Genomic DNA, 72,089 nt, shown 5'->3' on the forward strand with positions numbered 1-72,089 from the left:
AATAAATATTTCAACTCAAAATAAATAAATATAAATGTCTTTATTTTATTCTGCTCTATAAATAGACACCAGCTAGTATTGATCCATTTTAGATCACAAACAAAAAATCTTAATTTTCTTCTCTCTTGTTTAACTTTAGATCACAAATCTCTCAAGGAAACCCTTATTGAAAATGTATGGCAAAAATATAGACAAACTAGTGATTGATTAGTTATATGTTATTAGTATGCAATATCACTTATTTAAAGGTAGTAATGGTCGAGTTTTTAGGTAACAAGTTAAGTTTATTATTTATATAAATTATATACTTAACAAGTGAAGTTTTACTTAGTTTACTTTTTAAATATTTTTTTATTAAATATTTATTAGCCAATTATAAAATTTAATTAATAAACAATTAAAATGTCACTAACTTAATTAATAACGATAAATTATGCTCTAATAATTTGATTATATACTTATCCATAACAATATCGTGAGATATATATAAATGTAGGTGGGGTATAGATGATGTAGGGGAGAGATGATATTTTTGGTGTTTGATAAATGTTGTTAAATATTGTTGGTGTTGAGTTTGGCGTTGGGGAGAGATAAATAAAAAAATATTATATTTTATTAGGTTGAAGACCAAAACCAAGGTGTTTGATAAACATGCTCTTATATACTCCTTATTAATCACATAACTTTATTATGCCACATTTTCATATTATCAAAAATAAATCTTTTAATTTAATTTTTTAAAACAAAACTCAATCAAACAAATATACCCCGTAAAATTCATCCCACAATTATTTTGATGTCTACTTTTACTATAGAGAAACTTTGCGATTAATATTCTCTATATAATATAGTTTATCTTTTTATATTATTTCGCAAGCATCACGTGCATATAAGACTAATACTTAATTAGTTGAGCGACAATAGCCTTGCGTTGTCGGTCTACTTAATTTTAAGGTCTTTAAGAAGGCATTCTCTAGTATGTTTAGGATATTATTTATGAAATTCTTATCATGTCAGGTTTCTTAACGTAGTTATCACTGTCTCATAATCTGACACTAGATTAGGTCTGGTGCACGCACGAATTTTGATCATTTTTTTCACAAATTATTCAACAGATTATCTCCCAAACTACTGCATAGTTATAACATTTTTAACATATTCGTTTAAATTTATTCATCTAATGTGCATATTTAAAATGCTAATATAGTAATTTGACCAAAATATTGAATGATATATTTTCCATTATTAATATAGAGATTTGGCTAAAATATTACCAATTTAGAATAATTATTATTACATCGTATCTATTATTGCTATAGTTTATAAACTAAATTTTGTTTCTATACATAAATATATAGTTTATTAAAAAAGAAATAAAATAAAATAAAATAAAACAAATACACTTTTTTGGGAAAATTAATTTTGGCGGGAAAAATAGCACCAGGAATTGACACGTGTCATTTCTGTTGTCTCTTTTAGTATATAGTAATAGATGGTATTGGAGTTGTGATAATTAGCAATATTATATATAGTTGAATAAATTTTTTTTTAAAGTGAATATGACATTAGGAAGCTATCAATACATAATAATCATAATATTTATTTTAAGGCCTTGGTCTCTTCAAATTATATGATCTTATTTAAATAAGTTTCAAGTCTTATAAGTTCGGATAAGTTAAATAAAGTCATATGAGTTCTTATAAGTTTATATATATATATATATATATATATATATATATATATATATATATATATATATATATATATATATATATATATATATATATATATATATATATAAGTTCCAATAAGGTCGTATAAGTTTCAATTAATATAATATGTAATATTATGAGTTAATATGTAATATTATGAGTATTTGCGTTACTATATTAAGTTAAATATATTTTTAAAAATTATTTTAAAGTTGTAGGTTTGATTGTTGGTTCGTTGAAAAAAGTTTACAACCCAGATCCTCATCACAATCATCTTGAAGAGGTATACTTGATTCTTCGACAATTGGATATCCCTAAGTTATCTACAGAAGGTAAGGCAATGTTATGTGGAAAAGTCTCGAATGAAGAAATTAGGAAAGCAATGTTTGGCATTCACTGCTCCAAGTCCCCAGGGCCAGATGGTTTTGGGTCGGAATTTTTTAAACTCTATTGGGATACGGTGGGACCACTGGTTTGCGAAAGCGTAACTCGTTTCTTTGACACGGGTCACATTTTAAAAGAATGGAATCAATCTTTACTAGTTATGATCCCGAAGGTGGCATCTCCGGAACTATCGGGGCATTTTAGACCGATAAGCTTATGTAACACGATTTACAAGTGTATCTCGAAGTGTATGGTGAATCGAATGAAGCCTTGGCTATCTAATCTAATTTCAGATTACCAACATGCTTTTATTCCGGGAAGATATATTGAAGATAACATACTATTTAGTCATGAACTCATCCATATGGTCAATACGAGGAAATCCTCGGGAGCAGTTGTGGTCAAATTAGATATGTCAAAAGCTTATGATAGGGTAAATTGGAATTTTCTTCTGAAGGTTCTCTACGCATATGGTTTTCCTTCTCATTGGGTCAATTTGATCTCGCAATGTATTTCAACAGTTTCTTTCAAAGCCTTAATCAATGGGCAAACTTCAGATGTTTTTGTGCCAAAGTGTGGTTTACGGCAAGGAGACCCTTTATCACCGTACCTATTTCTGTTTTGTATGGATGTTCTCTCAAGAATGCTCCAAATGGCGGAAAATATTAAACAAATACATGGGCTTAAAGTTTCCAGAAGGGCTCCTTCCATAACCCATCTTTTCTTCGCGGATGATGCGATGTTGTTCTTCAAAGCGACCCCGTCGAGTTGCAAGAATATTGTGGATATACTAATGTCTTTTAGCAAAATTTCGGGGCAACAACTAAATCTCCAAAAATCTTTCGCCAAATTCTCCCCTTCCATTTCGAAAGAAGAGGTGGAGAGCATGAAGTCAATGCTTGCAGTGCCAACAGTTGATGAGGTGGGAGTGCATTGGGGTGTGCCAATGGAGATAGCTAAGAAGAAAGGGGTGACTTTTCAAGTTTTCTGCAATGAGGTTTCAAAAAAGATCATGTCGTGGGCCAATTTGCGGTTATCTCAAGTTGCGAAACTGATTCTCATTCACTCCATTCTCTTGAGCATGACCTCTCATGTTATGCGCAGCTTTAAAATCCCTAAGGGCATTGCTCAAAGAATCGATTCCTTGCTAGCCAAGTTTTGGTGGGCTGGTAATGGGGAGAGAGGTATACATTGGGTTAATAGAGACATCATCCATCTCCCAAAAGGACTAGGGGGCCTTGGGGTTCGTTCAATCGAGGCTGTTAATGATGCTTTTTTGTTTAAACAAGCGATGCGCATCCATAAGAATTCCCAACTTTTAGTGTCTAAGGTGATCAATAGTAGACAAGGATGTCTAGTCTGCAATTCAAGAAGTATTACCACCCTATCTCAAAATAGTTCTTGGGGTAAGAGGAGCCTGTTTCAGGCTGTCAACAAATTTGAGGAAGGGTTGGCTTGGAAAATTGGAAATGGGTGCAAAGTCAAAGCTATAAGTATGTCGTGGGTGAATGGTAGAGTTCCAGTAGTTAAGTCAGACCAACAGTTAGTAAGGGCTAGGGATTGGATGGTTAAGGATTTTATTGGGGCTAATCATGAGTGGGATCATTGTAAGGTTAGAGAGTGTTTTGAATGGAAGGAGGCAAAAGAAATTGCTGCTATGGAATAACCTAGAATAGACAAAGATGATTATCTCTATTGGAAGTTTCATCCCTCAGGAAGGTTCTCCATCAAATCTGGTTATGCTTTTCTTATGAACCAAAAGGTGGATAAGCTAAAGATGGTTAGTGATGAGGATGCAAGTTTCTGTAAGCAGATTTGGAAACTTAAGATTCCCCCTAACTGGAAAATTTTCCTATGAAAGCTCATGTACGATGGAATTGCAGTCAAAGGGAACCTAGAGAGAAGGGGGATTGATACAAATCCCAGCTGTGACTATTGTGGGAGTGAAAGTGAAGACTCCCAACACTTGTTTAGATTCTGTAATTTAGCAAAACTGGTGTGGATGTACAGTCCTTTGCAGATTTGCTCAAATGATGTTGAAACTGTTTCTCTGAAGAAATGGATTCAAAGCTATATCCTGCTTTTTAATAGCAAGGATGGAGGAAGTGAGGCAAAGTTAGATGCCTTTATTTCAATCTTGTGGAGCTTATGGGTGACAAGGAATGAAAGGGTCTTTAGAAATGAAAGCAAACATGTACGAGCAGTTCTCTTGACCATGGACAGAATGTTAGGAATGGCTAAACACTTCAAAGAGTGTACCCTAGCTACTGGGAAAAGCATGATGAATATATGTAAGCCTCTAGGGTTTGACTTGGTTCAACTTGGAGCTGTTCGAAATCAGGTGGCAGACTTTATACTACAGATTGATGGTTCTTGGGAGAAGAAGACAAGGAAATCAGGAGGAGGATGGGCTTTTAAGGAACATAGTAATGCTAGGTATAGAGAAGGGGGTGGCTGCTATGGTAGTGCTCTCTCAGCTACACAAGTTGAAACAGAGGTGTGTCTCAAAGCAATGGAATGGGCAGAAAAACAAGGCAAAAGGGAAATCTTGGTCATTACTGACTCCTCCGTTCTAGTCTCCACTCTTGATAACATAGAAATTGCAGATATCTCAATGTTTTGGATGGTTAGTAGGATCCGAAGACTAGCTACAACTTTCAATATTTGTTCTTTTCTTAAGGTTGATCGAGGACAAGTTCAAGAGGCTCACGAGATTGCGAACAAGTGTAGAAAAAACGGAGTGACTTTTAATTCTGTAATTTAGTTTCTTTGTTTCCGCTTAGCTTTTGTCAAAAAAAAAAAAAAAAAAAATTAAAGTTAATATGACATTAGGAAGCTATCAATACATAATAATCATACTCCCTCCGTCCCAGATTAGTTGTTACACTTTCCTTTTTCGTCCGTCCCAGATTAGTTGTTACACTTCTAAATTAGGAATGACCCCACAATTGTTATATTGTCTCTCTCTCTTCCCACTTTTTTCTGTCTCCACACCATCTCTCATTCAATTAAAAAAATACCCCACTAACTCCTATCAATCTACTTTTTCAATAAAATAACAATTGATAACCAAACAATCACTTATCACCTAAAACTTTGTGTAAAGGTAAGTGTAACAACTAATCTGAGACAGAGGGAGTAATATTTATTTTAAGGCCTTGGTCTCAGCTCTGTTAGTTTCACGGAGTTCCACAAGAGGGGGGGTGAATTGATTTTTTACAGTTTTATAAAATATAAGTGATTAGGAACAGAAACAGTAAATAATGCAAGCAATATTTAGCGTGGAAAACTCTCTAGGCCCAATAGAGAGGAAAAAACCACGGCCCCTTTGGGGACTTAAACACATTCACTAATTAGGAAAAACCACTCAGTTTTTACAAACCTAATCTACTCGGGCCACAATCTGTAAATCGTCTCTGATTACAGATGACTAGGAACAACCCCTCGTTGTTCCTTTCTCCCAATGAAACAGTCACTCAACTGTTTCAACTCACAGATCTCTCACGAGATCTTCACTCTTGCTATAGTATGAAGGAAATAATGCCCTTGGTCCAAGTATGCATTCTATGTTAAGTCTAATAAATGCGGTTCAGTATTAATTAACAAGTTAATAATTCAGTGAGATCAAGTGAGCTGAATGCCTAGCTAGAGGCCGCTTCAGTTCAAGTGGAATTAATGATATTAATCCACAGCTTACTCTTGACTGAACCCGTAGGGTCACACAAATAGTACGTAAACGGATCAAGTATTTAATGGCATTAAATACTCCATCTATGAATATTCGGAACCGACGGATCTTGGTTTCAGTGGGAGCTAAGATCGTCACAGGCAAGAAATGAATACTCCGGAAACGATGATATTGCCGGAAACGGAAATATGGATCGTATCGGAAATATGAATATTATCCAAGTCGTAGATGTTGCCGGAAACGGAAACATGGTACGTATCGGAAAATATTATTGGAAATGGAAATATTACCAGAATCGGAAATATTGCCGGAAACGGAAATATTGTCAGAATCGGAAATATTACCGGAATCGGAAAATAATTCCGGAAACGGAAATATTAAATATTTGTTCGAAACGGAAATTAATTCCGGAATCGGAAATATTAAATATTGTTCGTATCGGAAATAGATTCCGGAAATGGAAATTTAATCGGAAGCGTATCGTACGAATTAGCATCGGACGAGGCCTGCCGGACGAAGGCCCAGCACGAAGCCAGGCCATCGCCCAGCAAGCACGCACGCCACAGCCCAGCGCGCACAAGGCCGCGCATGCGTGGGCCGCGCTGCGTGGGCTGCTGCTCGCATGCGTGGGCAGCCCTTGTGGCTGCCGTGTGTGTGTGAGTTTGAGCTCATGCGAGATTCCTGAATCTGCAAGAGTCAGTGTATGATTAAATGTCTATTCCTATTGGATAAATTGATTAAGTAGAATTCATGTAGAATTCTAATTCCAATTAATTCGCATCCTACTAGGATTACGATTCCTTTTCCATAACTCTATAAATAAAGGCCTAGGGGTCATAATTTATATACAAGTTTTTAAGTATTCAAAAGTGAGTTTTTGAGAGAAAATCAAACACACATCTTGCTCAAAAGTGCCGAATTTTCTGAGTACCTTAAGGGCGATTCTAGTTGGTCAATCTTAAGGCGGATCCGGACGTGCTGTGGACTTTCTACGGAGGGACGACACTTGGAGTCCTAAAAGACTTGTTCTTGTTCGGTTCGGGCGCAGCTAGGGAAGGCACGCAACAAAGAGTATGCATCTAATTATGCTATATGATTATGTGTAAATAATATGTTTCCTGGGTTAATGGTTGTTTCCGCATGATCTATGTAAATGTCATATGTATCATAACCTAACAGTGGTATCACGAGCCCCTTATTATTTTCATAATCTAAATTGCATGAACATGGTTAAATATTACAAATTTGCAAGAATTAAAAGGGGTGATTAATTTTCGTAATTGTTAATTAATTGCAAATTGCGTTTATTTAATTATATGTACGCAGTTTTTCGGCAGTTTCTTCATTACTCATCCGAATTGAGTGATTTTTGTGTCAATTCCGCATGTAAAAGGCATTCTAAAATTTTGACAAAAAGAGTATTTTTCTGCCGAACCCAGAATTCTCAAATTCGAAGCCTAACTATGACTTTTCGAAGGTTTTAGTTTTTCGGATGCAAAATTTCGTAAATTTAAGATGTTAAATTAAATATTTGCGATTCCTGTTGATAAATCTTGAATTTTTGATTGACCTACTGCATATGTTTAACAAGTTTGAATGCCTAGTCTTGTTAATTATGCAATCTAATTTGTAATTATGATTAATTTGTTGAAAATTAGAATAATTTAGAATTAATTTGATTTTCATAATTAATTGTAATTTAATTAGAAACCTATGATTAAAAACCACCATAAAAATTGTAAATTTACGATAAATTTTAAATTTTTATGACCTAGACTTGAATCCATATCAATCGGAAATCAATTGGATAATAAATTTTCGATTTTTCGCCCTAAAATTATGAAATTAATATTATTTATTAATTTGTCATTAATTTTAAATATAAATTTTAAATTTTTATGCGATTCGTTCAAATAACTTGCACGCACGAAGCAATGGACGCTTCGTGTTACCCTTAAGGGGTGTTGTATAATGCGGGCATGCGACGACGAGCAAGGGAGCTCGTCGCCCGTGCGGCACGAATGCAATGAGCAAGGGCGTAGTGCACGAGCACAAGGCAGCAGCCCTGCCTTGTGTCGTGTGCCACGAGCAATGAACGGATGGGCATGGGCGAGGGGCGAGCCAAGGCAGTCGCGTGTGGGCAGCAAGCGAGCTGCGCCACAGCGCGCGCTGCCTCGCACAGCAGCGCGCAACCTCGTGCGCAGCGAGCGCAAGCTCGCGTGCCACGAGCGCTGCGCACAGCATCACTCGCGCGCACAGCGCGCGACGTCGCCCGCCCAGCGAGCGATGTCGCGCACCAGCGAGCGATGGCTCGCGCGCGCGCAGCGAGCGATCTCGCGCGCCAGCGAGCGATGGCTCGCGCGCACCAGCGAGCGATGCAGCGCCCCAGCGAGCGATGGCTCGCGCGCACCAGCGAGCGATCTCGCGCACCAGCGAGCGCGGTAACGCGCGCGCGCTGCGAGCGATAGCTCGCGTGCGGTGGGCGCTGTGCGGAGGCTTGCGTATGGGACAGCAGCAGCTATGCAACGAGCGCATGGGCTGCGCGCACATGGCCAGCAATGGCTGTGTGCGTACAGCCCATGGGCGTGCAACGCGTAGGGTGTTTGCGTTTCGATTAGATCGTTTTGAATGTTTAATTTGAAAATTTCAGTTCACGTAATTTTAATTAATTTTAAAATTAATAATTTGAATTAATTTCTTGGATTTTAATTTTGAATATTATAATTATAATAAATGGAATTTATTCTAATTATTTTACTAAAATTAAAATCATGAATTAATTTAAATGCGACTGAAATTAAATTAAATTTTGGATTCAATTATAAATTTATATGAGCTTTAAATTTTAATTAAATTTGTATGTTTCCGGTTAGACTAGAAATACAATTTTATGTTTAAAATTAGTAAAGCATATGAATTTATTGGTTTGAGTGGGAGCACTTTTTAGTCATAAACTCTTGATTAGGTCTACAAATCCTTAAGGTTAAAACAACTCGATTAGAATTAATAAGGACTGAATAATTGGTAGATTATTGGTGCCCTTGATTAATTGCTGCAAATGTTTACGTGATGCATAATGTGTTTAACTAACCAGCTATGTGGGCCATTCATGATAATGAATGGGTGAATGGTATATATTGTATATGTACTGTTTTGCAGGTTATGAAGTGACTAGTATGGCCCAAATAGGATAGAAAATATGGTCTGCGTACCATTAATTTGAATGTAATTGGTCTAAAGTACCAAAGTTGTTTTTCAATTCAAATATGGTCTGCGTACCATCAAATAGTTGTAATTAGTTATAACTTATCCTATTTGAAGAAAATGGTGCCTCCCACGGAGATTTTCAAGACGGACTTTGAAGTCAAAGCTTCAAGATGAAGTCGGGCCATACTAGATCACAAATATCTTATGCATGTTTTAAGTTATTTATTGCTTTAAATATGTCTTAAAATGCATGAGATCAAAAGCTTGATTATGTTGCATGATTAAGGATTTTAGTTCACTTAAAATCTAACCAACATAGTAAGAGCCTTAAGTTCCAAACTTAAAAATTGAGTTAAAAGGTGCCATGCCAAAATATACACTTGCTTGGATATCCTTTACATCAATCTAGTAATAGTTTTCGCTCAGCGAGGTGTTACTTATTGGTCCTAAAGGGGCAAGGTACACAAATAATTGTGAGTACATGTTAGTTTTGGTGAAACTCAACGATATAAGTAAGGAGTCCTTTTATGTCGTGGCAAATTCGATAGGTTTACCTAATAAGTTCTTAGACGTACCTATCAACCAAGAATAGTTTCTAGACTATTAGCAAAAGGCTTTTGCTTACCTAAGATGTTCTAGGATTAAGTCGACAAACTGTGCTTAGTTCTTCAATGATTTTAGGATCTTGGAATCATTTTATTCACACCTGCCGGAACACATAACTTGAATAAAATGCTTAATAAACATTGAATTATGCATGTATGCCAGAATTTAAGTTTATTAAGAGAAACTGTGAATGGTTATTTATTTGTTTATTCTTTTCAATTGTAGTTTTTAATATGGCAAACAACAATTCATTCAACATTCGATCAATTCTCGAAAAGGAGAAGTTGAACGGGAAAAACTTCCTTGACTGGCAAAGGAACTTGCAAATAGTTCTTATGCAGGAAGAAAAGGAGTATGTCCTAGATGAGGCGATGCCCGAAGCTCCAGGCGACGGGATCACTCAGGCAGCCCTCAATCGTTGGATTGATGCCAACAAGGATGTGAAATGTCTAATGCTCGCCACCATGAGTGCGGATCTGCAGAAAACGTTCATCAACTCAGATGCTTTCACAATCATCAGTGAGTTGAAGAACATGTTCCAAGATCTGGCTCGAGTCGAAAGATTCGAGACTCATAGGCAAATTCTTGAGACCAAGCTTAAGAAAGGCGAGCCCGTAAGTCCACATGTTCTCAAAATGATTGGACTCATTGAGAATATGAGTCGGCTGGATCAGCAATTTTCTCAGGAAATGGCTATAGACACCATCCTCCATTCTCTTCATAGCGGGTATGATCAGTTCAAACTGAACTACAGTATGAATAGTCTGGACAAAACGCTCACTGAGCTTCACGGTATGCTGAAGACCGCTGAAAAGACGCTCAAAAGTGATAAGCAGGATGTGCTTATGGTGCGTGGGGGCAAGTTCAAGAAATCTGGAAAGAAGAGGAATGCTAAGAAAGGTGGCAACAAGGCCAGCCCAACTAAGCAAACTGACGCCAAATCTGCAAAGAGGAAGGTCAGTCAACCCACTTCTGAATCCGAATGCTTCTACTGCAAGAAGAAGGGGCATTGGAAGAGAGATTGCTTGAAGCTAAAGGAAGATCAGAAGAACGGAACAGTCGTTCCATCTTCAGGTATTTTCGTTATAGACTGTATACTTGCTAATTCAACTTCTTGGGTATTAGATACAGGTTGTGGCTCACACTTATGTTCCAATCCACAGGGACTAAGAAGAAGTAGAAAGTTAAGCAAGGGAGAAGTCGACCTACGAGTGGGAAATGGAGCACGGATTGCTGCATTAGCTGTAGGAACTTACTATTTGTCGTTGCCCTCCGGGCTAGTTTTGGAACTGGAAGAATGTTTCCATGTTCCAAGTCTTACTAAAAACATCATTTCAGTTTCTTGCTTAGATGCTAAGGGATTTTCCTTTATAATAAAAGACAATAGTTGTTCGTTTTATTTTAAAGAGATGTTTTATGGATCTGCTAGATTAGTCAATGGACTTTATTTATTAGATCACGACAAACAAGTATATAACATAAATACCAAAAAGGCCAAAAAGGATGATTCAGATCTCACCTATCTGTGGCATTGTCGATTAGGCCATATAAACTTGAAACGCTTAGAAAGACTTCAAAGGGAAGGAATTCTAGAACCATTTGACTTAAAGGATTATGGTAAATGCGAATCATGTTTACTTGGCAAAATGACAAAGCAACCTTTCTCTAAAGTTGGAGAAAGAGCAAATGAACTATTGGGTTTAATCCATACAGATGTATGTGGACCAATGAGTACAAATGCTAGAGGTGGTTTCAGCTACTTTATCACTTTCACTGATGACTTCAGTAGGTATGGTTATATCTACCTAATGAAGCATAAGTCTGAATCCTTTGACAAATTCAAGGAATTTCAGAGTGAAGTAGAGAATCAATTAGGCAAGAAGATTAAGGCACTGCGGTCTGATAGAGGCGGTGAATATCTGAGCTATGAATTTGATGACCATCTGAAAGAATGTGGAATTCTATCAGAATTGACTCCTCCTGGAACACCACAATGGAACGGTGTGTCAGAACGGAGGAACAGAACCTTGCTAGACATGGTCAGGTCAATGATGGGTCAGGCCGAACTTCCATTAGAATTTTGGGGACATGCACTAAATACAGCTGCACTCACTATAAATAGAGCTCCGTCTAAAGCTGTCGAAAAGACTCCATACGAATTATGGTTTGGAAAGCCTCCAAATGTGTCTTTTCTTAAGATTTGGGGATGTGAAGTATACGTCAAACGATTAATTTCAGACAAACTTCATCCAAAATCTGACAAATGTATCCTTGTGGGCTATCCAAAGGAAACAAAGGGGTATTACTTCTACAATACATCTGAGAACAAAGTGTTTGTTGCTCGAGATGGTGTCTTTTTGGAGAAGGATCACATTTCCAAAATGACAAGTGGGAGAAAAGTAGACCTCGAAGAAATTCGAGTCGAACAACAAACTCTAGAGAATGCTCAAGATGACATTCAGGATGAAACTCAGAGATCTTTAGAAGGATCTGGTGAGAATCATGGTCAATCTAGAAATGTTACCCCGCGTAGATCGCAAAGATATAGATCTCAACCGGAAAGGTACTTAGGTATTTTGACGAACGAGAGCTATGACGTTCTATTACTTGAAAGTGATGAACCTGCGACTTACAAGCAAGCTATGACGAGCCCTAGCTCCAAGCAATGGCAAGAAGCCATGCAATCTGAATTAGACTCCATGTCTGAAAACCAAGTATGGGATTTGGTCGATTTGCCAGATGGCTACCAAGCCATTGGAAGCAAATGGGTTTTCAAACTGAAAAAGGACAAGGATGGGAAACTTGAAGTTTTCAAAGCTAGATTGGTTGCAAAAGGTTACAGGCAAGTCCACGGTGTGGATTACGATGAAACCTTTTCACCAGTTGCAATGCTAAAGTCTATTCGAATAATGTTAGCAATCGCTGCATATTACGATTACGAAATATGGCAGATGGATGTCAAAACTGCTTTCTTAAACGGCGTTTTAACAGAAACTGTGTTTATGACACAGCCTGAAGGTTTTGAGGATCCAAAGAATGCTAAAAAGGTATGCAAGCTAAAGAAGTCAATCTACGGATTGAAGCAGGCATCCAGGAGCTGGAATATACGTTTTGATGAAGCAGTCAGTGACTTTGGTTTCATCAAGAACGCGGACGAATCTTGTGTATACAAGAAGGTCAGTGGGAGCAAAATTGCTTTCCTAGTATTATATGTCGACGACATATTGCTTATCGGAAATGACATTCCTATGTTGAACTCTGTCAAGATTTGGCTTGGGAAATATTTTTCGATGAAGGATCTAGGAGAAGCACAGTACATATTGGGCATCAAGATTTACAGAGATAGATCTAAAAAGATGATTGGACTTAGTCAAAGCACTTATATCAATAAGGTGCTTGATAGGTTCAAAATGGCGGACTCCAAGCGAGGCTACCTACCCATGTCTCATGGAATGACTCTAAGCAAGACTCAGTGCCCAAAAACACTTGATGAGCGTAGACGAATGAATGGGATTCCATATGCATCATTGATTGGTTCAATAATGTATGCTATGATATGTACACGCCCGGATGTTGCGTACGCACTCAGTGCTACGAGCAGATACCAGTCAGACCCAGGAGAGGCGCATTGGACTGCTGCCAAGAACATTCTGAAGTACCTGAAAAGGCACAAAGATGACTTCCTGGTCTATGGTGGAGATGATGAATTAATTGTTAAAGGCTATACGGACGCAAGTTTCCAAACCGACAAAGATGATTTCAGATCACAGTCTGGGTTTGTCTTCTGCCTCAACGGAGGAGCAGTAAGCTGGAAAAGTGCTAAGCAAAGCACCATTGCGGATTCTACAACTGAAGCGGAGTACATTGCTGCACATGAAGCAGCAAAGGAAGCTATATGGCTAAGGAAGTTCATAGGAGAACTTGGTGTAGTCCCCTCCATTAAAGGACCAATAGCCCTGTATTGTGATAATAACGGAGCTATTGCACAGGCAAAAGAGCCTAGACACCACCAGAGAGTCAAGCATGTACTTCGTAGATTTCACCTTCTACGAGAGTTCGTTGAAAGAAAAGAAGTCGAGATAAGCAAAATTGGAACTGATGACAACATATCAGATCCATTAACTAAACCTCTGCCGCAAGCGAAGCACAACTCGCACACTGCAGCTATGGGAATCAAGCATATTGGAGAATGGCTTTGATGTCTCTGTTTAATGTTTTAAAGTTTTAGAGTTTAAATCTTTGTAAAACATTATTGGTTAATCATTCACAATAAATGAAAGGAATTCATTTTTCCATTTAATTTGTGGTTTATTAAATGATGAGTCCCTTCAACTTGACGATATATTCAAGATAGACTGTCAGGACCAGTCCTGTGACTAAGAAATGTCTATCAAGTGAACTTGAATGTCAAAGGTTGAAAATGGTCCCTAATTGGAGTTTTCTATAAAATTGGACGCATAGAAAACGTTAGACGATTAGAGTGCAAGATGACTAGTAGTTCTGTTTCTTGAACTATGTGGACATGGCAATGTCATAATCATTTGCATAGATACTTACTTTGGGAAGACTAGTATCGGACAAGACCTATGAAACTTTACTGTAAGAGATGAAAGTCTGTCATAAGTAAATTTCATTAAATTATTAGACACTAAATCCTCAATACCTGAGTGATTTGAGATTACTTGTTTGAGAACTGGTTGCTTTGACGTTGACCAACCGTCGCACCGTAAAAGGAGGCTATAAAGGCAACGCTCAGGTAATCACCTATCAAACGAAGTCTAATCTCAAGATCGCAAGATTGGGATTGTCCTCCCATAAATCGGGATGAGATGCTTAAAAGTTGTACAAGGCCACTCGGAGAGCTAGAAACTGTGAAATGCATGGCCGTGCTCGGATGAATCATAGGCTATGATTATCTGTTTATTTGATCAGTTGAACTCTGAAACCGAGGAACACCTCTGGACATAATAAGGATGACAACTCTTACCTTATGTTCAAGAGCAAGCATCGAGCGACAAAGGAATTAGGAAATGCACACTTGTCCCTAAGGACAAGTGGGAGACTGAAGGAAATAATGCCCTTGGTCCAAGTATGCATTCTATGTTAAGTCTAATAAATGCGGTTCAGTATTAATTAACAAGTTAATAATTCAGTGAGATCAAGTGAGCTGAATGCCTAGCTAGAGGCCGCTTCAGTTCAAGTGGAATTAATGATATTAATCCACAGCTTACTCTTGACTGAACCCGTAGGGTCACACAAATAGTACGTAAACGGATCAAGTATTTAATGGCATTAAATACTCCATCTATGAATATTCGGAACCGACGGATCTTGGTTTCAGTGGGAGCTAAGATCGTCACAGGCAAGAAATGAATACTCCGGAAACGATGATATTGCCGGAAACGGAAATATGGATCGTATCGGAAATATGAATATTATCCAAGTCGTAGATGTTGCCGGAAACGGAAACATGGTACGTATCGGAAAATATTATTGGAAATGGAAATATTACCAGAATCGGAAATATTGCCGGAAACGGAAATATTGTCAGAATCGGAAATATTACCGGAATCGGAAAATAATTCCGGAAACGGAAATATTAAATATTTGTTCGAAACGGAAATTAATTCCGGAATCGGAAATATTAAATATTGTTCGTATCGGAAATAGATTCCGGAAATGGAAATTTAATCGGAAGCGTATCGTACGAATTAGCATCGGACGAGGCCTGCCGGACGAAGGCCCAGCACGAAGCCAGGCCATCGCCCAGCAAGCACGCACGCCACAGCCCAGCGCGCACAAGGCCGCGCATGCGTGGGCCGCGCTGCGTGGGCTGCTGCTCGCATGCGTGGGCAGCCCTTGTGGCTGCCGTGTGTGTGTGAGTTTGAGCTCATGCGAGATTCCTGAATCTGCAAGAGTCAGTGTATGATTAAATGTCTATTCCTATTGGATAAATTGATTAAGTAGAATTCATGTAGAATTCTAATTCCAATTAATTCGCATCCTACTAGGATTACGATTCCTTTTCCATAACTCTATAAATAAAGGCCTAGGGGTCATAATTTATATACAAGTTTTTAAGTATTCAAAAGTGAGTTTTTGAGAGAAAATCAAACACACATCTTGCTCAAAAGTGCCGAATTTTCTGAGTACCTTAAGGGCGATTCTAGTTGGTCAATCTTAAGGCGGATCCGGACGTGCTGTGGACTTTCTACGGAGGGACGACACTTGGAGTCCTAAAAGACTTGTTCTTGTTCGGTTCGGGCGCAGCTAGGGAAGGCACGCAACAAAGAGTATGCATCTAATTATGCTATATGATTATGTGTAAATAATATGTTTCCTGGGTTAATGGTTGTTTCCGCATGATCTATGTAAATGTCATATGTATCATAACCTAACATAGTAAGCCTGACCTAGGCTTATCATACATCAATTCAACTACTAAGATATTAGAATAAATAACAACTAAGATGAACACGGAACACGAGACCAACCAACCAATACTGCTCTATCTGGGAACAAGAACAGACTCTAAATATAAAGACTTTAAAGGTGATATCTGAAAGCTCCGGTTTAATACTTATGAGTCTGATAAGTTTTACAAGGTGACCTTTAGCTGTATTTATAGAGATTCTACGATTTACCCTAGTAAACCTAGACTTTCAATTCTAATCAAGTTAGGACTCTATCTTCTAAAGATAAGTTTTTACTAGGATACGATTAACCTTTCAGAGAATTGGATATAACGTTAAACTCTATCTCATATTAACCTAAAGACTTGTACACACCTTAACCTCTTTCAAATATTATCCTTGAGTATAACAGATTTAATGAGACAGATTAAAACTCTTTTATACCGGTAATCATTTGAATTAACCTTAGGACATTTAGCGACCCTAAGTATCTAGGTGTTAACCTGACTCTTCGAGGACATTGTTCCCAGACTAAGCAGTATGTTTGGTACATTGATCTTGTACCTTTGCGTGTTCATCAATTACTTCCTAAGACTTCACAAAAGCTTGATCATTGATTCATCATTGAAAGCTCCTTGACTTGTTACATCATTCGATGCTGCTTCAAGAGCTATTTGTACTTGTTCTCTTTCCTTCGAGGCTGCTTCATCTCTTATCTATGCAAGTTAAGTGTAACCACAGCAACCTAGTCCTGACATTACTTGGATATAAAACGTAAGCATAATTAAGCTTGTTATCATCAAAACTCAGGGACTAACAGTCTCTTCAAATTATATGATCTTATTTAAATAAGTTTCAAGTCTTATAAGTTCGGATAAGCTAATAAAGTCATATGAGTTCTTATAAGTTTATATATATATATATATATATATATATATATATATATATATATATATATATATATATATATATATATATATATATATATATATATATATATATATATATATATATATATATATATCATTAATTAGTAACCAAAAATTATTTTAATATAATAATAAAAATATATTTAATTTAATATATATATATATATATATATATATATATATATATATATATATATATATATATATATATATATATATATATATATATATATATATATATATATATATATATATATATATATATATATATATATATATATATATAAGTTCCAATAAGGTCGTATAAGTTTCAATTAATATAATATGTAATATTATGAGTATTTGCGTTATTATATTAAATTAAATATATTTTTATTATTATATTAAAATAATTTTTGGTTACTAATTAATGATGATAATTGTCAATGATACATAAGTATTAATTAATATGTTATTATTAATTACTATCAATATAATTATAACGAAAAAAACTTAATTAACACTTTTAAAATTACGTGTACATCACAAATAAATGGATGATATTTTTGGTGAGACACAAATAATCATAATAATAGTTCTTTACATCAATGCATTAATTGAAAGTAATAACTTCCAACTTACATTTCCCTCCTAAATATGTGACTTGTGAAATACTTGTAGAGAGTATCAAAGAGTTATTTTTTGTCCATGATAAAGTACGTTCCATTATGAAGTGCAAAGAAGTTAATTAAGAGTCAATCACAAATATTTTACAAACGGGTCGAATTCATACTTGGATTTTATTTTGAATTATTATCAAGGAGTAATATTTTATATTATTAATAATAATATTAAAGACACAATTACTATTATAAGAACTAAGTAATAATTACTTTATTAGTTATTTATATTTATTAATGTTTGCAATCAACTATTATAAATATTCTAATGGCTAAAAGTTTAGTAATAATCTAATAAACTCCAAGTAAAGTCTAATAAGATTCAATAGGGTTATATAAGGTCTAAGAAGGTACAACAAATTAAAGGTCCAATAGGGTACAATTAATTAAAGGTCCAATAAGGTACAATTAATTAAAGGTCCAATAAAGTCCTATAAGTTAAAGAAGTTCGTATAATGTCCTATAACTTATATAAGGTCCTATATAGATCCTATAAATTCAGATAAGTTCGGTTAAGAAAAAAATTAGGTCTTATAAGTCTATAATTTGAAGAGAATACACCCAAATCTAAAAAAACAAATCAAATCAGATCAGAAAAAATAAATTCGGATACAAAAGAAGTTTAGATCAGAAAAAATCAAACGAGATCAGACCAAAGTGAACAAAACAAAGCTTAATGTTGTTTACCCTTTTTTCCTTTTAACATTAGTAATTTTCTTACCCTTTTAAAATTTTAAAATTCTTCTTTAATTATGTGTTATTGATACATGCTTATGAAGTTATGAGTATAATACGTGTTTATTACACAAAACTTACTCTAAGGTGTTCTGTTTGGTTTGGTGTAAAACGTTTGCACGGAAAATAATTTTCCTCTTTTCAGTCATTTTACGTTGTTTGGTTCGGCAAGAGATGAAAAACAAATTTCCATAACTTCCTCAAATGTACCAACATAGAGTTGGCTCAAGTGGTAAGCAGCTTGATGCCGCTTAAGGGAGGTCTCAGGTTCGAGCCTCGATGTATGCATAAATTCTTGTTGGGAGACTCACCCACAATAAGCAAGGTGTGCGACCCGAGTCGGATTCGGATGTAGTCGGAGCAAAGCTTCCGGTGAACCGAGTGTGCTGTGCTATGCTATGCATAAAAAAAAAGCTTCCTCAAATGTGAAAAAACATTTTCGATTTTAAGGGAAAGGAAGGGAAGGGAAGGGAAGAAAACCATTTTTCTACCTTACCTCCCTATCCCTTCTTCCCAGTTCCCCTCAACTCCACCAATCTCCTCTAATTTTCCTTTTTCTATTAATTTTCTTTTGAAACCAAACAAAGTAAAAATAGTTTGAAATTGTGTTTCCCTTAGAAAATGTTTTTAATAGAGAATACTTTTTTTTTTTTTTACTGAAAACGGTTTACACCAAATCAATCGCAGCCTAGATGTTAATGGTGCATGTTTAACGTAAGTCCTATACGAGGCTTCTCTTAGAAAAGAGTGAGCATAATTGCATAAACATCATGTATACAAACAAGAAACAAACAAATCATTGAGCTTTCTTAAATTGTACAAAAACCTAAGGAGAAAAATCTTAAATCCCAATCTTCTTGATCCTGTCTTCACTTTTACAAACTATAACACGCACGATAAGTATCCAATACATAAAAGTAATATATATTGGATAATAACATCAAATAATCACAATGATACATTGATTTGTTAGCATCATTACCCTCTTTTTATGATGGAAAAAAAAAATCATATTGGTTTTTTTAAATTCATATGAAATGCGAGTAAATTTTGTACGTACTTCTATTGAAATTAAAAATACTGAGCATATTTTAGAGGAACGATTTTCCTAGAAATAGTTAAAACGAAAACTAGTTCTCAATGTGCATGCATTTGTTTACAAACTATTTCCCATGGTACCGTCCATGTAGGATCGAGTACGAGGTTCGTATTTTTTTTTCTTTTTTAATTCAGCATAAAACCGTCAAAAATGCTAGCGGTTTAATAAGATGGACCGCTAACACCAGTAGCGGTTTAACCTAAAGAACCACTAATATTAGTAGCGGTTCTATATGTTAAACCGCTATCATTGTTTGCGGTTCATCTTATTAAATGTTTCCTGCACATAGTAAGTTTAATTATAATAATGATAATAAGATGAACCGCTAATAGTGGTAGCGGTTTAACATATAGAACTTATACTAGTGTTGGTGCTTTTTTTTGTTAAAATACTACTGGTGTTAGCGGTTCATCTTATTATTAAAAATATATATATATGAAACTCGTATTCAATCCTATGTGAATTGTACCATGGGAGTTTTTATACCAATGCATATTGAGAGTTAGTTTTCGTTTTAGCAATTTTTAGAAAAATCGTTCAACTTAGAGAACATTTAGATTATGAGATATTTCAAAGACACGAGTAATGACACCAACAATATACGAAAGTGACTATTCTAATAAAATCAATAGCCACTAAGTTTTTCAGGTGACCTAAAAAATACGGAGTACTTCGTATGGCTGATGGCTCCATGTTACTCTCTCCGTCCCTTAATACTCGATCTGGTTTGACTTTTTGCATTATTCACATTATTCACGTTGACCCTATTTTATTTTTAGTATATGAAAATAAATGTTACTCCGTAGTATATAATATATTGTTGGCTTCATTTTAATATATGTTTTTAAAATATTAATATTTTTATAAGTTTTTATAATATGTAGTTAAAGAAATTGGTGGTCAAATTGTACATTGACAAGCGTGTCAGGTCAAAACAGATCGAGTATTAATGAACGCAAGGAGTACTATTTCTCATTCGATGATGGGAATGATTCATGTAAGTAGGGATGCTAATGAGCCGAGTCGAGCTCGGGTTTGGCTAAGCTCGACTCGAACTCGAAAACTCATAGTCAAACTCGACTCGACTCGAAAACTCGCGAGCCTAAATTTTTCAAACTCGACTCGAACTCGAAAACTAAACCCGTGCTCGAACTCGACTCGAAATCGGCTCGAAATCAGCTCGAAAACTCAAAGCCGAGCTCAAAAACTAAACTCAAGCTCGAACTCGGCTTGAACTCGAACTCAGCTCGAAAACACAAGCACTCGAGCTAAAACTCAACTCGTAATCGACTTGAAAACCCAAAATTGAGCTTAAATTCGACTTAAATCATATTTAAATCTTATAAAAAGTAAGTTTATACCCCAAATCAATATATCCATTAGTCCAAATGAAAGCCCAATGGAAGTGATTTGTACACTTTCATACTCAAAGAGTAATACTTATAACCCTTTTCCCCTTTCCTCCCTCACTTATTTACCAATGTGGGACAAAGTTAATATAACATTTTCTTCTTTCCTCCCTCACTTATTTACCCATGTGGGACAAAATGAATATAATTATTTCCTTCTTTCCTCCCTTATTTATGTACCAACGTTGGAGTAACGGTAGAAGACATTTTGACTGCCAAATAGTGTAATCCATATGGACGAATTAGATTTTTTTTTTTGTCCTTAATAACTTATTCATCCATTTTAGGAAGAAAAAAAAAATTACTAAAGAATTAAAAAACATAAAATGATGAATAAAAATGATAAAATAAAACATTTATATTTTTATAACAGTTTTTATTATGTATATATAATTCGAGCTTCTCGAGCTTTTCGAGTCGAGTATCAAGTTGCTCGACTCGACTCGTTAAATTTTCGAGTCGATCTCGAGCTCGAGTCGAGATGATTCGAGTCGAGTTTTGACCGAGCTTTGACCGAGTCGGATTCGAGTAGCTCGCGAGTTCGAGGAGCTCATAAGCACCCCTACATGTAAGTAACCAACAAAAAGACGGATGTGATATATATTGATTAAGAATATACGGTTATATTAAGTTATAATCAGCTCGTTCGATTCCGTATTTACGTCATGTTGGTCGATCACATATATAAAAATTAACATTTGGACCATGTTATATATTGATAAAAAATAGTCAAAGTTGAAGTTTGACCGATTACAGACAATAATTAGGAAAGCTCAAGATTGTGTTTGCTACGAAAAAGATGGGAAGTACTAAGTTATAATCAGGTTAGAGACTTAGAGTGCATGTGTGTTGAGCAAATCAAGTGAAAAGTGATAATTGTGTTTCAAGGGAGTGTATAAATTAACTAGAGAGTATAAAGTTGATTAACTTGTGTATCGATCCTCATAATTCATAAAGTTGTGTATCGATTATATCATGTTACTGGCTCTGTCACTTTTAGTTTGCCTCATTTATAATTTTAGTCCGTCACTAAAAGATTGTCACATTTTTTTATTACTAAAAAATGTTAACAGTCAGGAAGCAGTACGCACAATTCTACTCTCACATAAAATACATTTGGTTCCATCATATTTGTCTATTCTCGATTATAAAAATTAATATATGATGGTCTAATGTGTAAGATCGACAAATTACCAATTGTCTGTTGATTCAGTGGTGATTTTTTTTTTTTGACCAGTAAGAAATTTTTATTAAGGCTTCACGAGCCAACAAACTCAGGAGATACAACACTACAAAGAGACAAAACGGCCAAAAGAAACCCCCAAAGGGCTAGACTTGGCACCATACTCACCACCTAGAAGTCTAACAGAATTATAGGAAGTGTAACTTTATACTTGGTTTAGTGGTGATTGGGGCTAAACTTGGTAGGGAAGACCCGTGTTTGATCCCCCGCAACAACAATTGAGTGGTGAACTAGAACCTATCCACCCAGAACTCGCCTCAAATCCGGATTAGACCTGAGGGTGAATCGGGTGCTAACAATGTGTAAGATAAATTTCTTACCAAATAATTGAATTTTTAATCATAGTTACACATTGAGATCAAATAGTTGTGTTTTAATATTATTAATTAATTATACTCTCCAATCAAATAATACGTTATACTTTCTAATTAAATCCTTATTGTTTCAGACCAAATAGTTATATTTTTAAATACTGACATTAACAATTTTATGCGTATGCCATTTTAGTCATTAAAAGACCTACCCCTTATCAGTTTTACTCAACCAACTTTTAATAAAGCATTTCTAATACAAGAATCAAATAATTAGGAACCAAGAGAGTATGATATCATATGATATCATAATAAAGCTTGCGGAAAAGAGATAAAACCTTTCGTTAAAAGCATGGCCTAAGCTAGATAATAAAGTAGTTATTAGATACAAAATTAGAAATAAAATGAGTAAGAATTAGGAGTATAATAATAATAATAATAATAATAATAATAATAATAATAGGGATAAAGAAAATAAAAGGGAATGGCAGAGTTTGGAGGAAGAATGGGAGGCAAAGAATGTGAGTAGCTGTGCGCTTTATGGGTAGAATGGGTAATGGTGGTGGCTGGCCTGGCTTGGGTGGGTGGGTTTGATCATCATCATGCACGCCGGCAGCTTTATTTTTCTCTCTCATTTCGCACGCCTACCCCCACTCACATTTTATTATTCTCCCCCTCCCTTACTTGGTCTTCTTACTAATTCTAGTAATTTATTTAACCATCATTTCTTTTCAATATTCCTCTTATTTACTCCCTCGGTTATTAAATACTTACAATAACTTGACTGATATATACGTAGTACGGAGTACTTGTTAAGGTATTAGGGTATTAGGCCCTGTTATTCGGAATATTGTTTGGCTGAATTGAACTGAACTGAATTGGATGAACCTGAACTGAACTGAACTGAATGAAGCTGAACCGAACTGAATAGAGCTGAGCTGAATTGAACTGAATAGAAATGCAATAGAGTCCAAAAGAACAGGACCTTAGTTTGACCTTAATTATACGTAATTTATATAGTACTAAACTTTTTTTTAAAAATTGATACTTGAAAATGTATAATAAAGACTAATCCAACTAACATATGCTATTGCAAGTATATATTCAAGAATGGATGAAATGATACTTGAAAAATGTATAATAAAACTAATCCAACTAGTAAGAAAATTTGGTAAAAGTTAATATATAAATAGTGCAAAAGTCAAACTGTTGCAAGTATATATTCATGAATGGATGGAATACTATATTACGTACGGGGTAATAGAGATGTTTTGTATGCTATTTTGTACAATTCTTTTAATTACCATCGTGATAGCCTTAAACCGATGAAATATATATACTCCATCATTTCCTTAAAGATTGCTTCATCCTCGATTTTTAGTTTGTTCATAGTTGCACGGGGAGTTAATAAAGTTGGTACATTATTTAGCTTACGGAGTACTCCGGCCAGTTAACAAGGTAGGGTGATCGAGAAACTCAAAACCCTATTAACAAAAGACAGAATAAAGAGCCGCAAAAAAAAATGATATAAACGAGATTGAATCTCTTTAAAACTTCATCAATTAAACTAGTTGACAACTACACCAAGAAGAGTTTCTATATGTTTATGACCATTGCACATTTGCACTTAGCTAATTTTTTGCGATGCACTTCACTTTAGGGCTACACCATCCAATTATTATTTCTTGATAAGCTAACTAAATAAATACTCCTTGTTTTTTTTTTTTTTTTTTTTTTTCTTTTTTCGCCTGCACTACTGTAATTAGGAAACAAGACATCTATTTTTATTGTCTTATGATCGAGAATTCGAGACCTATCTTAAACCCACTTTAAAGTAATAAAATAAAACATAAAAAAACATACTAGTTAGATTAGAATCCTCTTTACACTCCCATACTCTTTATCGATTAGACCAAAAGTAATAAAGCTAGAGAAGAAAGAAAATTGAGATTCCCTTTCCCCATTTCTCTTTTCCCACTAAATCAAAATCCTATATTCCCATAATCTGTGTACAGCTCTTTTATTGGTTAATTATCCAAAATTATATTTTCTCTTATAATCCCCCTCATTTCTAGTGAGTCTGAACTATAAAGCTGACTGTATATACACGTATGAGGTACCTAATTAGTAGAGTCATTCATCTTACCTCCCAAAAAAAAAAAAATCCAAATTATACGTATGGATATCAACTAATAAGAAGAAGTGACGCGTGAGTAGTACATAAATGGTCAGACAAGAGATTCAGATTCATAATGAGGAAAATCTGTCAATTACTACCTACGTTGTTAGCGAATTTATCAATTACTATCTAAATTGTTAAAAGTTATCAATTACTCCGACCTTTTGAATGATTGATTTCAATTGTTATCTTAGTTCATATTCCGACAAGTACCTAGTTTGTTAAAAGTTGTCTATTACTCCCTCCGTATTTTTTTAAGAGATACACTTGGCCGGGCACGGGTATTAAGAAGAATAATTGAATGAAATAAAATAATAAAGCAAGTGGGGTTGGATAGATATTTTAATAATTAAATATGTGGGGACCATGTCATTTTGGTGGGTGGAGGGTGGGGTGGGTTTATGAAAATATTTGTTTAATAGGATGGTGGGTGATAAGGTATATTAGATGTATTATTTAATTAGATGGTGGGGTTGATAAGTTACTAAAAATGGCAAGTGTATCTCTTAAATAAATACGGCCGGAAAAGGCAAGTGTTTCCCTTAAAAAAATACAGAGGGAGTATTAACTAAATTTTGAACAATTGATTTCAATTGTAATCTTAGTTCATATTCCGACGACATATTAGTAGACTAATTTGCCAGAATATAAACTACGGTAACAATTGACCTCAATTGTTAGAAACGTAGCTTGTAATTAACAACTTTTAACAGGTTAAGTAGAGTCCGAATCTTCTAGAGTTTTAATAAAACTCTACAAGGTAGAGTTGTATCTAAACCATACATTTTAAAATCAATGACTTATATTGATGAGAAAAAATAGGGGGAATTTTGGAAAGATAATATATGAACCATTGATTTTTCATTCAATGGTTGATAAGATCAAACTCTACCTTGTAGAGTTATTTTCGAACTTTAGAGGATCCAAAACCGGTTAGAGTAGTAGTACAAACCTTTTAAAAATCTAGGCAGTAATTAACAAATTTGTCATAACGATGTTGAAGGAGGGTCAAGCTAAAATCCAACATCAAGATACTCCTTTATTTATTTATTTATATTTATAAAAAAGTAAAGCTTTTTACTTTTTTTTCTTAATAATATTTGATATCCACACAGTTAAAAAGCCACCACAACACCCCATAATCTGTTCTGATGCACTTCGTACATACAACTTGTTGTAGTTAGTTTTAAGCTTAAGCATTGTGTAAGAGGAGCGGGTGAGTGATTGAGTGAAGTGAGTGGAAGAAATTATTCATTATTTTTTTTAACTTTTATAAAAATCAATTTCATCATCATCAACATCATCATCATCATCATCATCATTAGATTACATGGTTGGGTTAAAATGGATACTTTGTTTAGACTAGTCAGTTTCCAACAAACACACCCACAACCTCAACAACAATTGTCTTCTGATCATTCTTCTTTCAACAATTCCAATTCTAGCTCCTCTTCTGTTATTTCCTCCACCCATAATAATAACAATCACTATTACCACCCCCACCACCACCACCACAATAACCACCGTCAAAACCACCACCACCACGAACAACAACAACAACAACAACAACACTTTCCTCAAGAAGAAGAATGCTTCAACTTTTTCATGGATGAAGAAGACTTTTCTTCTTCTTCTTCTCACAACAAACAACCTCAACAACAACCTCATTCTTCTTCACCGTATCAGTCTTCTTATCATTACCACCATCAACAACATCATCATCAACAACAACAACATCAATATCATCACAGTTCAACATCACCATCCACAACAACCACTTCAACACCCACCACCACCCCAACCCACGGCGGAGGCGGAGCTAGTAGTAACTCCCTCAACTTAGAGTTACTCTCCGACCCCTCATTCTACGTAGGAAAATGGTCAAGCAACCTCCTCCTCGAGGCGGCGAGAGCGGTGTCGGACTCCGACACCGCCCGACTCCACCAGCTTTTATGGATGCTTAACGAACTCGGATCCCCATACGGTGACGTGGAACAAAAGCTAGCCTCCTACTTCACACAAGCACTCTTCACTCGGATGACTGACTCAGGTGACCGTTGTTACAACACAATGAGAGCCGCCGCAGATAAATCGTTCTCATTTGAGTCAACTCGGAAGATGTTGCTTAAGTTCCAGGAAGTTAGCCCTTGGACTACATTCGGACACGTGGCGAGCAACGGCGCACTCATCGATGCCCTTGATGGTGAACCCAAACTCCACATTATTGATGTCAGCAACACGTATTGCACTCAATGGCCTACTCTATTAGAAGCGCTTGCCACGCGAATGGATGACACGCCCCACTTGAAGCTCACGACGGTGTTGGATAACAACGACGCCGGTGTTCAGAGGGTGATGAAAGAGATCGGTAGTCGTTTAGAGAAGTTCGCTAGATTAATGGGTGTTCCTTTTAAGTTTAAGATTATTCACCATGTTGGTGATGATTTATCCACCTTGGATTTCTCCCAGCTTGATATTAAGGATGACGAAGCTTTAGCGATCAACTGTGTCAACTCGTTACACTCGATGAGTTTACGCCGTCGTGACTCGGTTTTATCGGCGTTTCGGGGGCTTAATCCGAAGGTCGTCACGGTTGTCGAAGAGGAGGCTGATTTCACGGTGGCCGAAGACGGTGGCGGTGGTTGTGACGGGTCGTCATTTTTGCGGGGGTTTGGGGAATGTTTGAGATGGTTTAGGGTTTACTTTGAGTCGTTAGAGGAGAGTTTCAGTAGAACGAGTAACGAGAAGTTGATGCTAGAACGGGCAGCGGGCAGGGCGCTTGTGGACTTGTTGGCTTGCCCGGAGGACACGTCAGCGGAGAGGAGAGAGAATGCCACGAGGTGGACAGGTAGGATGCATGGGGCCGGGTTTGGACACGTGGCTTACAGTGACGAGGTTTGTGATGACGTAAGAGCTTTGTTGAGGAGATATAAGGAAGGATGGTCAATGACACAGTGTTCTTCTACTTCCACGTCAGCTGCCGGAATATTCTTGAATTGGGGAGATCAACCGGTAGTGTGGGCCAGTGCATGGAAACCTTAGTTATGGGTGGCACGTGCGATCATGCATTTTGGAGCACGCCCGCACGTGCGTATGTGTGGTTTTTTTTTTTTTTTTTTTCAAATTTCTTAAACAAGTAGGAAATTTAAAAGGAGGCAGTGAGATATTATGAGATTAGGTTCAATTAGGAGTTTGAATGGTTGATTATGGTGATATAATCTTTGGGTCCATTTTCTTTTCTTTTCCTTTCCTTTTTTTTCTTTTTCTTTTTTCCTTTTGGATTTGCTTTTATGCATTTGGTCACATTTGTGATTAATATTTTTCAAAGAACATGTCTATGAATTTTATAATCCGATTTATTCTGATGTTTCATTTATTTTTTCCGAATTTGTTGAATATATACATGCATGATTCTAATTAAAATGCAAGAGTATGTGTTTTTTTTTTTTTTAATGCTTATTTTTATTTCAATTCCTAGTATTTAGCATAATGGAGTAGCACAATTAAATGGTTATTTTTAATCAAATTACATAATGTTATAATGGAGGCAAAGAAAAATAAAAAACGTAAATAAAGAACACAGAGATTTAACGTGGTTTATTAACAATGTGTTAGCTACGTCCACAGGCAGAGGGGAGAAAAGTTTTATTTACCTTGGAGTTCAAATTACAAAATTTAGTTAGGTTATGACCTAGAGTGTTTATGTAGTACTCTCTAGACGGATCTCCGTGTTGCATGGCGTTGTAGTAAAGGATTTGACCGATTTAAGACATTATTCTAACACATAATAGTGTCGATAGATAAGTAAGGGGCATTAACTATAACCAAATAATCAACAATTGATGAACGAGATGAGAAAGGTTACGTTATGAGTACTAAAAGTTCTTTGAATGCATGTTGTGGCGTTATTAGACATGTTAAATGACTATATTTCCCTCGTTTCTTATTGGTTGACCACTTGACATGTTTAAGATTACACATAGTCAAATATGTCTTAAAAAAATGTATCAACTAATATGAAACAGAGGAAGTTATATTATAGCTGATCATCGCCAAAATCATTTACCCCTCATTATTTTAAAAAGAAATACACTTTTCTTAAATGACTGTATTTTAAAAAGATATATAATTTCCTTTTTTGACATGCTTTGGTCCCAACTTCCATTATATTAATATTTCTCTCTTTTTTATGGTATGTGCCGATCAAGGTGTATCTCTTTTTAAAATACGAAGGGAGTATATAGATTTAATTTATGCGTGTAACTATGAAAATATGCATTGGGGCTCCACCATTTTCAACGACAAAGAGAAGGAAAACATAGAGTTAACCTATTTTAAGCTAATGACTAATAAATTGAATCTTAATTAATTAAGTAATGATCTGCCGAACTAATAAATATTTGAACAAACAAACACTTTACGATGAAGTATTAATCAAGCCATAATTAAATTTTGGCATAAGCTAAACATTAAATCGAAAAAGTACTTAAAATTCATCATGTTTTCTAATTATCATAATTAATGTACGTTTATCTTTTAAGAAAGTTTGATGCTTTTGCAAATTCATAACCATTTAAAGAAATTATTTCGTTCTTACGTATGCTAAGTTTAAAGATGAGGGACCCCACAAAGTAGAAAGGTGGTTCAATATTGGGGTACATGTGGGTTAGAACTTAGATGTGACTAGTCCATCAAATGGCTAAAGGTCTAAAGGCTAATTTAAAGTGGAGAAGGAAAAAGAAAGAAGAAGAAAAAAAGAAAGAGAGAAAACACACAATATAATTGTGCCCACAATTCAATTTCTCATAAGATTGAGTTGGGGATACATTTGTTGCATGGAAAAAACGATAAATCCAAATTTATAGTGGAGTTGGTACGTACGGTCCATAACGGCACCATTAACTTGGAAATCATACCCATCACACGATTTACACCACCTAAACCCTAATGGCCAAAACAGGATGTCAATTGGCCGGCAAATTAACCAGTTGTGGATCTTGATCAGTTTATGTAAAAGGGTCGATAGAAAAAAAAAATTAAGCTATATCTATAGTAAAGGAATCGGAATCGGAACCGGAACTAAAATTACATTATAAAACTTTTTTCCGGGAGACCAGGCCTACCCCAGCCATAAAGGTCCGCCACTGAAATCAACCGACGTTCAAACTTGTAAACACAATGTTAGAATACATCTTGAATTGGCCGGTAAGTCCCATTTTGAACAATTCAGTACGGGGAACTCTCCAGGTCACTACTTAGTTATGTTATGTAATTAATCTGTATTTCTTAAAATCAATAAAGTCACGAGCTTTCCGCTTGTTCTTTTGCTTGTGAACATAATTAACTAACACATTGTTGGTATTTTGGGCTAGAGTGATCTATTTGGCTCTATTGTCCAAGTGTTTTCCGTTTCTGTCTAGAGAGTACTATACAAACTTTTTATACTTATAAGTTATAACGAAGTATGTAATTTGTATTACTCAGGATCAATAAAGTTTTTTCTCTCATATGTCTGTGTACATGGCTAACACATTGTTAGTAATCGAACCATGCTAAATTTATGTTCTTTATTTACGTTCTTAATAGTCTTCCTTGTACCCGTTATAACACACGAAATTCGACCGACTTGAGTTTCAGACAGGATTTCTCGATCAACAACACCCCGTTGTAACTCACTTTCTTAATTTTGTAGGTCACGAGCCGCCCAAAGATAAGACGTCGGTCGCCCACTCGGAATCAAACAAGAGGTACAAAAAAGTTGGGTTATGCATTGCTTATTGATTGTAACTTTGTAAGTGGGGGATGGAGATATAAATGGGCTCACATAGTGGCCTGCAAATATTGCTTATTCGTGAAATTTTCCTGAAAGAAATAAAGTGGTAATTGTAGCTCTTTATTGGGCCCATACCTTTAAAACCTTTTTGGTTGATTCAGCTGGCTCAACAAGTGGACTTTTGACCCACAAAGGAAACAAAAAAACACAACTTTTGGTCAGATTGAGGAAATTCTTTTCAGAGTTTCCACTTCTAATACATGTAATCTTTTGACTTAGACTCTTACGTTGGGCTGTAAAGGAGCCAAGCCGAGCCGATTATCATCGTATTCATATTTATTTAAATTAATTGTCTGTTGGTTCAGTAGTGGTTAACCTTGAATTTAATAGGGAGAACTCTGTGTTCGATCCACCACAACTATAATTGGGAAGGGACTGAAACCTATCCGCCCAGAACTCGCCACGAATTCGGATTAGCCCTAAGGATAAACCGGGTGGTAGCAAAAAAAAAAAATATTCATTTAGTTTTGAGTCTGAGCTCGAGTCTGAAGCCAACCCAATTAGAGGTAAATCTTTTTTTATATAAAAGAAAAAATTCGTTAAAATAAAGTCATACGACATCTACAATCAAAATTTCCCCTGTATATTTCATACTTTGAGTTGACTAATGGAAGATAAATAAATTAATAGAATTAGAAAATACAGGTAAAGTATAAAATTAAACTTACGGACGGGCTTATATTAGTTACTTCATACGGACTACACATTAGAGGGACACTATATGATGTGTATACAAGGGTGGTAAAATCTTTTATAGCTATAGATAATTCTTCTATTGCATAGTTTCTTTTTACTAAATAATAACCTTAATTACTACGTCATATTAAAAATATTCTATGAAACTCTCATACGCATAAAGTTACTAATATCGGCATTGAAAAATATAATTATACGATGAAAAAGTATAACTATTATTTGGTAGAAAATATAATTAACTAATTATAAGGTATGACTATTTGATTATAGAGTATAGTTAATTGAACGTAACTATTTGATCGTAACATGTAATTATTTGGATAAAACTTTTGTAAACCTATGAAACTAGTTGTGGCTAAAAATGGTTAAAAAGTGACATCAAAGCTTTACAAACTATAAAATTAACATGGAGATGAGAATGCACATGGAACTACGGAAGGGATTTCAATAACAAAAAATTTGATTCCCATGGAATATTAGTAGGAAAAATCAATCAATTAAAAAATTAATTTGATTTCCATACTTTGATGATTTTTTTTGGATATAATGAGAGAATTGATTTAAAAACCTTTTTTCTACCAATATTTTGGAAATTGAAAAGAGGCATATATTGCATTTTAAGAGAACTAGAATGTGCGTGATATTTTATAGGCAAATTTGCTAAAAAGGACCTTTTATAACCCAAATTTTGCGAGAAAGGACCTTATATAATTTTTTTTGTGAAATCACACCTTAATGTAAAAAAATGTTGCGAGAAAGGACCTTATATAATTTTTTTTTGTGAAATCACACCTTAATGTTATTTTTTTTGCGAAAGACAACCAAAAGTAAGTTTCCGGCATTGACTGAGCTTTTCCGGCAATTGACTTGCATGTGAGAAGCACGTGTGGCTTTATTTTGCTAACAACACCCAATTTTCCTCCAAAATTCTAAGCTTTAAAACCTAAAGTTGAAAAAAAAAATCGAAATAAAATCAAGTTTGAAAATTCTAGACTCGGCAAAATCAGTGTCTTTAGCCAACTTAAGCCACACGTGCTGTTTACGTGCACGTCAATGGATGTAAAAGCTTAGTCAATGCCGGAAACTTCCCTTAGGTCCTTTCTCGCAAAAAAATTTACATTAAGGTGTGATTTCACAAAAAAAATTATATAAGGTCATTTCTCGCAAAAAATTGTGTTATAAAAGGTCATTTTGACAAATTTGCCTATTTTATATGAATATTATGGTGATACGGTAGGATATTTAAACAAATGAACGCGCTAATAAGAGTATAGGGGAAACTTTATAAGAGAGATACTACGTACAAAGTTCTCAAGAAATCTGTTATAGAACAAAGAAGAAGATATTTGAAGAAAAAGATGGATTGAATATGAAAGGAAAGATTGGATTGGAACGAGTTAAGATCTCATATCTTTACCTTTCTAAAAAGGTCTAATATTTTGATGGTACATGTCAACCGTTTTTAGTAACATACCACTACCAATTTTCCTTTTTCAAAAACCACCCATAATTCCATAATTCCTACGAGTTATCAATATCATTCATGTGAAATTTGAAATATATATGGCTTATATACCGTTTTAGAAATAAATATGAATGGCTTGTATACCTTTTTAGAAATCAATTAACATATAATCCTTTACGAATATTGTAAAATATCGTTTTATGTCAAATAAGTGTTAAAATGCCAGATACATGTCATATCATGTCATTCACCTCCTATTTAAACTCCATTCTATTTGACAGAATTTAGGGTTCAGAATTAGAAAAATTAAAGTTGTGTAATTGATGATCATAGCAAAGTACAAGGCATAATATATATAGGAAGTAATAATCTAGAACCTTCTACAGGTTGTTATTACAACTAACAAACAATAAGAGAGTTTGTTATAACTAATTACTACTACAAAAAAGGGCATAGAGTACTGTTGAAATAGTACAGTTTATAGGACGCCTTAGAGGCGTTCTCCAACTCAGCGCGCTATAAAGCTTATAAAACGGGTAAAAGAAGCGTTTTATATACCTAGTCATAAAGTACAGTGATAAGAGATAAGCGTCCTCTATTCCCTTCCTAAAATCAGGAAATGAAGAAGGAATATAGAACGGTTAACGTACATAATCGTCTCCTATACTCTATAATAAAGCGCGTCTTCCGTACATAACCGTCCTCTATTCTTCCTGTTAAATATTGAGATACAGAACACCTTCTGTACATAGGCGTACTATATACTTCCTGTTTAATATTAAAATAGAAAGCAATTTCCTTACACAACCGTTCTATATTCTACCCCTTTTTAAAAAAATATTATTCAAAAATAGCAATTCACACATCCCTAAAATAGGATATTACGATCCTAGCTCCGTAAACCAAATCTAAATAGATAAAATAAAAATGATATCCACACAATCTTTCCAAAAATAATTTCCTTCAATAACAAAATACTATTGTTCATACAATAACAAAGTACTATCATTTATTGACAAAATGATCCATACAAGGTACAACAAAAAAAATAACATTTCGATGTCAATAATAAAAAATTAAAAAAAATAAAATAAAAATCAAAGAGCCTATGTAGCGGCAACAACAGGTGACTCTGCAGCAGCAGCAACCGGAGCTTCTGCAGCAACAAGGAAGTTCGTCTGCAGGAGTAAACTGAGGTAACAGGACAGTTCGTCTACAGGAGTGAACTGAGGTAACCGACCATCTCCTTGAGCTAGCTTAAGAGCTTTGTTAAAATACTACAAGACAAGTTAAAATGTAATTAAGAGTAATAAATTTAACACTAAATAATGGGTATATATACCAAATAAAAATTAGAGGAAGAATAACATAGATCCTAATGTCATAATTGTGCAGTGGGATTGTAATGGATCGTACTAATGGTCCACCTGTCCAAATGGTTTACAGGAGAAGGCACAAGTCCAGACAAAACAACAGCAACAGACTTGCAGGGAGGTGCGTGCAGACAGACAGGCTAGCCGTTTGGAATTCTGGTAAGTACCAATAAGGGAATAACTGAAAATGAAGGTGGTGAAGTACTCCGTAGTTGGATTCTCACGAGTCAAGAAGGCCTTTGTATGGGGAACCTTAAGTAATCTAGCTGACTATTTAGTTTCCACATTCATTGATTGTAGATATAATGTCACTTACTAGCAGTTTCTGCACACTAGAGTGGAAGCAGTTTCCTAGCCTTGGTCTTTAGCTTGAGATCGAGGAAATACTAGCACTCTGCTTTCCCCTGGGTGCTTATTGTAGATATAATGTCACTTACTAGCAGGGTTTTTTTATAAGTATAGTGTAACTAAATGTTTTCGGGAATGTAAGAGACGGTGACAAACCTGTAAGAAATGACAGACAAGCTAATGTAGATGTGAAGTCATACAGTTATTCAATTCAGGCTGGCAACTCAGCTGCTTAAACAACATGGTTGGGTGAACACCACAAAAAAGCAAAGCTAAGTACACAAGAAGCACAATTTATTACCTCACACAGAAGATCAATTCGATTGATAGCAGCATTAGCCTGAGCAAGTGCAATAGGTCGATTGGTCCCAGCTAGCTGCGCATGACATGATGCCTACATTAGACACTAAATTCCTAGGGGGAAAATGAAAGCAAGAGAATCCAGGATGGAACATAAAACAACATTACCAGTACAAGCCAGTCACGCTCCATGGCTACGCCCAAAGCTAACCCACACAATCGCTCAATTGCACTCGCAAAAACAAGAATAATAAACCACGGACGAAGTAGAACAGATGACACAACAACATACCGAACTTGATGAGCATGAATAATCATTGCCACAGACATCAGCTGGGAAATTGCCTACCATATGAAGTGAATCTTAGAAATACGAGAAAGTGATACAAAATAGCATATTGATTATTGAATGAAATAAGATTATAAGAGGATTACCTGGATAAAGCTTAGAAAATTAAATGCATGTACTCTAGGGTAATGATCCATAAGTTTTCCAACTAATGGCCCTCCAAGAATAACTGCAAGCTGTCCAAAATTTTAATAAATTAGGAGTTAGAACTACATTTTATCACAACGTTGCATGCTCGACTAATTTTAGGGGACAAAGCCACCTTAGTAAAAACAGCTCATGACTGCAACAGGAAGAAGGCTTGGATGGATCATTGCAATAGCAGCTGGCCAAGCAAAATTCCATAGTTGTTCCACAAAGTTCCCCACTAAACAACTAGCATATAATGCTGAAATAGGCATATAACAAAAGTTAGAGACCACAAAAACAAGAACCAGGTTATGTTCATATTCAGTGACCATTCTGCAAAATTTAAGCCTATTTTAAGACAGCCACATACGAGTTTCTTTAACATCCATTCATTTTCTTACCCAAAACCCCATCTCATTTTCCTTGTCTCAGCCACGAGGGGAACATAACAACGTAGAAGTCCCAAGATTAAGGTGGCTCCATACAAGAGAACTACAGAGTATTTATCAAATCTACATTAAATAACTGGATTATATTCAGAGTATACAATCCAGGTTTCTTCATGCAATGAAAATTGTTTTATGAAAGCACGTTAAAGGCCATGTTAATGATAACTTTCAACCTTAGCAGGTTGAGCAGAACTTACAGACTTACAAAAGGTCGAACATTTCAATCCATTAACACATTTACCAAAAGGTAGAAACAATCAAAAGTCAAACAAAGAAACAAGACAACAGGAAAGGGTGCACGGCCCGCACCCGAACAAACACAACAACACCCAAACTGCAGTAAGTGGCTCAACACGAACAAGCACCTGCATTAAGCAGATCTGCAGCTAGAAAGTACTCTCCACAACAGTTAAAACAACAGTACATCAGGACATAACAGAGCAGCAGAAACACTGGAACTGCCAGCCAACAAAGAAAAGAAGCTGCAACATACAGAAAGGAGTAGACCCCAACAGATAACACCTGTAAGAACAAAAGAAAACAGCCACTGCAAACACCAAAAACAGAACATAGCACCCTATCTAGATACAACCAGAATTGAACTCAGCCTGAAACCAGCAAACAAATGCAAAGCTACAACCTGCACTTAGCCCAGCAGAAGCAAGCCAAGCTCCCAACACACCCGATGCAATTCAGGTATTATAAAAACTTTGTTAAATGCTCAATGTAATTCAGTAATATAAATCAGAATTATATCGAAAATTTTCCAGAAACACTAATTAAAAGTTACTCCAACAAAGTAAATTAAAAATCTCACTACAAAATCACGAATTAAAATTGAGAGCAAAAAGTTGAATTTGAAACCTTATATGAAGCAAGGTGATTTTTTCGGCATTATTGAGACCTAAAAATAGGATCTTTCCCACAACCCAAGTGAAGAAAGAATACCCTAGGGCAATGGACACCAATTCAATTCAAACAAAAACCAAAGAAATCCCAGGCGCAAGAATCAAAAGCAAGAAACCCCCAAAGCATAAAAATACAATCAGATTTAGTTTGAGAAGAAGAAGTAAAAAAACTCACCAGGGTTTTCGATCTTGGGGGATCCTGGGATATTCCTGAAGGAAATAATGCCCTTGGTCCAAGTATGCATTCTATGTTAAGTCTAATAAATGCGGTTCAGTATTAATTGACAAGTTAATAATTCAGTGAGATCAAGTGAGCTGAATGCCTAGCTAGAGGCCGCTTCAGTTCAAGTGGAATTAATGATATTAATCCACAGCTTACTCTTGACTGAACCCGTAGGGTCACACAAATAGTACGTAAACGGATCAAGTATCTAATGGCATTAGATACTCTATCTATGAATATTCGGAACCGACGGATCTTGGTTTCAGTGGGAGCTAAGATCGTCACAGGCAAGAAATGAATACTCCGGAAACGATGATATTGCCGGAAACGGAAATATGGATCGTATCGGAAATATAAATATTATCCAAGTCGTAGATGTTGCCGGAAACGGAAACATGGTACGTATCGGAAAATATTATCGGAAATGGAAATATTGCCAGAATCGGAAATATTGCCGGAAACGGAAATATTGTCAGAATCGGAAATATTACCGGAATCGGAAAATAATTCCGGAAACGGAAATATTAAATATTTGTTCGAAACAGAAATTAATTCCGGAATCGGAAATATTAAATATTGTTCGTATCGGAAATGAATTCCGGAATCGGAAAATTTAATCGGAAGCGCATCGTACGAATAAGCATCGGACGAGGCCTGCCGGACGAGGCCCAGCACGAAGCCAGGCCATCGCCCAGCAAGCCAAGCGCGCCGCACAAACAGCAAGGCCAGGCCCAGCAGGCTGCGCGCAGCGCGCAGCGCGCACAGCGCGCGCAGCGCGCAGCGCGCACAGCGCGCGCAGCGCGCAGCGCGCGCGGGCGCTGAGTGGGCTGCTGCTCGCGCGCACGCATGAGGCCCATCGTGGCTGTCGTGCGTGTGTGTGCAAGTGTTTGTGTTCGTGCACGTTTCCTAAAACATGCAGAGTTCGGTTAATGATTAAATTCCTAATTCTATTTGATAAATTAATTAAAATTAGAGTTCTTGTAGGATTCTAGGTTTGATTAATTTGTATCTGAATAGGATTTCGATTCCCTTTCCATACCGCTATAAATATGAGGCTAGGGCTCACAATTTATAACACAAGTTTCAAAGTACTCAAAGTGAGTTTTTGAGAGAAAAATTCAGTCACACATTTGCCTATAAAGTGCCGAAAATAATAGTACCTTAAGGGCGATTCTAGTTGGTCAATCTTAAGGCGGATCCGGACGTGCTGTGGACTATCTACGGAGGGACGACACTTGGAGTCCTAAAGACTTGTTCTTGTTCGGTTCGGGCGCAGCTAGGGAAGGCACGCAACAAAGAGTATGCATCTATTCTATGCTAAATGATTATGTGTAAATAATATGTATTCCTGGGTTTATGGTTTTTCCGCATGATTTATGAATTGTCATATGTATCATAACCTAACAGTGGTATCACGAGCCCCTTATTATTTTCATAATCTAAATTGCATGAACATGGTTAAATATTACAAATTTGCAAGAATTAAAAGGGGTGATTAATTTTCGTAATTGTTAATTAATTGCAAATTGCGTTTATTTAATTATACGTACGCAGTTTTTCGGCAGTTTCTTCGTTACTCATCCGAATTGAGTGATTTTTGTGTCAATTCCGCATGTAAAAGGCATTCTAAAAATTTTGACAAAAATAGTATTTTTCTGCCGAACCCAGAATTCTCAAATTCGAAGCCTAACTATGACTTTTCGAAGGTTTTAGTTTTTCGAATGCAAAATTTCGTAAATTTAAGATGTTAAATTAAAATATTTGCGATTCTTGTTGATAAATCTTGAATTTTTGATTGACCTACTGCATATGTTTAACAAGTTTGAATGCCTAGTCTTGTTAATTATGCAATCTAATTATTAATTATGATTAATTTGTTGAAAATTAGAATAATTTAGAATAATTTAGAATTAATTTGATTTTCATAATTAATTGTAATTTAATTAGAAACCTATGATTAAAAACCACCATAAAAATTGTAAATTTACGATAAATTTTAAATTTTTATGACCTAGACTTGAATCCATATCAATCGGAAATCAATTGGATAATAAATTTTCGATTTTTCGCCCTAAAATTATGAAATTAATATTATTTATTAATTTGTCATTAATTTTAAATATAAATTTTAAATTTTATGCGATTCGTTCATAAAACTTGCACGCACGAAGCAATGGACGCTTCGTGTTACCCTTAAGGGGTGTTGTATAATGCGGGCATGCGACGACGAGCAAGGGAGCTCGTCGCCCGTGCGGCACGAATGCAATGAGCAAGGGCGTAGTGCACGAGCACAAGGCAGCAGCCCTGCCTTGTGTCGTGTGCCACGAGCAATGAACGAATGGGCATGGGCGAAGAGCGAGCCAAGGCAGTCGCGTGTGGGCAGCAAGCGAGCTGCGCCACAACGCGCGCTGCCTCGCACAAGAGCGCGCAGCCTCGCGCGCAGCGAGCGCAAGCTCGCGTGCCACGAGCGCTGCGCCCAGCATTACTCGCGCGCACAGCGAGCGATGTCGCCCGCCCAGCGAGCGATGTCGCGCCCCAGCGAGCGATGGCTCGCGCGCACAGCGAGCGATGTCGCGCGCCCAGCGAGCGATGTCGCGCGCCCAGCGAGCGATGGCTCGCGCGCCCAGCGAGCGATGTCGCGCGCCCAGCGAGCGATGTCGCGCGCGCGCACTGCGAGCGATAGCTCGCGTGCGATGAGCGCTGGCGCGCGCAGCGAGCACCAATGCGTGCAGAGGCTTGCGATAGGGAAGCAGCAGCTATGCGACGAGCGCATGGGCTGCGCGCACATGGCCAGCAATGGCTGTGTGCGTACGGCCCATGGGCGTGCAACGCGTAGGGTGTTTGCGTTACGATTAGATCGTTTTGAATGTTTAATTTGAAAATTTCAGTTCACGTAATTTTAATTAATTTTAAAATTAATAATTTGAATTATTTTCTTGGATTTTAATTTTGAATATTATAATTATAATAAATGTTATTTATTCTAATTATTTTACTAAAATTAAAATCATGAATTAATTTAAATACGACTGAAATTAAATTAAATTTTTGGATTCAATTATAAATTGATATGAGCTTTAAATTTTAATTAAATTTGTATGTTTCCGGTTGGACTAGAAATACATTTTTATGTTTAAAATTGGTAAAGCATATGAATTTATTGGTTTAAGTGGGAGCGCTTTTTAGTCATAAACTCTTGATTAGGTCTACAAATCCTTAAGGTTAAAACAACTTGATTAGAATTAATAAGGACTGAATAATTGGTAGATTATTGGTGCCCTTGATTAATTGCTGCAAATGTTTACGTGATGCATAATGTGTTTTACTAACCAGCTATGTGGGCCATTCATGATAATGAATGGGTGAATGGTATATATTGTATATGTACTGTTTTGCAGGTTATGAAGTGACTAGTATGGCCCAAATAGGATAGAAAATATGGTCTGCGTACCATTAATTTGAATGTAATTGGTCTAAAGTACCAAAGTTATTTTTCAATTCAAATATGGTCTGCGAACCATCAAATAGTTGTAATTAGTTATAGCTTATCCTATTTGAAGAAAATGGTGCCTCCCACGGAGATTTTCAAGACGGACTTTGAAGTCAAAGCTTCAAGATGAAGTCGGGCCATACTAGATCACAAATATCTTATGCATGTTTTAAGTTATTTATTGTTTTAAATATGTCTTAAAATGCATGAGATCAAAAGCTTGATTATGTTGCATGATTAAGGATTTTAGTTCACTTAAAATCTAACCAACATAGTAAGAGCCTTAAGTTCCAAACTTAAAAATTGAGTTAAAAGGTGCCATGCCAAAATATACACTTGCTTGGATATCCTTTACATCAATCTAGTAATAGTTTTCGCTCAGCGAGGTGTTACTTATTGGTCCTAAAGGGGCAAGGTACACAAATAATTGTGAGTACATGTTAGTTTTGGTGAAACTCAACGATATAAGTAAGGAGTCCTTTTATGTCGTGGCAAATTCGATAGGTTTACCTAATAAGTTCTTAGACGTACCTATCAACCAAGAATAGTTTCTAGACTATTAGCAAAAGGCTTTTGCTTACCTAAGATGTTCTAGGATTAAGTCGACAAACTGTGCTTAGTTCTTCAATGATTTTAGGATCTTGGAATCATTTTATTCACACCTGCCGGAACACATAACTTGAATAAAATGCTTAATAAACATTGAATTATGCATGTATGCTAGAATTTAAGTTTATTAAGAGAAACTGTGAATGGTTATTTATTTGTTTATTCTTTTCAATTGTAGTTTTTAATATGGCAAACAACAATTCATTCAACATTCGATCAATTCTCGAAAAGGAGAAGTTGAACGGGAAAAACTTCCTTGACTGGCAAAGGAACTTGCAAATAGTTCTTATGCAGGAAGAAAAGGAGTATGTCCTAGATGAGGCGATGCCCGAAGCTGCAGGCGACGGGGTCACTCAGGCAGCCCTCAATCGTTGGATTGATGCCAACAAGGATGTGAAATGTCTAATGCTCGCCACCATGAGTGCGGATCTGCAGAAAACGTTCATCAACTCAGATGCTTTCACAATCATCAGTGAGTTGAAGAACATGTTCCAAGATCTGGCTCGAGTCGAAAGATTCGAGACTCATAGGCAAATTCTTGAGACCAAGCTTAAGAAAGGCGAGCCCGTAAGTCCACATGTTCTCAAAATGATTGGACTCATTGAGAATATGAGTCGGCTGGATCAGCAATTTTCTCAGGAAATGGCTATAGACACCATCCTCCATTCTCTTCATAGCGGGTATGATCAGTTCAAACTGAACTACAGTATGAATAGTCTGGACAAAACGCTCACTGAGCTTCACGGTATGCTGAAGACCGCTGAAAAGACGCTCAAAAGTGATAAGCAGGATGTGCTTATGGTGCGTGGGGGCAAGTTCAAGAAATCTGGAAAGAAGAGGAATGCTAAGAAAGGTGGCAACAAGGCCAGCCCAACTAAGCAAACTGGCGCCAAATCTGCAAAGAGGAAGGTCAGTCAACCCACTTCTGAATCCGAATGCTTCTACTGCAAGAAGAAGGGGCATTGGAAGAGAGATTGCTTGAAGCTAAAGGAAGATCAGAAGAACGGAACAGTCGTTCCATCTTCAGGTATTTTCGTTATAGACTGTATACTTGCTAATTCAACTTCTTGGGTATTAGATACAGGTTGTGGCTCACACTTATGTTCCAATCCACAGGGACTAAGAAGAAGTAGAAAGTTAAGCAAGGGTGAAGTCGACCTACGAGTGGGAAATGGAGCACGGATTGCTGCATTAGCTGTAGGAACTTACTATTTATCGTTGCCCTCCGGGCTAGTTTTGGAACTGGAAGAATGTTTCCATGTTCCAAGTCTTACTAAAAACATCATTTCAGTTTCTTGCTTAGATGCTAAGGGATTTTCCTTTATAATAAAAGACAATAGTTGTTCGTTTTATTTTAAAGAGATGTTTTATGGATCTGCTAGATTAGTCAATGGACTTTATTTATTAGATCACGACAAACAAGTATATAACATAAATACCAAAAAGGCCAAAAAGGATGATTCAGATCTCACCTATCTGTGGCATTGTCGATTAGGCCATATAAACTTGAAACGCTTAGAAAGACTTCAAAGGGAAGGAATTCTAGAACCATTTAACTTAGAGGATTATGGTAAATGCGAATCATGTTTACTTGGCAAAATGACAAAGCAACCTTTCTCTAAAGTTGGAGAAAGAGCAAATGAACTATTGGGTTTAATCCATACAGATGTATGTGGACCAATGAGTACAAATGCTAGAGGTGGTTTCAGCTACTTTATCACTTTCACTGATGACTTCAGTAGGTATGGTTATGTCTACCTAATGAAGCATAAGTCTGAATCCTTTGACAAATTCAAGGAATTTCAGAGTGAAGTAGAGAATCAATTAGGCAAGAAGATCAAGGCACTGCGGTCTGATAGAGGCGGTGAATATCTGAGCTATGAATTTGATGACCATCTGAAAGAATGTGGAATTCTATCAGAATTGACTCCTCCTGGAACACCACAATGGAACGGTGTGTCAGAACGGAGGAACAGAACCTTGCTAGACATGGTCAGGTCAATGATGGGTCAGGCCGAACTTCCATTAGAATTTTGGGGACATGCACTAAATACAGCTGCACTCACTATAAATAGAGCTCCGTCTAAAGCTGTCGAAAAGACTCCATACGAATTATGGTTTGGAAAGCCTCCAAATGTGTCTTTTCTTAAGATTTGGGGATGTGAAGTATACGTCAAACGATTAATTTCAGACAAACTTCATCCAAAATCTGACAAATGTATCCTTGTGGGCTATCCAAAGGAAACAAAGGGGTATTACTTCTACAATACATCTGAGAACAAAGTGTTTGTTGCTCGAGATGGTGTCTTTTTGGAGAAGGATCACATTTCCAAAATGACAAGTGGGAGAAAAGTAGACCTCGAAGAAATTCGAGTCGAACAACAAACTCTAGAGAATGCTCAAGATGACATTCAGGATGAAACTCAGAGATCTTTAGAAGAATCTGGTGAGAATCATGGTCAATCTAGAAATGTTACCCCGCGTAGATCGCAAAGATATAGATCTCAACCGGAAAGGTACTTGGGTATTTTGACGAACGAGAGCTATGACGTTCTATTACTTGAAAGTGATGAACCTGCGGCTTACATGTTAGGTTATGATACATATGACAATTCATAAATCATGCGGAAAAACCATAAACCCAGGAAAACATATTATTTACACATAATCATTTAGCATAGAATAGATGCATACTCTTTGTTGCGTGCCTTCCCTAGCTGCGCCCGAACCGAACAAGAACAAGTCTTTAGGACTCCAAGTGTCGTCCCTCCGTAGATAGTCCACAGCACGTCCGGATCCGCCTTAAGATTGACCAACTAGAATCGCCCTTAAGGTACTATTATTTTCGGCACTTTATAGGCAAATGTGTGACTGAATTTTTCTCTCAAAAACTCACTTTGAATACTTTGAAACTTGTGTTATAAATTGTGAGCCCTAGCCTCATATTTATAGCGGTATGGAAAGGGAATCGAAATCCTATTCAGATACAAATTAATCAAACCTAGAATCCTACAAGAACTCTAATTTAATTAATTTATCAAATAGAATTAGGAATTTAATCATTAACCGAACTCTGCATGTTTTAGGAAACGTGCACGAACACAAACACTTGCACACACACGCACGACAGCCACGATGGGCCTCATGCGTGCGCGCGAGCAGCAGCCCACTCAGCGCCCGCGCGCGCTGTGCGCTGCGCGTGCTGTGCGCGCTGTGCGCCGCGCGCTGCGCGCAGCCTGCTGGGCCTGGCCTTGCTGTTTGTGCGGCGCGCTTGGCTTGCTGGGCGATGGCCTGGCTTCGTGCTGGGCCTCGTCCGGCAGGCCTCGTCCGATGCTTATTCGTACGATGCGCTTCCGATTAAATTTTCCGATTCCGGAATTCATTTCCGATACGAACAATATTTAATATTTCCGATTCCGGAATTAATTTCCGTTTCGAACAAATATTTAATATTTCCGTTTCCGGAATTATTTTCCCATTCCGGTAATATTTCCGATTCTGACAATATTTCCGTTTCCGGCAATATTTCCGATTCTGGCAATATTTCCATTTCCGATAATATTTTCCGATACGTACCATGTTTCCGTTTCCGGCAACATCTACGACTTGGATAATATTTATATTTCCGATACGATCCATATTTCCGTTTCCGGCAATATCATCGTTTCCGGAGTATTCATTTCTTGCCTGTGACGATCTTAGCTCCCACTGAAACCAAGATCCGTCGGTTCCGAATATTCATAGATAGAGTATCTAATGCCATTAGATACTTGATCCGTTTACGTACTATTTGTGTGACCCTACGGGTTCAGTCAAGAGTAAGCTGTGGATTAATATCATTAATTCCACTTGAACTGAAGCGGCCTCTAGCTAGGCATTCAGCTCACTTGATCTCACTGAATTATTAACTTGTCAATTAATACTGAACCGCATTTATTAGACTTAACATAGAATGCATACTTGGACCAAGGGCATTATTTCCTTCAGTCTCCCACTTGTCCTTAGGGACAAGTGTGCATTTCCTAATTCCTTTGTCGCTCGATGCTTGCTCTTGAACATAAGGTAAGAGTTGTCATCCTTATTATGTCCAGAGGTGTTCCTCGGTTTCAGAGTTCAACTGATCAAATAAACAGATAATCATAGCCTATGATTCATCCGAGCACGGCCATGCATTTCACAGTTTCTAGCTCTCCGAGTGGCCTTGTACAACTTTTAAGCATCTCATCCCGATTTATGGGAGGACAATCCCAATCTTGCGATCTTGAGATTAGACTTCGTTTGATAGGTGATTACCTGAGCGTTGCCTTTATAGCCTCCTTTTACGGTGCGACGGTTGGTCAACGTCAAAGCAACCAGTTCTCAAACAAGTAATCTCAAATCACTCAGGTATTGAGGATTTAGTGTCTAATAATTTAATGAAATTTACTTATGACAGACTTTCATCTCTTACAGTAAAGTTTCATAGGTCTTGTCCGATACTAGTCTTCCCAAAGTAAGTATCTATGCAAATGATTATGACATTGCCATGTCCACATAGTTCAAGAAACAGAACTACTAGTCATCTTGCATTCTAATCGTCTAACGTTTTCTATGCGTCCAATTTTATAGAAAACTCCGATTAGGGACCATTTTCAACCTTTGACATTCAAGTTCACTTGATAGACATTTCTTAGTCACAGGACTGGTCCTGACAGTCTATCTTGAATATATCGTCAAATTGAAGGGACTCATCATTTAATAAACCACAAATTAAATGGAAAAATGAATTCTTTTCATTTATTGTGAATGATTAACCAATAATGTTTTACAAAGATTTAAACTCTAAAACTTTAAAACATTAAACAGAGACATCAAAGCCATTCTCCAATATGCTTGATTCCCATAGCTGCAGTGTGCGAGTTGTGCTTCGCCTGCGGCAGAGGTTTAGTTAATGGATCTGATATGTTGTCATCAGTTCCAATTTTGCTTATCTCGACTTCTTTTCTTTCAACGAACTCTCGTAGAAGGTGAAATCTGCGAAGTACATGCTTGACTCTCTGGTGGTGTCTAGGCTCTTTTGCCTGTGCAATAGCTCCGTTATTATCACAATACAGGGCTATTGGTCCTTTAATGGAGGGGACTACACCAAGTTCTCCTATGAACTTCCTTAGCCATATAGCTTCCTTTGCTGCTTCATGTGCAGCAATGTACTCCGCTTCAGTTGTAGAATCCGCAATGGTGCTTTGCTTAGCACTTTTCCAGCTTACTGCTCCTCCGTTGAGGCAGAAGACAAACCCAGACTGTGATCTGAAATCATCTTTGTCGGTTTGGAAACTTGCGTCCGTATAGCCTTTAACAATTAATTCATCATCTCCACCATAGACCAGGAAGTCATCTTTGTGCCTTTTCAGGTACTTCAGAATATTCTTGGCAGTAGTCCAATGCGCCTCTCCTGGGTCTGACTGGTATCTGCTCGTAGCACTGAGTGCGTACGCAACATCCGGGCGTGTACATATCATAGCATACATTATTGAACCAATCAATGATGCATATGGAATCCCATTCATTCGTCTACGCTCATCAAGTGTTTTTGGGCACTGAGTCTTGCTTAGAGTCATTCCATGAGACATGGGTAGGTAGCCTCGCTTGGAGTCCGCCATCTTGAACCTATCAAGCACCTTATTGATATAAGTGCTTTGACTAAGTCCAATCATCTTTTTAGATCTATCTCTGTAAATCTTGATGCCCAATATGTACTGTTCTTCTCCTAGATCCTTCATCGAAAAACATTTCCCAAGCCAAATCTTTGACAGAGTTCAACATAGGAATGTCATTTCCGATAAGCAATATGTCGTCGACATATAATACTAGGAAAGCAATTTTGCTCCCACTGACCTTCTTGTATACACAAGATTCGTCCGCGTTCTTGATGAAACCAAAGTCACTGACTGCTTCATCAAAACGTATATTCCAGCTCCTGGATGCCTGCTTCAATCCGTAGATTGACTTCTTTAGCTTGCATACCTTTTTAGCATTCTTTGGATCCTCAAAACCTTCAGGCTGTGTCATAAACACAGTTTCTGTTAAAACGCCGTTTAAGAAAGCAGTTTTGACATCCATCTGCCATATTTCGTAATCGTAATATGCAGCGATTGCTAACATTATTCGAATAGACTTTAGCATTGCAACTGGTGAAAAGGTTTCATCGTAATCCACACCGTGGACTTGCCTGTAACCTTTTGCAACCAATCTAGCTTTGAAAACTTCAAGTTTCCCATCCTTGTCCTTTTTCAGTTTGAAAACCCATTTGCTTCCAATGGCTTGGTAGCCATCTGGCAAATCGACCAAATCCCTTACTTGGTTTTCAGACATGGAGTCTAATTCAGATTGCATGGCTTCTTGCCATTGCTTGGAGCTAGGGCTCGTCATAGCTTGCTTGTAAGTCGCAGGTTCATCACTTTCAAGTAATAGAACGTCATAGCTCTCGTTCGTCAAAATACCCAAGTACCTTTCCGGTTGAGATCTATATCTTTGCGATCTACGCGGGGTAACATTTCTAGATTGACCATGATTCTCACCAGATTCTTCTAAAGATCTCTGAGTTTCATCTTGAATGTCATCTTGAGCATTCTCTAGAGTTTGTTGTTCGACTCGAATTTCTTCGAGGTCTACTTTTCTCCCACTTGTCATTTTGGAAATGTGATCCTTCTCCAAAAAGACACCATCTCGAGCAACAAACACTTTGTTCTCAGATGTATTGTAGAAGTAATACCCCTTTGTTTCCTTTGGATAGCCCACAAGGATACATTTGTCAGATTTTGAAGTTTGTCTGAAATTAATCGTTTGACGTATACTTCACATCCCCAAATCTTAAGAAAAGACACATTTGGAGGCTTTCCAAACCATAATTCGTATGGAGTCTTTTCGACAGCTTTAGACGGAGCTCTATTTATAGTGAGTGCAGCTGTATTTAGTGCATGTCCCCAAAATTCTAATGGAAGTTCGGCCTGACCCATCATTGACCTGACCATGTCTAGCAAGGTTCTGTTCCTCCGTTCTGACACACCGTTCCATTGTGGTGTTCCAGGAGGAGTCAATTCTGATAGAATTCCACATTCTTTCAGATGGTCATCAAATTCATAGCTCAGATATTCACCGCCTCTATCAGACCGCAGTGCCTTGATCTTCTTGCCTAATTGATTCTCTACTTCACTCTGAAATTCCTTGAATTTGTCAAAGGATTCAGACTTATGCTTCATTAGGTAGACATAACCATACCTACTGAAGTCATCAGTGAAAGTGATAAAGTAGCTGAAACCACCTCTAGCATTTGTACTCATTGGTCCACATACATCTGTATGGATTAAACCCAATAGTTCATTTGCTCTTTCTCCAACTTTAGAGAAAGGTTGCTTTGTCATTTTGCCAAGTAAACATGATTCGCATTTACCATAATCCTCTAAGTTAAATGGTTCTAGAATTCCTTCCCTTTGAAGTCTTTCTAAGCGTTTCAAGTTTATATGGCCTAATCGACAATGCCACAGATAGGTGAGATCTGAATCATCCTTTTTGGCCTTTTTGGTATTTATGTTATATACTTGTTTGTCGTGATCTAATAAATAAAGTCCATTGACTAATCTAGCAGATCCATAAAACATCTCTTTAAAATAAAACGAACAACTATTGTCTTTTATTATAAAGGAAAATCCCTTAGCATCTAAGCAAGAAACTGAAATGATGTTTTTAGTAAGACTTGGAACATGGAAACATTCTTCCAGTTCCAAAACTAGCCCGGAGGGCAACGATAAATAGTAAGTTCCTACAGCTAATGCAGCAATCCGTGCTCCATTTCCCACTCGTAGGTCGACTTCACCCTTGCTTAACTTTCTACTTCTTCTTAGTCCCTGTGGATTGGAACATAAGTGTGAGCCACAACCTGTATCTAATACCCAAGAAGTTGAATTAGCAAGTATACAGTCTATAACGAAAATACCTGAAGATGGAACGACTGTTCCGTTCTTCTGATCTTCCTTTAGCTTCAAGCAATCTCTCTTCCAATGCCCCTTCTTCTTGCAGTAGAAGCATTCGGATTCAGAAGTGGGTTGACTGACCTTCCTCTTTGCAGATTTGGCGCCAGTTTGCTTAGTTGGGCTGGCCTTGTTGCCACCTTTATTAGCATTCCTCTTCTTTCCAGATTTCTTGAACTTGCCCCCACGCACCATAAGCACATCCTGCTTATCACTTTTGAGCGTCTTTTCAGCGGTCTTCAGCATACCGTGAAGCTCAGTGAGCGTTTTGTCCAGACTATTCATACTGTAGTTCAGTTTGAACTGATCATACCCGCTATGAAGAGAATGGAGGATGGTGTCTATAGCCATTTCCTGAGAAAATTGCTGATCCAGCCGACTCATATTCTCAATGAGTCCAATCATTTTGAGAACATGTGGACTTACGGGCTCGCCTTTCTTAAGCTTGGTCTCAAGAATTTGCCTATGAGTCTCGAATCTTTCGACTCGAGCCAGATCTTGGAACATGTTCTTCAACTCACTGATGATTGTGAAAGCATCTGAGTTGATGAACGTTTTCTGCAGATCCGCACTCATGGTGGCGAGCATTAGACATTTCACATCCTTGTTGGCATCAATCCAATGATTGAGGGCTGCCTGAGTGACCCCGTCGCCTGCAGCTTCGGGCATCGCCTCATCTAGGACATACTCCTTTTCTTCCTACATAAGAACTATTTGCAAGTTCCTTTGCCAGTCAAGGAAGTTTTTCCCGTTCAACTTCTCCTTTTCGAGAATTGATCGAATGTTGAATGAATTGTTGTTTGCCATATTAAAAACTACAATTGAAAAGAATAAACAAATAAATAACCATTCACAGTTTCTCTTAATAAACTTAAATTCTAGCATACATGCATAATTCAATGTTTATTAAGCATTTTATTCAAGTTATGTGTTCCGGCAGGTGTGAATAAAATGATTCCAAGATCCTAAAATCATTGAAGAACTAAGCACAGTTTGTCGACTTAATCCTAGAACATCTTAGGTAAGCAAAAGCCTTTTGCTAATAGTCTAGAAACTATTCTTGGTTGATAGGTACGTCTAAGAACTTATTAGGTAAACCTATCGAATTTGCCACGACATAAAAGGACTCCTTACTTATATCGTTGAGTTTCACCAAAACTAACATGTACTCACAATTATTTGTGTACCTTGCCCCTTTAGGACCAATAAGTAACACCTCGCTGAGCGAAAACTATTACTAGATTGATGTAAAGGATATCCAAGCAAGTGTATATTTTGGCATGGCACCTTTTAACTCAATTTTTAAGTTTGGAACTTAAGGCTCTTACTATGTTGGTTAGATTTTAAGTGAACTAAAATCCTTAATCATGCAACATAATCAAGCTTTTGATCTCATGCATTTTAAGACATATTTAAAACAATAAATAACTTAAAACATGCATAAGATATTTGTGATCTAGTATGGCCCGACTTCATCTTGAAGCTTTGACTTCAAAGTCCGTCTTGAAAATCTCCGTGGGAGGCACCATTTTCTTCAAATAGGATAAGCTATAACTAATTACAACTATTTGATGGTTCGCAGACCATATTTGAATTGAAAAATAACTTTGGTACTTTAGACCAATTACATTCAAATTAATGGTACGCAGACCATATTTTCTATCCTATTTGGGCCATACTAGTCACTTCATAACCTGCAAAACAGTACATATACAATATATACCATTCACCCATTCATTATCATGAATGGCCCACATAGCTGGTTAGTAAAACACATTATGCATCTCGTAAACATTTGCAGCAATTAATCAAGGGCACCAATAATCTACCAATTATTCAGTCCTTATTAATTCTAATCAAGTTGTTTTAACCTTAAGGATTTGTAGACCTAATCAAGAGTTTATGATTAAAAAGCGCTCCCACTTAAACCAATAAATTCATATGCTTTACCAATTTTAAACATAAAAATGTATTTCTAGTCCAACCGGAAACATACAAATTTAATTAAAATTTAAAGCTCATATCAATTTATAATTGAATCCAAAAATTTAATTTAATTTCAGTCGTATTTAAATTAATTCATGATTTTAATTTTAGTAAAATAATTAGAATAAATAACATTTATTATAATTATAATATTCAAAATTAAAATCCAAGAAAATAATTCAAATTATTAATTTTAAAATTAATTAAAATTACGTGAACTGAAATTTTCAAATTAAACATTCAAAACGATCTAATCGTAACGCAAACACCCTACGCGTTGCACGCCCATGGGCCGTACGCACACAGCCATTGCTGGCCATGTGCGCGCAGCCCATGCGCTCGTCGCATAGCTGCTGGGCGGGCGACATCCCTCGCTGTGCGCGCGAGTAATGCTGGGCGCAGCGCTCGTGGCACGCGAGCTTGCGCTCGCTGCGCGCGAGGCTGCGCGCTCTTGTGCGAGGCAGCGCGCGTTGTGGCGCAGCTCGCTTGCTGCCCACACGCGACTGCCTTGGCTCGCTCTTCGCCCATGCCCATTCGTTCATTGCTCGTGGCACACGACACAAGGCAGGGCTGCTGCCTTGTGCTCGTGCACTACGCCCTTGCTCATTGCATTCGTGCCGCACGGGCGACGAGCTCCCTTGCTCGTCGTCGCATGCCCGCATTATACAACACCCCTTAAGGGTAACACGAAGCGTCCATTGCTTCGTGCGTGCAAGTTTTATGAACGAATCGCATAAAATTTAAAATTTATATTTAAAATTAATGACAAATTAATAAATAATATTAATTTCATAATTTTAGGGCGAAAAAATCGAAAATTTATTATCCAATTGATTTCCGATTGATATGGATTCAAGTCTAGGTCATAAAAATTTAAAATTTATCGTAAATTTACAATTTTTATGGTGGTTTTTAATCATAGGTTTCTAATTAAATTACAATTAATTATGAAAATCAAATTAATTCTAAATTATTCTAATTTTCAACAAATTAATCATAATTAATAATTAGATTGCATAATTAACAAGACTAGGCATTCAAACTTGTTAAACATATGCAGTAGGTCAATCAAAAATTCAAGATTTATCAACAAGAATCGCAAATATTTAATTTAACATCTTAAATTTACGAAATTTTGCATTCGAAAAACTAAAACCCTGAAAAGTCATAGTTAGGCTTCGAATTTGAGAATTCTGGGTCAAAATTTTTAGAATGCCTTTTACATGCGGAATTGACACAAAAATCACTCAATTCGGATGAGTAACGAAGAAACTGCCGAAAAACTGCGTACGTATAATTAAATAAACGCAATTTGCAATTAATTAACAATTACGAAAATTAATCACCCCTTTTAATTCTTGCAAATTTGTAATATTTAACCATGTTCATGCAATTTAGATTATGAAAATAATAAGGGGCTCGTGATACCACTGTTAGGTTATGATACATATGACAATTCATAAATCATGCGGAAAAACCATAAACCCAGGAAAACATATTATTTACACATAATCATTTAGCATAGAATAGATGCATACTCTTTGTTGCGTGCCTTCCCTAGCTGCGCCCGAACCGAACAAGAACAAGTCTTTAGGACTCCAAGTGTCGTCCCTCCGTAGATAGTCCACAGCACGTCCGGATCCGCCTTAAGATTGACCAACTAGAATCGCCCTTAAGGTACTATTATTTTCGGCACTTTATAGGCAAATGTGTGACTGAATTTTTCTCTCAAAAACTCACTTTGAATACTTTGAAACTTGTGTTATAAATTGTGAGCCCTAGCCTCATATTTATAGCGGTATGGAAAGGGAATCGAAATCCTATTCAGATACAAATTAATCAAACCTAGAATCCTACAAGAACTCTAATTTAATTAATTTATCAAATAGAATTAGGAATTTAATCATTAACCGAACTCTGCATGTTTTAGGAAACGTGCACGAACACAAACACTTGCACACACACGCACGACAGCCACGATGGGCCTCATGCGTGCGCGCGAGCAGCAGCCCACTCAGCGCCCGCGCGCGCTGTGCGCTGCGCGTGCTGTGCGCGCTGTAACCTTTTGCAACCAATCTAGCTTTGAAAACTTCAAGTTTCCCATCCTTGTCCTTTTTCAGTTTGAAAACCCATTTGCTTCCAATGGCTTGGTAGCCATCTGGCAAATCGACCAAATCCCATACTTGGTTTTCAGACATGGAGTCTAATTCAGATTGCATGGCTTCTTGCCATTGCTTGGAGCTAGGGCTCGTCATAGCTTGCTTGTAATGAAGGAAATAATGCCCTTGGTCCAAGTATGCATTCTATGTTAAGTCTAATAAATGCGGTTCAGTATTAATTGACAAGTTAATAATTCAGTGAGATCAAGTGAGCTGAATGCCTAGCTAGAGGCCGCTTCAGTTCAAGTGGAATTAATGATATTAATCCACAGCTTACTCTTGACTGAACCCGTAGGGTCACACAAATAGTACGTAAACGGATCAAGTATCTAATGGCATTAGATACTCTATCTATGAATATTCGGAACCGACGGATCTTGGTTTCAGTGGGAGCTAAGATCGTCACAGGCAAGAAATGAATACTCCGGAAACGATGATATTGCCGGAAACGGAAATATGGATCGTATCGGAAATATAAATATTATCCAAGTCGTAGATGTTGCCGGAAACGGAAACATGGTACGTATCGGAAAATATTATCGGAAATGGAAATATTGCCAGAATCGGAAATATTGCCGGAAACGGAAATATTGTCAGAATCGGAAATATTACCGGAATCGGAAAATAATTCCGGAAACGGAAATATTAAATATTTGTTCGAAACAGAAATTAATTCCGGAATCGGAAATATTAAATATTGTTCGTATCGGAAATGAATTCCGGAATCGGAAAATTTAATCGGAAGCGCATCGTACGAATAAGCATCGGACGAGGCCTGCCGGACGAGGCCCAGCACGAAGCCAGGCCATCGCCCAGCAAGCCAAGCGCGCCGCACAAACAGCAAGGCCAGGCCCAGCAGGCTGCGCGCAGCGCGCGCGGGCGCTGAGTGGGCTGCTGCTCGCGCGCACGCATGAGGCCCATCGTGGCTGTCGTGCGTGTGTGTGCAAGTGTTTGTGTTCGTGCACGTTTCCTAAAACATGCAGAGTTCGGTTAATGATTAAATTCCTAATTCTATTTGATAAATTAATTAAAATTAGAGTTCTTGTAGGATTCTAGGTTTGATTAATTTGTATCTGAATAGGATTTCGATTCCCTTTCCATACCGCTATAAATATGAGGCTAGGGCTCACAATTTATAACACAAGTTTCAAAGTACTCAAAGTGAGTTTTTGAGAGAAAAATTCAGTCACACATTTGCCTATAAAGTGCCGAAAATAATAGTACCTTAAGGGCGATTCTAGTTGGTCAATCTTAAGGCGGATCCGGACGTGCTGTGGACTATCTACGGAGGGACGACACTTGGAGTCCTAAAGACTTGTTCTTGTTCGGTTCGGGCGCAGCTAGGGAAGGCACGCAACAAAGAGTATGCATCTATTCTATGCTAAATGATTATGTGTAAATAATATGTATTCCTGGGTTTATGGTTTTTCCGCATGATTTATGAATTGTCATATGTATCATAACCTAACAATTCCGCCTAATAAAATCTTGTTTTGGTAATGTTTTTCTATGAAAAATGATTGTTTGATTTTGTTAAGTGAGATATTGATTTTGGAAAAAAAATAAACGTCAGCTAATTTTTAAATTAAAGTTTTTTGTTTTTTTTTTTGTAAAATCAATTTGTAAAAGAATACTAAGCGGGTATCTAGAACACAGCTGTATATTTTAAATTTAATTTTTTTTTATTATGGTAAAGAATGTAGGACGGTTAGGTAAGGTAGCCGTCCTCTATTCTTTTTCTCATATAACAGTTATAAGAGAAATACGTTCTCTATATACCTAGACGACGCTTAACAAACTTAACCGTTCTTTATTCAGCGTTTTCTATTCCCTATTTTGTAGTAGTGAATGCCATGTAGGCAAGCTGACTCAGCAGTTGGTTGCTAAAGGAAAGGAAAGCGTAGCAGACAACTTTGATCAATAGTCTAACAGCCCCCCTCAAGATGGAAGGGGATGAGAATCATGCACACCCATCTTGGACAAAAGAAGCTGGAACTGACTAGATGCCAAGGGCTTAGTAAACACATCTGCTAGCTGTTCCTGTGTAGGCAAGTAGGAGAGTTGTAGAAGTCCTTCTAGCACCTTGTCACGAGTAAAGTGACAATCCATCTCAATGTGTTTCGTCCTTTCATGAAACACTGGATTCTTGGCTATGTGTAATGCTGATTGATTATCACAGTTGAGAGTAATTGGCTTGAGATTAGAAAGTCCCATGTCAATGAGTAAGTTGACTATCCAAGTTACTTCTGAAGCAGCACCAGCCATGGCTCTGTACTCAGCTTCTGCTGAACTTTTGGAAACTGTGTTTTGCTTCTTTGACTTCCAAGATATAGGTGACCCTCCTAGTAACAATATATATCCTGTTACAGATCTTCTAGAATCAGGACAAGCTGCCCAATCAGAATCTGAAAATGCTTGTAGAGAAATATCATCTGTAGCCTTCAGTAGAATGCCTTGACCCTCAGTGTGAGCAAGATACCTCAAAGTGTGATGCAATGCTGTAACATGAGGTTGCCTTGGGTCTTGTAAAAACTAGCTAAGTTACTGGACTGCATAAGACAGATCAGGTCTGGTATGTGTTAGAAAGTTAAGTTTTCCAACAACAGACCTGTATTGTTCTGTATCTGCATATGGATCACCATCTGTCTTGGATAATTTAAGATTCAAAGGTAAGGGAGTGATGGTTCTTTTGGAGGCATCAAAACCATATTCAGTAAGAAGTTCCTTAGTGAACTTCCTTTGAGTGAGAATAACCCCATCCGCAGTATATCCTACCTCAATCCCAAGAAAATAATTTAGATATCCCAAATCTTTTATGCTAAACTCTTTGTGAATATATGCTTTGAGCTCATCAAGTTTAGCAATATTGGTGCCAGTCAGGATGATGGCATCCACATATACAACAGCTATGTTGATATGTATCTGTCTTGTGAATGAACAAGCTGTAATCATACTTACACTGAACAAAACCTTGAGATTCCAGTGCAGTTAGAAGTTTCTCATGCCACTGTCTAGATGCTTGCTTCAAGCCATAGATAGACTTGATCAATCTGCACACTTTGTTGCTAAGGTTAGGTACCCCCTCTGGCACTTGCATGTAAACTTCTTCCTTGAGATCACCATGCAAAAAAGCATTATTCACATCCAGCTGGAAAAGAGGCCAATGTTTACTTGCTGCTACTGCAATCAAACACCTGATTGTGTTCATTTTAACCACAGGACTGAAGGTTTCTTCATAATCAATCCCATATTTTTGATTAAAACCTTTGGCTACTAATCTTGCTTTGCACCTCTCTAAAGCCCCACTGGATTTGAGCTTCACCTTAAAGACCCATTTGCAGCCAATTGCTCTTTTTCCTTTAGGCAATTCTACCAGTTCCCTGGTTAGATTCTGGTCTAAAGCTTCCAACTCTTTCTTCATTGCTTCAACCCATATCTCATGTTTTGCAGCTTCCTGATAAGATAGTGGTTCTGAAATATCACATGATTGAGACAAAAAGGCTTGAAAATCTTCAGGAAAGGTAACATAGGACACCAGGTTGCACCAGTGACTTGTAACACACTTGGAAGCAGAATGACAAACATAGTCATTTAAGTAAGTGGGTGGTTTGTGAGTTCTAGAAGACTGCCTTGTGGGATTGGTTTTGATGATGGGATAGGGGAGACTTTCAGTATCAGAAGAACTAGGTGATGTTGAAGGGCGTCAATAGTATTTTCAGAAGAATTTGATGGATTTGTATGAATAGAAAAAGTGGTATTTTCAGAAGAATTAGGTGAGTTTGTGTGTTCAGAATTTGTTTGGTGAGTTGGAGTGGATTGTGTTGATGATGTATGTAAAGGAAAGATTGTTTCTGGTGATGAGAAATCTGGTTCATCAAATGAGTTTGGTGAAGCAAAGGCTGGTAAAATGATAGCATTAGTGTAGTTAGAAATTGGTGTATGGGTTTTGTGATAAAGGTGAAACGGGAAGTGCCTCTCATGAAATGTTATGTCTCTTGAAACAAAGAACATGTTTGTGTCAATTTCTAAGACTTTATATCCTTCCTGGGATGTAGAGTATCCCATAAGAACACAAGGAGTAGCCCTGCTTTCCATTTTAGTTCTTCCCACCTTTGAAGTAGAGACATAACAAAGGCATGCAAATGTTCTGAGATGTGAAAGATCAGGTTGTTTTGCATACAGTCTGAAAAAGGGTGAATCTAAACCAATAGATTTCAGTGGCATCCTGTTGATTAAGTATGCTGCACACATAACACATTCTCCCCAGAATCTAGCAGGAACCTTTGATTGGAAATATAATGCTCTAGTTGTCTCTAAAAGGTGTTTATGTTTCCTCTCCACCACCCCATTTTGCTGGGGGGGGGGGGGGGTATGACTACAACTAGTTTGACTCAAGATGCCTAGTGTCACACACAGCTTTTTGAAATCCCCTTCATATAACTCCTTTGTCTGATCTTATACATTTAACAGTCACACCAAACTGAGTTTTTACCATATTTAAAAAATCAGTCAGTACAGAAACACAATCTTTCTTATTTCTCAACATGTGGATCCAAGTGTATCTACTGTAATCATCAACTATAGTGAAAAATTGATTACAACCAGTAGAGGTTTTCACAGAATGTGGTCCCCAAACATAGTCGGAACTTCTCTTTCTTACTTTTGGAAAGAAGACTCTCCAAGCATAATTATTACCGTGAAGATTGAGCTGCCAAAAGTGGAAAGAATTTCGTGAAGAAGCCGATTCAAATGTTCTCAACTCCGCCCCGGCATCCTGATCAAAGGCCGTAGGAAAAACGACAACTTCTTATCCAAAAACAGCGGTTCGAAAGAGTCCTGTTTATGAACTCACTCCCCGTTTTTCTCACCCCCCCATTAGAAACTGCCAGCAAACTGCACGACAACTTGATGAAATGTGGAGGGAAGTGGGGTAAATGGCCGATACCTGTGGTCTTAATGCTACTATGTGGAAAACAAAGTGTGGTTTGTTTTGCAATAGGACACACTTGACAGATTGTGTCCTGAATACAAGAGTTGACTTCACAACTAGGATTGATCAACTTAAGCTGACTAAAAGGTAGATGACCTAGTCTCAAGTGCCAGAGTTTGGCATTATTGACAGCAATAGAACAGGCTGTGTTGCACACATGTGGCTGCATGGTAGATGTAGCTGCTTGTTGACCCTAGTTTTGGTTGATGACAAATAGCAAACTTCCTGATTATGTTTCTTTTGTGTCTACAAGTAAGGTGTTCAAGTTCTAGAGATGAACTAGAGATGGCTGCTGATGTTCCTGAGGTGGAATGCGCGAAGCTAGGAACAAACAAGCTGACACATATCAGAGGAACAACAATGCACACAAGAGTGAAGTTTCCATATGATGAGTTCCTCTGTTCCTTTAGAGGAACTCACCTGTTCCAGAGTAGGAACCATTGCAGCTGCTGAGTTGTAGCTCCAGTAAAAGGATAAACTCGAAGCTAGGTAGTTAAATACTCTTAGATTTTGTGTAAAATAATAACAGCTATAAGATATGTTGTGGAACTATAGGATATTTAATTGAATATTAATTAAGATTTTATCAAATTATTTGGCAGCAAGTTTTAAGGAAAATTACATAAATAATTATCGTTTTATTTCTCTAAATAAAATCTGATTTTATCTTTTAAAATCAAAACAGTTTTACTTCTCCTAAAACTTCTCCTAGAATCTGATTTTATTTTACTAAATATTTTCGCAAATCTTTTATTGGCTGACAAAGTCCAAACCACGATTTTCTTTAAAGAAGTTTCAAGGGAAGTGGTCTTCCCCTGATCCACAAGTTATGGATCGTGGAGACCAAGTAGTGTAGGAGTGTGGGCAGTTGAGATTTGAAGGGAACTAACCCTAAGGATCATCTCTATAAAAAAGGTCGTTTGTTTTCTGAATAAAAACACACAAATATCCTACAAGCTTTCTTTACTACTAAACGCCTTCAAAAGAGTTTATAAAAACGATTTGTGTCCTAGCAAAATTCGAGTTCCTAAGTTCCATTAATATCTAAAAAGCTTTATTATTATCTAGAGTCTTCAAAAACAAATTGTAATCTGAGTGAGAGAAGATTGAGTAATCTTGTAAAGACTTTGAGTTAAAGTCGAGAAAGAGAGAAACAGAAGAGAGTGTAATCAGAGTTGATTACTGTGAGAAACTTGAGTTAGAGAGGAACTCAAGTTGTTATATTATTGTAATTGAGGAATTATTTTAATATAAAAGAGTTTTGAGGTTTTCTCTTCTTGATTAGTGTCAAGAAGTTTCCTCAAATTGAGTAACTTTTGTTTCTGTATTTTTTTCAGTTCCTTAAATTGCTTTAAAGTTGGAAAGAAACTCACTCAAGTTCCAAATACAATTCACCCCCCCCCTCTCGTGCGTGTTCCTATTAGACTATCAATTGGTATCAGAGCCAGTACTCACTAAAAACACAGGAAACCATGTTTGAGTCAAGTTCCTGATAGTATGAACTCACAAGAGAAACTGGAAGAAGGCTACTCCACGCAAAGGCCACCTATGTTCAATGGCAAGTTCTACTCATACTGGAAGAACAGAATGGAGATATTCATCAAAGAGGAAAATTACCAAGTTTGGCGTGTGATTGAAGTTGGAGACTTTGAGGTAACAAAGACCAATGCAGACAACGAGGTAGTTCCTAAACCAATGTCTGAATTTGCCAAAGAAGACTTTGATAAATATGAGATAAATGCTATGGCTGTTAAAATCTTGCTTTGTGGACTTGGACCCCATGAACACAATAGGGTCATGGGGTGCAAGAACGCAAAACAGATTTGGGAATTACTACAACTAACCCACGAAGGAACTAATGAAGTTAAACGTTCCAAAATTGATCTTTTAATGTCTAAATATGAGAGATTTGAAATGCTTCCAAAAGAAACTATTCAAGAGATGTTTACTCGATTTACTAACATAACAAATGAATTGGTTTCTCTTGGTAGAATCATTCCCACAGATGAACAGGTGAGAAAAATATTAAGGAGCATGCCACAAGATGATCGTTGGAGAACAAAGGTCACATCACTGTTTGAGACCAAGGATTTTACAAAATTCAACATTGAACAACTTGCTGGTTCCTTGATGACACATGAACTGCATCTTGGAGCTGCTGTTCCTGAGAGCTCCAGAAACAGAGGACTTGCTCTAAAAGCTGAGGAACTCGATGAATCTGAACCAGATGAAGAAGAGGCTGCTATGCTGGTCAGAAGGATGAGAAAGCTCTACAGGAACTTCAAACCAGGCAACCAGAAAGGAAGGAACTTTGCAAGGAAAACTGTCAGTTCCAAAACTAAGCAAGGTTGCTTCAAATGTGGAAAAACTGATCATCAAATTCGTGAGTGCCCTCTGTGGGAAAACGACAAAGGCAAAGGAAAAGGAAAGGAACAGGTCAAGGAACGCTACAATAAGTCCACCTTCAACAAGCCTAACTTCGAAAAGGCTATGATAGCTGCATGGGGCGAAGCAACAGATTCAGAAGATGATGAGGAACAACCAAATGAAGAAACTGCTAATCTCTGTCTCATGGCAAGAACAGATGGAACTGAACGAGTTCCATTAGATGAAGTTCTAGTGAAGGGGAACAACTCGTGGTATCTCGACAGCGGGTGTTCCAAACACATGACAGGAGACAAATCTAAATTCCTCTCACTAGAAGCCTACAATGGAGGAACTGTGACCTTTGGAGACAACATGAAAGGAGAAATTGTTGGAATTGGAAAAGTTGGAAGGTCAAGTTCCCATGCCATTAAAAATGTATTTTTAGTCGAGGGTTTAATGCACAGTTTACTAAGTATTTCTCAATTTTGCGACAAAGGGAACTCTGTAAGTTTTACTTCTGAAAATTGTCAAATTATCAACAATAACACTGGGAAGGTTATTTTGGAAGGAACTCGTAAAGGGAACACATATTCTGTGGATCTCAATACGGTTCCAAGGAACAACTTAACCGGCCTCAGTGCCATTGAAGAAGACCCCCTCCTATGGCACAGGAGGTTTGGACATGCGAGTTTCTCATTGCTTGACAAACTAAGATCAAAGGAACTGGTTCGAGGACTCCCCTCAATCAAGTTTCTAAATGATAAAGTTTGTGATGCATGTGCAAAAGGCAAGCATGTCCGAAGTTCCTTTAAGACAAAGAAATTGGTAAGCACAACAAAGCCATTGGAATTCATCCATATGGACTTGTGTGGTCCAATGAGAATTCAAAGCAGAAGCGGGAAAAAATATGTTCTAGTTATTGTTGATGATTATTCTCGGTTTACTTGGGTCATATTTATAACAAGCAAAGATGAAACCTTTGATGAGTTTGTTGCATTTTCAAAGAAAATCCAGAAAACCACAGGTCATCAATTGATTCACATCAGATCTGATCATGGAACAGAATTTGAGAACTACAAATTCGACGATTACTGCAAGGAACAAGGTATTCACAATTTCTCAGCTCCTAGGACTCCACAACAAAATGGAGTTGTTGAGAGGAAAAACAGAACCTTGGAAGACATGGCTAGAACCATGTTAATCGCAAGTTCCTTACCCAGGAACTTCTGGGCTGAGGCAGTTAACACATCGTGCTATATTGTTAATAGAGTTATGATCTGAGCAATCTTAAACAAAACTCCCTATGAACTACTAAAAGGTATCAAACCGAACATCTCTTACTTTAGAGCTTTTGGTTGTAAGCGCTTTGTCCACAATAATGGCAAAAGAAACTTAGGGAAGTTTGATGAAAGAAGCGATGAGGCAGTGTTCCTAGGATATGCCTTAAATAGTAAAGCCTACAGAGTATATAACAAAAGGTCAATGTGTGTAGAGGAAAGTGTACACATAATTTTTGATGAGTCTAACAAATTTAATGCAGCACAGGAACAAGAAAGTTTCGAATTTGGTTTGTCTCGTGTTTCAGACAATGATGAAGAGATCCACCCAACCAGACAAACAGCTAAAGAAACAGTCCAGCAGGACCAACAAGTTCCGATTCAAGAGGAACAACCAGAAGATCCAGTCCCAGAAGAACCAGAAATAGCATCTGAGCCTGAGGAACTCCATGACATACAACAAGGAACTGAGGTCACAGAAGGAACAGAGGGAGCTGCTACAACACCAGTTGCACAGTTCCAACCCAAACCTTGGAAGCACCAGAGTTCACATCCAATAGAACTCATTATGAGTGATATTAGAAAAGGAACTCAGACGAGGTCTCAACTGAGGAACTTCTGTGCAATTCATGCGTTCCTCTCCATGATTGAACCAAGGAACCACAATGAGGCCTTAGAAGATGCTGACTGGATAATTGCCATGCAAGAAGAGCTGAATGAATTCAAAAGGAACAAGGTATGGCACATGGAACCCAAACCAAAACACCAAAAAGTGATAGGACTGAAATGGGTGTTCCGAAGCAAGAAAGATGAACATGCAACAATCATAAGGAACAAGGCAAGGTTAGTTGTTAAAGGTTATAATCAACAAGAAGGTATTGACTTCGAAGAAACTTTTTCTCCTGTCTCTAGACTAGAAGCCATTAGAATTTTAATTTCCTTTGTTGCATTTATGGGTTTTAAACTTTATCAAATGGATGTTAAGTGTGCTTTCTTAAATGGGTTCCTAGAAGAAGATGTATATGTGGAACAACCTCCTGGCTTTGAAAATACCGAATTTCCAAACCACATTTACAAGTTAGACAAAGCACTATATGGACTAAAACAAGCCCCTAGGTCTTGGTATGAAAGACTTTCAAAGTTCCTTTTACAAAATGATTTTAAAAGAGGAAGAATAGATAAAACTTTGTTTCTAAAATCAAAAGGAACTGATCTATTAGTTGTTCAAATTTATGTAGATGATATATTATTTGGGGCAACTAATGAAAATTTGTGCAAGGAATTTGCAAACTTAATGAGCAGTGAATTTGAAATGAGCATGATGGGGGAACTCAACTTTTTCCTCTGTTTACAAATCAAACAAACAGAGGAAGGAATCATGATCCACCAACAAAAGTATGTGAAGGAACTCCTAAAGAAATATGAGCTAGATTCTGCTAAGACGAATCACACTCCCATGGGAACAGCCACTAGATTGGACACGGATCCTAATGGGAAAAGTGTAAATCAAACGAAGTATAGAGGTATGATTGGATCACTACTATATTTAACTTCTAGTAGACCTGACATTTCTTTCAGTGTAGGACTATGTGCAAGATTTCAATCCAATCCAAAGGAGTCTCACTTAACTGCTGTAAAAAGAATACTGAGATATCTCAAAGGAACAGATGATCTATGCCTGTTCTCTCCAAGAAGTGGATCATTCGAGTTAAAAGGATATGCTGATGCTGATTATGCAGGTGACTTAGCAAATCGAAAAAGCACATCAGGTATGGTTCAGTTCCTAGGTCCATGCATGGTTTCTTGGGGTTCCAAGAAACAGAACACTGTTGATCTATCCACAGCTGAAGCTGAGTACGTAGCTGCCGCAGCTTGTTGCTCACAAATTCTATGGATAAAACAACAGTTAAAGGACTTTGGAATTATCTATGACTGTGTTCCTATTTACTGTGATAACACCAGTGCAATTTGCATCTCAAAAGACCCGGTTCTGTTAGGTTATGATACATATGACAATTCATAAATCATGCGGAAAAACCATAAAGCCAGGAAAGCATATTATTTACACATAATCATTTAGCATAGTTTAGATGCATACTCTTTGTTGCGTGCCTTCCCTAGCTGCGCCCGAACCGAACAAGAACAAGTCTTTAGGACTCCAAGTGTCGTCCCTCCGTAGATAGTCCACAGCACGTCCGGATCCGCCTTAAGCTTGACCAACTAGGATCGCCCTTAAGGTACTTAGAATTTTCGGTTAGTATAGGCAATTGTATGACTGAATTTTTGCTCTCAAAAATCACTTTGAATACTGGAATACTCGATATAAATTGTGAGCATTGATCACCTATTTATAGGGCATGGGTATCGAATATTAGAATCCTACTAGGAAACGATTTAGTGAATCTGAATTAATCTAAAATTCAATCACTTAATTTATCTAGTAGACTTAGGGAATCAATCTTATACGAATCCTAACCGATCAAGGTTTCGTACGCAAGCACAAACACTCACGCAGGCGCAGCAGCCCACAAGGGGCGCCGTGCGCGCGCGCGCTGAGCCCAGGCCCATCAAGTGCTCGCAGCCCACGAGGGGCGCGCGCCTGCTGGCCTTGCTCTCGTGTTTGGGCTTTGCTTGCTTTGGTCGCGCGCGGGCTTTGCTAGGCGTTGGGCCTAGCTTCGTGCTAGGCCTTGCGTCTAGCAAGCTCGTCCGATGTTTATTCGTACGATACGCTTCCGATTAAATTCCCTGTTCCGGAATTCATTTCCGATACGAACAATATTTAATATTTCCGATTCCGGAATCAATTTCCGTTTCGAACAAATATTTAATATTTCCGTTTCCGGAATTATTTTCAGATTCCGATAATATTTCCGATTCTGACAATATTTCCGTTTCCGGCAATATTTCCGATTCCGGCAATATTTCCATTTCCGATAATATTTTCCGATACGTACCATGTTTCCGTTTCCGGCAACATCTACGACTTGGATAATATTTATATTTCCGATACGATCCATATTTCCGTTTCCGGCAATATCATCGTTTCCGGAGTATTTATTTCTTGCCTGTGACGATCTCAGCTCCCACTGAAACCAAGATCCGTCGATTCCGAATATCCATAGATGGAGTATTTAATGCCATTAAATACTTGATCCGTTTACGTACTATTTGTGTGACCCTACGGGTTCAGTCAAGAGTAAGCTGTGGATTGATATCATTAATTCCGCTTGAACTGAAGCGGCCTCTAGTCAGGCATTCAGCTCACTTGATCTTACTGAATTATTAACTTGTTAATTAATACTGAACCGCATTTATTAGACTTAACATTGAATGCATACTTGGACCAAGGGCATTATTTCCTTCAGTCTCCCACTTGTCCTTAGGGACAAGTGTGCATTTCCTAATTCCTTTGTCGCTCGATGCTTGCTCTTGAACATAAGGTAAGAGTTGTCATCCTTATTATGTCCAGAGGTGTTCCTCGGTTTCAGAGTTCAACTGATCAAATAAACAGATAATCATAGCCTATGATTCATCCGAGCACGGCCATGCATTTCACAGTTTCTAGCTCTCCGAGTGGCCTTGTACAACTTTTAAGCATCTCATCCCGATTTATGGGAGGACAATCCCAATCTTGCGATCTTGAGATTAGACTTCGTTTGATAGGTGATTACCTGAGCGTTGCCTTTATAGCCTCCTTTTAAGGTGCGACGGTTGGTCAACGTCAAAGCAACCAGTTCTCAAACAAGTAATCTCAAATCACTCAGGTATTGAGGATTTAGTGTCTAATAATTTTAATGAAATTTACTTATGACAGATTTTCATCTCTTACAGTAAGGTTTCATAGGTCTTGTCCGATACTAGTCTTCCCAAAGTAAGTATCTATGCAAATGATTATGACATTGCCATGTCCACATAGTTCAAGAAACAGAACTACTAGTCATCTTGCATTCTAATCGTCTAACGTTTTCTATGCGTCCAATTTTACAGAAAACTCCGACTAGGGACCATTTTCAACCTTTGACATTCAAGTTCACTTGAGAGACATTTCTTAGTCACAGGACTGGTCCTGACAGTCTATCTTGAATATATCGTCAAATTGAAGGGACTCATCATTTAATAAACCACAAATTAAATGGAAAAATGAATTCTTTTCATTTATTGTGAATGATTAACCAATAATGTTTTACAAAGATTTAAACTCTAAAACTTTAAAACATTAAACAGAGACATCAAAGCCATTCTCCAATATGCTTGATTCCCATAGCTGCAGTTGCGAGTTGTGCTTCGCCTGCAGAGGTTTAGTCAATGGATCTGATATGTTGTCATCAGTTCTAATCTTGTTTATCTCGACTTCTTTTCTTTCAACGAACTCTCGTAGAAGGTGAAATCTACGAAGTACATGCTTGACTCTTTGGTGGTGTCTAGGCTCCTTTGCCTGTGCAATAGCTCCGTTATTATCACAATACAGAGCTATTGGTCCTTTAATGGAGGGGACTACACCAAGTTCACCCATGAACTTCCTTAGCCATATAGCTTCCTTTGCTGCTTCATGTGCAGCAATGTACTCCGCTTCAGTTGTAGAATCCGCAATGGTGCTTTGCTTAGCACTTTTCCAGCTTACTGCACCCCCGTTGAGGCAGAAGACAAACGCAGTCTGTGATCTGAAATCATCTTTGTCGGTTTGGAAACTTGCGTCCGTATAGCCTTTAACAATTAATTCATCATCTCCACCATAGACCAGGAAGTCATCTTTGTGCCTTTTCAGGTACTTCAGAATATTCTTGGCAGCAGTCCAATGCGCCTCTCCTGGGTCTGACTGGTATCTGCTCGTAGCACTGAGTGCGTACGCAACATCCGGGCGTGTACATATCATAGCATATATTATTGAACCAATCAATGATGCATATGGAATCCCATTCATTCGTCTACGCTCATCAAGTGTTTTTGGGCACTGAGTCTTGCTTAGAGTTATTCCATGAGACATGGGTAGGTAGCCTCGCTTGGAGTCTGCCATCTTGAACCTATCAAGCACCTTATTGATATAAGTGCTTTGACTAAGTCCAATCATCCTTTTAGATCTATCTCTGTAAATCTTGATGCCCAATATGTACTGTGCTTCTCCTAGATCTTTCATCGAAAAACATTTCCCAAGCCAAATCTTGACAGAGTTCAACATAGGAATGTCATTTCCGATAAGTAATATGTCGTCGACATATAATACTAGGAAAGCAATTTTGCTCCCACTGACCTTCTTGTATACACAAGATTCGTCTGCGTTCTTGATGAAACCAAAGTCACTTACTGCTTCATCAAAACGTATATTCCAGCTCCTGGATGCCTGCTTCAATCCGTAGATTGACTTCTTTAGCTTGCATACCTTTTTAGCATTTTTTGGATCCTCAAAACCTTCAGGCTGTGTCATAAACACAGTTTCTGTTAAAACGCCGTTTAAGAAAGCAGTTTTGACATCCATCTGCCATATTTCGTAATCGTAATATGCAGCGATTGCTAACATTATCCGAATAGACTTTAGCATTGCAACTGGTGAAAAGGTTTCATCGTAATCCACACCGTGGACTTGCCTGTAACCTTTTGCAACCAATCTAGCTTTGAAAACTTCAAGTTTCCCATCCTTGTCCTTTTTCAGTTTGAAAACCCATTTGCTTCCAATGGCTTGGTAGCCATCTGGAAAATCGACCAAATCCCATACTTGGTTTTCAGACATGGAGTCTAATTCAGATTGCATGGCTTCTTGCCATTGCTTGGAGCTAGGGCTCGTCATAGCTTGTTTGTAAGTCGCAGGTTCATCACTTTTAAGTAATAGAACCTCATAGCTCTCGTTCGTCAAAATACCTAATTACCTTTCCGGTTGAGATCTATATCTTTGCGATCTACGCGGGGTAACATTTCTAGATTGACCATGATTCTCACCAGATTCTTCTAAAGGTCTCTGAGTTTCATCCTGAATGTCATCTTGAGCATTCTCTAGAGTTTGTTGTTCGACTCGAATTTCTTCGAGGTCTACTTTTCTCCCACTTGTCATTTTGGAAATGTGATCTTTCTCCAAAAAGACACCATCTCGAGCAACAAACACCTTGTTCTCAGATGTATTGTAGAAGTAATACCCCTTTGTTTCCTTTGGATAGCCCACAAGGATACATTTGTCAGATTTTGGATGAAGTTTGTTTGAAATTAATCGTTTGACGTATACTTCACATCCCCAAATCTTAAGAAAAGACACATTTGGAGGCTTTCCAAACCATAACTCATATGGGGTCTTTTCGACAGCTTTAGACGGAGCTCTATTTATAGTGAGTGCAGCTGTATTTAGTGCATGTCCCCAAAATTCTAATGGAAGTTTGGCCTGACCCATCATTGACCTGACCATGTCTAGCAAGGTTCTGTTCCTCCGTTCCGACACACCGTTCCATTGTGGTGTTCCAGGAGGAGTCAATTCTGATAGAATTCCACATTCTTTCAGATGGTCATCAAATTCATAGCTCAGATATTCACCGCCTCTGTCAGACTGCAGTGCCTTAATCTTCTTGCCTAATTGATTCTCTACTTCACTCTGAAATTCCTTGAATTTGTCAAAGGATTCAGACTTATGCTTCATTAGGTAGACATAACCATATCTACTGAAGTCATCAGTGAAAGTGATAAAGTAGCTGAAACCACCTCTAGCATTTGTACTCATTGGTCCACATACATCTGTATGGATTAAACCCAATAGTTCATTTGCTCTTTCTCCAACTTTAGAGAAAGGTTGCTTTGTCATTTTGCCAAGTAAACATGATTCGCATTTACCATAATCCTCTAAGTCAAATGGTTCTAGAATTCCTTCCTTTTGAAGTCTTTCTAAGCGTTTCAAGTTTATATGGCCTAATCGACAATGCCACACATAGGTGAGATCTGAATCATCCTTTTGGCCTTTTTGGTATTTATGTTATATACTTGTTTGTCGTGATCTAATAAATAAAGTCCATTGACTAATCTAGCAGATCCATAAAACATCTCTTTAAAATAAAACGAACAACTATTGTCTTTTATTAAAAAGGAAAATCCCTTAGCATCTAAGCAAGAAACTGAAATGATGTTTTTAGTAAGACTTGGAACATGGAAACACTCTTCCAGTTCCAAAACTAGCCCGGAGGGCAACGACAAATAATAAGTTCCTACAGCTAATGCAGCAATCCGTGCTCCATTTCCCACTCGTAGGTCGACTTCACCCTTGCTTAACTTTCTACTTCTTCTTAGTCCCTGTGGATTGGAACATAAGTGTGAGCCACAACCTGTATCTAATACCCAAGAAGTTGAATTAGCAAGTATACAGTCTATAACGAAAATACCTGAAGATGGAACGACTGTTCCGTTCTTCTTATCTTCCTTTAGCTTTGGACATTCTCTTTTGTAATGGCCTATTCCATCACAATAAAGACAGCTTGATGTGGACTTGTCCTGCTTTGATTTAGCATCGCCCTTGGACTTTCCACTTTTCTTGAACGGTCTCCTTCTAGCCTTGAGTAAATCTTTGGCTTCACAGTCCAGTATTATTTCAGCCTTTCTGACAAGGTGAACAAATTCTGCAACTGTTTCTTCTCTTGGTTCACTTAGGTATAGTTGCTTGAAGCGACCAAACCCACTGTGTAGTGAATTGAGCAAGATAGAGACTGCCATCCTTTCGCTTATTGGTGTTCCTAGTAGACTTAGGCGATCAAAGTATGAACGCATAAGATCCACATGGAACCTCAGTGGGACGCCTACCCTCTGTTTAGTGCGAAGGAGCTGAACATGTGTTTCTTGGACTTCCATCCTATAACACCTGTTGGGAGAACTAACCTTTAGACCAGACATTGATTCAATCAACTCATGGACGTTCAGGTCCCTGTCCTCCGTGCTTCCACGACAGATATCCCTCAGATTCTTGATGAGCGTAAAAGGTTCATAGGCTACAAACCTTCTAGCCCAATCATCAGGGATATTGTTCAGCATGAGACTCATAACCTTTTTGAGATCCGCATCCCAGGCGTAAAATCTCTCAGGGGTCATGTCTCTGGCATAGTAGCTTGGCATGGGATGTGATAGTACATACTCAAGTCCATTGAGTTTAACTATTTCAACTAGCTTAGCTTCCCATTCAAGAAAATTTGCTAGGTTCAGCTTGACCATAAGCTCAGAACCCATGATGATGTTTTGATTGTTGTTTGCCATATTTAAAACTACAATTGAAAAGAATAAACAAATAAATAACCATTCACAGTTTCTCTTAATAAACTTAAATTCTAGCATACATGCATAATTCAATGTTCATTAAGCATTTTATTCAAGTTATGTGTTCCGGCAGGTGTGAATAAAATGATTCCAAGATCCTAAAATCATTGAAGAACTAAGCACAGTTTGTCGACTTAATCCTAAAACATCTTAGGTAAGCAAAAGCCTTTTGCTAATAGTCTAGAAACTATTCTTGGTTGATAGGTACGTCTAAGAACTTATTAGGTAAACCTATCGATTTTGCCACGACATAAAAGGACTCCTTACTTATATCGTTGAGTTTCACCAAAACTAACATGTACTCACAATTATTTGTGTACCTTGCCCCTTTAGGACCAATAAGTAACACCTCGCTGAGCGAAAACTATTACTAGATTGATGTAAAGGATATCCAAGCAAGTGTATATTTTGGCATGGCACCTTTTAACTCAATTTTTAAGTTTGGAACTTAAGGCTCTTACTATGTTGGTTAGATTTTAAGTGAACTAAAATCCTTAATCATGCAACATAATCAAGCTTTGATCTCATGCATTTTAAGACATATTTAAAAGCAATAAATAACTTAAAACACGCATAAGATAAATGTGATCTAGTATGGCCCGACTTCATCTTGAAGCTTTAACTTCAAAGTCCGTCTTGAAAATCTCCGTGGGAGGCACCATTTTCTTCAAATAGGATAAGCTATAATTAAAACTAATTACAACTATTTGATGGTACGCAGACCATATTTGAATTGAAAAACAACTTTGGTACTTTAGACCAATTACATTCAAATTAATGGTACGCAGACCATATTTTCTATCCTCTTTGGGCCATACTAGTCACTTCATAACCTGCAAAACAGTACATATACAATATATACCATTCACCCATTCATTATCATGAATGGCCCACATAGCTGGTTAGTAAAACACATTATGCATCACATAAACATTTGCAACAATTAATCAAGGGCACCAATAATCTACAAATTATTCAGTCCTTATTAATTCTAATCAAGTTGTTTTAACCTTAAGGATTTGTAGACCTAATCAAGAGTTTATGACTAAAAGGGGCTCCCACTTAAACCAATAAATTCATATGCTTTACTAATTTTAAACATAAAAATGTATTTCTAGTCTAACCGGAAACATACAAATTTAATTAAAATTTAAAGCTCATATAAATTTATAATTGAATCCAAAAGTTTAATTTAATTTCAGTCGTATTTAAATTAATTCATGATTTTAATTTTAGTAAAATAATTAGAATAAATAAAATTTATTATAATTACAATATTCAAAATTAAAATCCAAGAAAATAATTTAAATTATTAATTTTAAAATTAATTAAAATTACGTAAACTGAAAATTTCAAATTAAAATTTCAAAACGATCTAATCGTAACGCAACAACCCCACGCAACGCACGCCCATGGGCCACACGCACACAGCCATCGCTGGCCATGTGCGCGCAGCCCATGCGCTGCCTCGCATTGCTGCTGCTCACCATCGCAAGACATCACGCGAGCTGGTGCTCGCTGCGCGCGCCAGCGCTCGACGCAACGAGCATGCTGCCGCAGCCCATCGCTGGGCGCAGCGCTCGTCGCACGTCGCAACAAGCAATCGCACGCCATCGCTGGGCGTAGCGCTCGTCGCACGTCGCAACAAGCACTCGCACACCATCGCTGGGCGCAGCGCTCGTCGCACGTCGCAACAAGCACTCGCACGCCATCGCTGGGCGCAGCGCTCGTCGCACGTCGCAACAAGCAGTCGCACGCCATCGCTGGGCGCAGCGCTCGTCGCACGCACAATAGCTCTCGCTGCGCGCGAGCGATCGATGCTTGGCGCAGCACTCGTGGCACGCGAACTTGCGCTCGCTGCGCGCGAGGCTCCGCACGCTTGCGCGAGGCAGTGCGCGCTGTGGCGCAGCTCGCTTGCTGCCCACACGCGACTGCTCGTGCCTTGCTCTCGCCCTCGCCCATTCGCCCATCGCACATAGCCCACGACACAAGGCAGGGCTGCTGCCTTGTGCTCTTGCACTATGGCCTTGCTCATTGCATTCGTACCGCATGGGCGACGAGCTCCCTTGCTCGTCGTCACATGCCCGCACTATACAACACCCCTTAAGGGTAACACGTAGCGTCCATTGCTTTGTGCGTGCAAGTTATATGAGCGAATCGCATAAAAATTTAAAATTTATATTCAAAATTAATGACAAATTAATAAATAATATTAATTTCATAATTTTAGGGCGAAAAATCGAAAATTTATTATTCAATTGATTTCCGATTTACATGGATTCAAGTC

General features: G+C 37.5%; 3 protein-coding genes across 3 annotated transcripts; 2 read left to right on the forward strand and 1 right to left on the reverse strand.

The window, feature by feature from the left end:
- Positions 1–3,873: 3,873 nt before the first annotated feature.
- Positions 3,874–4,860, forward strand: LOC130470174 (uncharacterized). Its single transcript, XM_056839804.1, has 2 exons — positions 3,874–3,901; positions 3,980–4,860. The coding sequence occupies exons 1-2, from the start codon at positions 3,874–3,876 to the stop codon at positions 4,858–4,860; spliced, it is 909 nt and encodes a 302-aa protein (XP_056695782.1).
- Positions 4,861–25,720: 20,860 nt separating this feature from the next.
- LOC110776945 (protein SHORT-ROOT) lies at positions 25,721–27,933 on the forward strand. The gene has a single exon (XM_021981515.2). It carries the CDS (start codon positions 25,919–25,921, stop codon positions 27,614–27,616), a length of 1,698 nt encoding a protein of 565 aa, XP_021837207.1. The 5' UTR covers positions 25,721–25,918; the 3' UTR covers positions 27,617–27,933.
- A 5,719-nt stretch (positions 27,934–33,652) lies between these two features.
- On the reverse strand, positions 33,653–36,184 carry LOC130469890 (solute carrier family 40 member 2, chloroplastic-like). The gene is made up of 5 exons (XM_056839407.1): positions 35,201–36,184; positions 35,025–35,114; positions 34,758–34,934; positions 34,591–34,665; positions 33,653–33,845 (listed from the first exon to the last, which is right to left on the reverse strand). The coding sequence occupies exons 2-5, from the start codon at positions 35,073–35,075 to the stop codon at positions 33,675–33,677; spliced, it is 474 nt and encodes a 157-aa protein (XP_056695385.1). The 5' UTR covers positions 35,076–35,114; positions 35,201–36,184; the 3' UTR covers positions 33,653–33,674.
- Between the last annotated feature and the right edge of the window lie 35,905 nt (positions 36,185–72,089).

The sequence above is a fragment of the Spinacia oleracea genome, chromosome 3 (genome assembly GCF_020520425.1).
Source record: "Spinacia oleracea cultivar Varoflay chromosome 3, BTI_SOV_V1, whole genome shotgun sequence".
Lineage (NCBI taxonomy): Eukaryota > Viridiplantae > Streptophyta > Magnoliopsida > Caryophyllales > Amaranthaceae > Spinacia > Spinacia oleracea.

Excerpts from the sequence above, each read along its gene's own strand:
- LOC110776945 (XM_021981515.2), top strand. The coding sequence starts at position 25,919 with ATGGATACTTTGTTTAGACTAGTCAGTTTCCAACAAACACACCCACAA.
- LOC130470174 (XM_056839804.1), top strand. The coding sequence starts at position 3,874 with ATGGTTAGTGATGAGGATGCAAGTTTCT. Across the intron at positions 3,902-3,979 it reads TGATGAGGATGCAAGTTTCT|TCAAAGGGAACCTAGAGAGA; the intron begins GTAAGCAGATTT and ends ATGGAATTGCAG.
- LOC130469890 (XM_056839407.1), bottom strand. The coding sequence starts at position 35,075 with ATGGATCATTACCCTAGAGTACATGCATTTAATTTTCTAAGCTTTATC. Across the intron at positions 34,935-35,024 it reads ATTTTCTAAGCTTTATCCAG|GCAATTTCCCAGCTGATGTC; the intron begins GTAATCCTCTTA and ends TTCATATGGTAG. Across the intron at positions 34,666-34,757 it reads AGCGTGACTGGCTTGTACTG|CTAGCTGGGACCAATCGACC; the intron begins GTAATGTTGTTT and ends TGTCATGCGCAG.